At 34.9% G+C, this 72089-nt stretch overlaps 4 protein-coding genes and 1 long non-coding RNA gene across 23 annotated transcripts in view; 3 read left to right on the top strand and 2 right to left on the bottom strand.

The window, feature by feature from the left end:
* Nucleotides 1-2273: 2273 nt before the first annotated feature.
* LOC18422701 (tRNA (guanine-N-7) methyltransferase) lies at nucleotides 2274-8136 on the bottom strand. 15 transcript variants are annotated; one of them, XR_016051118.1, is made up of 8 exons: nucleotides 7855-8136; nucleotides 7631-7684; nucleotides 7419-7494; nucleotides 7230-7309; nucleotides 7006-7089; nucleotides 6800-6884; nucleotides 6571-6669; nucleotides 2274-2808 (listed from the first exon to the last, which is right to left on the bottom strand). XR_016051118.1 is itself a non-coding variant. In XM_088860608.1 (8 exons), exons 3-8 carry the CDS (start codon nucleotides 7435-7437, stop codon nucleotides 2584-2586), a joined length of 558 nt encoding a protein of 185 aa, XP_088716734.1. In that variant the 5' UTR covers nucleotides 7438-7494; nucleotides 7631-7684; nucleotides 7844-8136; the 3' UTR covers nucleotides 2274-2583. The 15 variants fall into 15 exon arrangements, 9 of the variants coding, with proteins under 9 accessions (XP_088716734.1, XP_011623918.1, XP_088716735.1 ...); XR_016051119.1 differs by having other exon boundaries at nucleotides 6816-6884; XR_016051117.1 differs by having other exon boundaries at nucleotides 6800-6858.
* A 17787-nt stretch (nucleotides 8137-25923) lies between these two features.
* On the top strand, nucleotides 25924-38762 carry LOC18422677 (SWIB/MDM2 domain superfamily protein). 2 transcript variants are annotated; one of them, XM_006878559.4, is made up of 2 exons: nucleotides 25924-26272; nucleotides 38392-38762. In XM_006878559.4, exons 1-2 carry the CDS (start codon nucleotides 26021-26023, stop codon nucleotides 38515-38517), a joined length of 378 nt encoding a protein of 125 aa, XP_006878621.1. In that variant the 5' UTR covers nucleotides 25924-26020; the 3' UTR covers nucleotides 38518-38762. The 2 variants fall into 2 exon arrangements, with proteins under 2 accessions (XP_006878621.1, XP_088716730.1); XM_088860604.1 differs by having other exon boundaries at nucleotides 38359-38762.
* Nucleotides 38763-50974: 12212 nt separating this feature from the next.
* LOC148782887 (uncharacterized) lies at nucleotides 50975-54131 on the top strand. Of its 2 annotated transcripts, XR_016051115.1 has the most exons (3): nucleotides 50975-50989; nucleotides 51994-52501; nucleotides 53651-54131. It is a non-coding gene; the product is annotated as an uncharacterized LOC148782887 (long non-coding RNA). The 2 variants fall into 2 exon arrangements; XR_016051114.1 differs by lacking the exon at nucleotides 50975-50989 and having other exon boundaries at nucleotides 51327-52501.
* On the bottom strand, nucleotides 53544-58047 carry LOC18422676 (alpha/beta-Hydrolases superfamily protein). Of its 2 annotated transcripts, none has more exons than XR_016051113.1 (7): nucleotides 57725-58047; nucleotides 56729-56901; nucleotides 56359-56411; nucleotides 55608-55722; nucleotides 55182-55287; nucleotides 54355-54514; nucleotides 53544-53851 (listed from the first exon to the last, which is right to left on the bottom strand). XR_016051113.1 is itself a non-coding variant. In XM_006878558.4 (7 exons), the coding sequence occupies exons 1-7, from the start codon at nucleotides 57815-57817 to the stop codon at nucleotides 53669-53671; spliced, it is 900 nt and encodes a 299-aa protein (XP_006878620.1). In that variant the 5' UTR covers nucleotides 57818-58047; the 3' UTR covers nucleotides 53544-53668. The 2 variants fall into 2 exon arrangements, 1 of the variants encoding a protein (XP_006878620.1); XM_006878558.4 differs by having other exon boundaries at nucleotides 55165-55287.
* A 2563-nt stretch (nucleotides 58048-60610) lies between these two features.
* The window catches only part of LOC18422675 (F-box family protein), a 19588-nt gene continuing 8109 nt past the window's right edge, over nucleotides 60611-72089 (top strand). For both annotated transcript variants that reach the window (XR_016051112.1, XM_006878557.4), the window contains exons 1-3: nucleotides 60611-60937; nucleotides 69684-69965; nucleotides 70076-70149. Coding sequence is in view for 1 of the 2 variants with exons in the window: in XM_006878557.4 (XP_006878619.1) it covers nucleotides 60860-60937; nucleotides 69684-69965; nucleotides 70076-70149 (434 nt within the window). In the remaining variant the exon portion in view is untranslated. The remainder of the gene's footprint in view (nucleotides 60938-69683; nucleotides 69966-70075; nucleotides 70150-72089) is intronic.

Genomic DNA, 72089 nt, shown 5'->3' with positions numbered 1-72089 from the left:
CAACATAAAAGGTTTGGATTTTGGAAAACCTTCAAAATATATTTTCAACCCATCCTAAGAATTTTTTATATCAAAATTATATTTATGATAAAATTTAAAGGAGCACCTTAATTGAATTGTTTAAGGTTGCAACATTATGCAAACCACACCCAATAAAAATATTAAAAAATTAATTCACAAAAAATAATTGAACCAAAATACCCCTAAAACGTTTTATGGGTATTTTGATCCATTTATTTTTTGCTAGTTATTTTTTAAATATTCTTATTAGATTCTCCTATTCTTTTAAAATAGACACTCCAAATGTGGTAAAAAATAGAGTTTGAAAAATCGGTTAATGACTGGGAGTATTTTCAAAGTTTTCCAAAAAAAAATAGGAAAATGTAAAACAAGTATTCATGGCCAAAATACTTTCCAATCTTTGGCAAAATGATAGAAAATATATAAAAACATATTACAACTAGATTTTCTATTTTTTGAGATTTTTAATAAATTGTTTTGGATTTTTTAAAATATCCCCAAGTTGGACCCCCAACTCGAGACAACTCGGGCTCAACCAGTGCCGGAGCCCGAGTAACTCAGCCAAGTCCAAGCTAACTCAATCGATTTTTTATAAATCTAAAATAGATTAGAAATAATAAAATACAAATTTAGACAAAGAAAATTGAAAATAAAAACCTAAAAGATCGGATAAAAGATAAAGGAAAATGTATGAAAAATAAAATAAGAAATAAACAAAATTAGTTACATAACATAAATTTTATCATACTAATTAAACAATAAAAACTTAACAACTTATAATAGGTTCGGGTTTTCTACTGCCGTACAGCTTGAGAAGTTGAGTTGCTCCGTACTAGAAAAACTGAATAGTGTTTTGGTAGTATTGGATAGACCCTTACTATTGAAAAGGTCAAAAAAATTGTGAGATTTCCTATATGTTCAGTGTTGGAAACGCAGAACAAAAGGGCAATTCTAGAGAGAAAAAAAATAAAAAATAAAAAAAAAGAAGCCCATGAAGGGGTCTCCATATAATATTTGCAAAATATAACCCAAACCATAATAAACGTGTCGACACCTTGTCCCTCCAAAATTTGATCGGTGACTTCAAAAATCTAATAGACAACAATGTTCCAAAGCTGAAAAAAAAATAGGACAATGTTTCAAAGTTTTCCAAAAAAAAATCGAAAAATGTAAAACAAGTATTCATGGCCAAAATACTTTCCAATCTTTGGCAAAATGATAGAAAATATATAAAAACATATTACAACTAGATTTTCTATTTTTTGAGATTTTTAATAAATTGTTTTGTATTTTGTTAAATATCCCCAAGTTGGACCCCCAACTCGAGACAACTCGGGCTCAACCAGTGCCCGAGCCCGAGTAACTCAGCCAAGTCCAAACTAACTGAATCGATTTTTTATAAATCTAAAATAGATTAGAAATAATAAAATACAAATTTAGACAAAAAAAATTGGAAATAAAAAACCCAAAAGATCGGATTAAAGATAAAGGAAAATGTATGAAAAATAAAATAAGAAATAAACAAAATTAGTTACATAACATAAATTTTATCATACTAATTAAACAATAAAAACTTTAACTACTTCTAATAGGTTCCGGTTTTTTACTGCCGAACAGCTTGAGAAGTTGGGTTGCTCCGTACTAGAAAAACTGATTAGCTTTTGTGTTTTGTTTTGGTAGTATTCGATAGACCCTTGCACTATTGAAAGGTCAAAAAATTTGTGAGAATTCCTATATGTTCAGTGTTGGAAACGCAGGACAAAAGGGCAATTCTCGAGAAAAAAAAATGGCCCATGAAGGGTTCTCCATGAAATATTTGCAAAAATATAACCCAAACCATAATAAACGTGTCAACACCTTGTCCCTACATAATTTGATCGGTGACCTCAAAAATCTAATAGACAACAATGTTCCAAAGCTGAAAAACCTTCAAATTAATCATTTCGAACTCAAAATGTATAAATACAAAGAAAAAAAAAAAGAGTTCCATGTGCTCAAAATAATCCATATTGTCACAAGTTATAGGGACCCGTTTCATTTTCAAGATTTTAAGTCTTAGAGATATACTTAATCTGCAACATTTTTAAAATTTTGAATTTTAAAAATAAAATTAAAACATGGATTTTCAAACCATTATAAAAAGTTTACTGTATCTTTTAGCAAAATGTAGAAGCACGCCCAACATGTATGGTATAAGGTTTATTTGCATAGTATAATATGGGCACCTTATACAACCCCACTGATACAAAAAATAAAAATAAAAACTTCTATTGATGTGAGCAAAAAAAAAAAAGGACATTATCAATTTATCAGAGATGTTTATATCGCATGATCAGCGACAACAATTTTCAGAGATGACCATAAAAGGCGGAAGTCCATGGCGGTTATTAGGAACAGAGCTACCAAACAGACCCTTAGCTTCAACCTTGATATCTCAGTACATAAGATTTGGCTGCTCTGCTCGCCTTTCCAAGCACAAGAACACCACAATTCTTATGTCTCCGTCAGAAACCCATCTTAACCATCCAAAATAAGTAATTATAACAAATACATAAATAATTATCAGGCACGTTTCTGATACATCCTTCTGTATACTTTTCCTTTCTCAAATAGAGCATGGATCTCTCTCTCTGTTCTTATACCCATGGGGTTGTCCAGTAGCCATCCTTGCTCATCACAATTTGAATCCGAAGCGATGGCATCCATATGATCAAAGGTATCAGAGAGGGCATCGAATTGTTGCCTCATGTCGAGGGCCACTTCAAGCACATCAGACTGCAAAAACACCTGTTTATCATTAAAGAAGAAAATATTACCATTAGGCAAATGAAGATAAAACCCCAGGCTACAATCATCTCTCATGTCTGTTCAACCACCACCAAATCAATAAAAGGGGCACTTTTCGGGGGAGCACTGATGTCCTAATTAGCTACAACTGGATTCTCATTGTCACTGTGCAATCTACTAAGCAACAAAAACTAAAGATATCAAAACAGCACATAAGAAAAAAGAAAAGGGTTTCAACTTGAGACTAACAACTTATCATGCTCCTCTATTAATTAAGCTCCACAAGTTGTGTAGGTTCCCTAGCACGCAGACTCACAATGTTTATCGATGTTCACAGTAATACTGACTTCAGTCACAAGAAATTCTTCAGATCTAATAAAGAAATGGAGATTTTCCTTCCAATGTCATTTTTAAAATTTTCTCTTATGAGAAAGTTGATTTTTTGCATTAATAGTAAAGAAATTTACATGGCTGCATATAGTAGTATCTGTTCCAAATGGACGGGGCAAAATAGAATGATTTTGTACAAACAATAAAGCAAAACTATCCTGCTTGGACTAGGGCTCTTAACTAAGAAATAATTATTGGCAGCCTTGTCACTCGCTACAGCATCGGCAACCGCATTTGCTTCGCGCCATAAGTGCTTGAAGTAGACTTGCATAGTGCTACAATCTCAAAAGTTTGGTCAAAAGGGTGTTCTAGATACTAAGGACGGGTTTCCTCCCTTGAGGCCCATCTAGTAACATCCATTGAATCCCCTTCCACCTCAAGGGAGGGGGCCTATCTGCAGTCAAACAATTTCAGGCCATCCAATTCCAACAATGCCTCGGCTTTTGTGGAATTCATTGTGCCAATGGAGCCTCAATAGACGAGTAATAAATCAAGCTGAATTGGTTCAAAAAATATGCCCCCAATGCCTGCTGGGCCTGGATTAATAAAGGAGCATCATGAAAGTTGACTTTGATGACTCCAGGTAGCAGTGTGGCCCCAAGTTGGACCTAGAAATAATCATCATCCTCATCCTTAGATCAATGCCTCAGATTTTTACAAAATATGCAGAGGCCAAAATAAGAACCCCTCTCGGGTTCAGACCCAAAAAGTAACAGTGGATTTGATCTTTTCTTTTAATGCACGCATGTGAATTTCCTTACTCTCAAAGATCTGCATGTTGCACTCTAGACATATTGACCAAATAGAAGCCAAAACAGAGGCTCGTCAAAGGAAAAGATCTCCAGCGGGAAATTGTGGAGAGAAGTAGGCCGAGAATAGCTGTTGTACATTTTCAGGAAAAACCCACCCAAGTTCAAAAAGGCAAAGAATAAAGGCCTACATCAGCGCCACAACTGTCGGTGGATAAACAAGCAATCGGGTAATGGAATCCCTCTCCTTTGAATCTGGTCTATGGTCAAAGCTTTCTTAGAGATAACCAACCAATTGAATGCCTGTAACTTAGGTGGGACAGGTAAACCAGGCTTTGTTTGCTGTGACAAGCATAATGTTGGTGGGTTCACAGTATTTTACACATATAGAACTAAGAGAATGCCTGGGGAAGTTGGGGCCCAAATCAATTTATAACTACCCATGCACAAGATTATTTGAATCTTACAAAAGAGAAGATCCAGCAGAATGGCAACGGCGGAATTTCCGAATTGCAATGGTTTATCCTCAAACTTGATGTCGATACCGGTTGGCTCCTCCCACATAAGACTGGCCAATCAATGCATTTTAGCCTGTAGCTACAGTGAATAAGGTAGGGAAAAGGCTTTCTAAAGTGGCGTACCAAACCGTTCAATAGATTCAATATCGCCACATCCTACTGCACTCCCCATTTTACACCATGAATTGAAGTTCTATTGATAAAGTCACGGTGGATGGTGCTATTCCCTTCCAAGCACCGGAGGCACGAGAATTTGCAAAGCTCTTAGGAAGTGAGTCCAACGCATCTAGCTGATACTTTTCTTGGATTACATGCTGCCACATGTGACATCTTTTTGCTAAGCACCACCATTTACTAAGAACAGCAGTATTGCAGTAAATGAGTGCCCTAACTCCTACCAGCCAGTCTGCTAGGTTTACACACCAATTCCCAAACTTGACAAATAAAATTTATGTGAACCCCCCCCCCACCCCAAAAATATCTCACTTCCTCCCACCCAACCCCCAACCTGACCATAGGAAAATCTCCCATCAGGTGCTCTAACCTATCCGCAGTGGCCACTGGCATTCTGAAGACAGACATTTTACACACCACAATAATGATTAGGGTAGCTTTTATAAGCATAATTCTGCATCTTCGCAACATGAATCTAGCTTTCCATGTCGCCAATGTCCTCCTGAAATTTTTGACTACCCCATCCCATTATGCCTTTCAAGGTTTTCCTCGGCACAGGGGAAGGACAAGATACTTGTTGAGTAGAAGACACAGCCCAACATTCCAAGCTCTCGGTCAATAGTTGTTCGATATTCTGGTTAATACAAACCCATCGCCTACTAGAGGAAAGAAATCCTTGGAGAAGGTTTTGACTGTAGAGGTCTAAAACAGACTTGCCCAAAAATTCTCCTGCCATAGTAAACAGAAAACGGAAGAGTGGAACAGAGACCCCTCGACAGAGGGAGGAAGCCATGGGGACAGCCATTTATTAGTATCAAGAAGGGCAGGGATATGATGCAACCGAAAATCCAAGTTTTCCATTTTTGCCAAAACCCATACTCTCTAAGACCCAGTCCAGTATATCCCACTCTACATGGTTATACACTTCTACCAATCCAACTTAAGACCACCGCAAGAGATTTAAATTAGTTCCTGGCAAAGATGCATTTGTGTGGCAAGGTACCACCCAAAATTTGGTGATCCATCACAAAAGCACCTTGAATAGGGGACACAGCATAACTCAACACTTGTTGCATTGAAGGCTTACACTTTGGACAGAATCTCGTACGAGCTGTTTAGGAGGCTCAATCCCTAGAGTTCGTCAGCCCCTTCAATTTTAGGAACCAGGACAGTGAATGTGGAGCTGATCCTCGGAGGATGAACCTCCTATTGTAGAACACTAAAAAGAGCCAGAACATGTGGAGCTCGAGTATCCTAGAACTGGTGGAACAAGGCCACTGTGAATCCATCCTGTTGAGGTGCCTTGTCATGGCCTAGGTCAGAGACCGCCTTACAGATCTCCATTCACTAACCTGACCTCCCATTTTCAATCATCGAAAAATAGCCACCCACAAACACAAGCATAATACCATGTACAAAAAATTGACTTCAACTCGGGAATCTCTCTGAGTAACTTGAATCATACGATGAACGAGTTTTCTAAATGAAAAACACAGGTGTGCCTGAGTTTTCAGTTATATATAATTTTCAGTATAATGTAATAGTATCTATAAATGGCATTTCTAATCTGCTAGCAATTGATGATAGAGTCAGCTACCGACTTGGAGCTTTTGAACACTGCATAATACATAGAGATATAGATATATACGAGCATATGTGTACAATCCATGCAAATTTTTATGCGCGCACACGCATGCAAATATATGTATGCTGGTGTATATCTGTATGGGTACATGTTATACCATACATACTCTTGTTGACAAATGTTGATCTTTGTATTTCTGGGGGGATGATAAACATGGATTAATCTCATTAAACCAGCAATATGACCATTATCCCCAACATTGTTTACTAAAGCTATAATATCACCACCCTGTGAAAGAGAACCAAAATAATTTCAAAAAATAAAAGGAGAAGAAAGATAGACATACATGTCCACCAGGGCTCAAATGCTTCGAAATGGAATCAACCAACTCCTTCTGTACTATTCTTCTTTTGTGATGCCTTTTCTTGAAGTGAGGATCTGGACACTGCTAACAGAAATATGTATCAGATCCTTTAATTGTCCAAAAGTCATACACAACAACATACTCCATGACGTTTATTTCAGAGTCTGTAATCAAGTAAATTAATACAGCAATGAGGAAATAATGCCCTTACTAATATAGACACACACATCAGAGGTCCTGGATAAGCTGCCACAAGCTGATCAAAAGAAACTGCGGCATTTGCAAACATGAAATATCTGAGTCCAAAGTTCAACAAAGAAGATTTTTAGAATTGATTTTAGTGAGGAGTTTGTTCAATGAATAAAGAGATAAATCTTGGACATCGTTAAAGAACAAAGCTGAAAATTGAATCCTTACATGTTTTTCAGTGCCAACTCTTTCACCCAGAACTGCGCTCGCTGAACCAACTGATTCAAAGCATCCAACAATAACAATTACTGTCTGAAGTCAAGCAAACCAAAAAGAAGAAAATGAACAAAAATATCATTTCTAAATAATGCTTAAGGGTGTTGTTATTCATCAAGGAAAATTAAAATTAATAAGATTGAATGTTCAAAAATAAACTGAAAAAGTTATCCTACCTTATTTCTAATTTCCAACCCCAGATGATTTTTAGCATTTGGGAATCTTTTCGCGAGCCAAATTAGAAACCTGCCACTACCTGAAAATTTGGTGCAGAGGTTAACTGTCAAACTAAAAAGGATGCCCTCTTCAATACGAATTGCCTCTTATCAATAAATAAAAGAGGGTGCCTTGACGAAGACACCTACCACTACCAATGTCCACCATGAGGGGTAATGTTGGGTCTTCGAAAAACTCATTCCAACTGGGTATTTTCACAGATTTCTGTTAGACACGACTATTATTAATAAAGTTAAAATTAAGAATCTAAATATGAAAGATAAATGCACAAAAGTTGCAATCAGATTGACACAAAATCATTTAAAGCTTTTTAAGACTCAAAAAGAGCTCAATTACATACCCTGAAAAATGAGCTAAGGGGGTTCACATGCTGCCTAATACGAACATGACCAACCTGCAAATAACAATAAAAATAACAATAATTAAGACAGAAATGGGGGATCAAATAAAAGTTAAAAGAACCCACCCATTCAATTAATTTATGGGAGAGTGGGAAATAAAATTAAATTTAAAGAATGTTAAAAATCACTAGGATAAATCTATGACGAACAACCGAGAATGGACCTCTCCAACCATGCTCTTGAGGTTGAGGTCCCCATACTCCAATTCTACAAGGTCGGGGCTTCTAAGAACACCAGAATGAGATAAATTTCTGATACTAAATATGAAAAAAGAAGGTTTTTTATGCAAGTATCTCAAAATAGTAGGATTAATGAGAGTGGCAGAAGGCAAGGAAAAACCCCTAGGAGCGAAGTGACAGAGGGCAGTGCCGCTCTTCATTTTCAGCCAACGGCTTCTTTCTTACCCATTTACGAACACACTTTGGAGGTATAAAATGTGAATAATAACAACCCAGACGCCTCAGCTTCTATTGAAATGACGAACTAACAGAACCGAAATTTCAAATAACCCCTTGTTCGATAGAAAGCGTGCACACACCCTACTAGACAAAAGAAAAATATTTCAAACCCTTTACTTACCGTTTTCATTATCCAAATCACCATATTTATATTTATTTTTTGGGTAAGGTTTGTATAGAGCCTAGGCTCTAAACAAGAAAATTAGAGAAGTATCAAGAAATATAGTTTTAATACTGAAAATCTTTGTGATAGCCTTAAAATATATTTTTATATTTATTTATAAAGTTTAAAGCTTCAAAAATCATGTAGATCGGCATATCTATGAAACCTTGAAAATTGACCGTCCAAAAATGTGTTACAAAATACACTCTTTCCAAAACTTGAAATCCATTTTTTTCTCGTGTCAACGCATCTTGATGTCGAGATGATCAATTTGAAGATATTTGGGTAACAAAACAACCCCTTCTAGTGAAATTTTTAGGTAGGCTCAAATATGATTGTTTAGATCCTCGGCTCTATAAAAACTTTTCCCTTTATTTTTTGGGTGCAGTTTGTATAGAATCTAAACAATGAAATTGGAGCCCACCTTCAAATAGTATCTAGAAATATGGTTTTAATACTGGAAATATTTGTAATAACCTTAAAATATATTTTAACTTTTAATTATAAAATTTAAACTTCAAAAATAGTGTAGATCGAGCAGATCTATGAAATCTTGAATAACTAAAATATTGATGGTCCAAGTATGCATCACAATATGTACTATTTCCAAAACTTGAAATCCATTTTTTTTAGAAGTCCATGCATCTTGATGTTGAGATGATCAATTTGAGGATATTTGGGCATCAAAACAACCTCTTCTAGTGAAATTTTTCAGGTAGGCTCTAATTTGATTGTTTAGAGCCTAGGCTCTATATAAACACCATATAAATAGAATTGGAATGCCTATTTTTCTTTTTCTATTTTTACAAGTGCACGTAACTTTATTATTCAATAAACAACACCACGGTTATAAAGATAAAGTAGAAATGAAAATACAATAAGCCTGAGCCCTTCTTGTGCAAGAAAATCACCTCTCTCATTAGCCTCCCTCTAAACGTGGTTGCAAGCAACCACCTGATTCTGACATAAATCCATCACTTGGCCCTCTTTTAACCTTCTTGTATGGTCGTCGAGATGAGAGGGAGAGAGAGATATGGGGATTCAATGGAGGTTGAGATTGGAAGAAAAAGTGAAGAGAGATATGATGGGCGAGGAAGAGAAAAAAAGAGGGAGAGTTTATGTAGAGTTTAGTTGATGGACTCATTAAAAAAATAAAAGGATAAATATTGTAATTGGAACAATAAAAAACTTGCAGAGGGAGATTCAATGTACTTTCCTTTCAACTTGGTTGGGGTCCATAGACCTAGCATGAACCTATAATTACAAAGATGATGGTATATATATTTTTCCTTTTATCTTTTATTATGTATTGTGTACATGCAGTGTATCAGCCCTCAACTTGGTGCTTGCATTTTGGTTGAGGGCTAGCTCTATAACCTCCCTTCACTCAGTTAGTAACCAAGGAAAAAGCTATTCTAGTCCATCCAAACTTGTGCTACTTGGCAGTATGGACCTACACCCCTTGGCGCTCCAGTTTTTTGTACCAATAAACCATTATGACGGGCTACTCAAGCCTTGGATCAACAAAAGAATCACACTAGACAAGGCTGGTTTGTAACATATGGTGAGGATGGGTTTAAACCTCACGGCAATGTGGGCTAGATATTGGCTTGTTGCACCTGAGCTGGGTAGGCTCCAAGTTTGAATTCAAAACGAGGCAGCTTGATGGACAGTGGGTCTATGACACGAGCTTAATTGCCATGAGGTGTGAGCAAGAATGTGCAGATGGTAATGATAACTTACTCAAGCGGAGCTGCATATAATTGGGGTCGATACAAACCCTTAGCCTAGACCGTTTGTGGGCATTTATGGCAGTATACATATAATTTTATAGCTTGAATAAAATGGGGTCTCGACCTTGATACACGCATCCCTTATTGTGGGTGTGTTTAAGGTGTGCAATAAGTCGGTTCAAGGCTACACAGTTAACTAAGTAAAAATTACCCCCATGATAGTTAGTATCAAAGCCTTGATTCATCAAATTTCTAGGGCATGGCTCCATGATGATTCACTAATTGGAAGGATCGGCTCTAGTAACTAGACCAATTTATTGCATGAGATACTACTCAGAGGAGCATTCTGGGTTAACCAATTGACATTATAATGGCTACAAGACATTAGGAGTGTGTTAGTACTTGGGAAACCCAGCTAGGAGCTTTAGAAACTAACATTTGCATTTTCCAACATGTTTAAGAAAAATCTCATAGACTCAAAATAATGAACTTAGCGTAGTAAAGAGAACGTTCAATAACTCTATTAATGTGCTTGAGCAACAATAAGTTACACTACCTAACTAATGCCATTCAGGGGGACTAAGAGCACTAAGGAGCTAGAAAACTTCCTTTAAGATATGGAATAGTACTTTAGAGCTACTCATACTAAGGAAGAGTCAAATACAATAACCAGTGAAGAGAGAAGTATTTCTCTTGTATTCATTTGAGGAAAAACCCATATATTTATACAAGTGTTTGAGCATGTATGTACGCATTGTGGCTATCAAAATAAGAATTGGTTACAGCTATGTGTTACAACTTTTTTTATCCTATACAACAAACTAATCTCATTTAAACTATAAAGAGTTTTATCTTATCCTACTCTATAAAGAGATATACATTATCAATACATATTTTCTAACATTCCCCCTTAAACTAATTGGAGCGTAACAACATCAGTTTGTTCAACAAATAATCATGGCGCCTTTTAGTCAATGTGTTAGTGAAAAAATCAACAATCTGATCTTTGAAAGGAATATGGGGTAGTGATATATCTCCTCGTTCAAACTTTTCTCGTACAAAATGGCAATCTACCTTAATATACTTTGTTCATGTATGAAAAACTGGGTTGCTGACAATCTTCACTGTACTTTCATTGTCACAAAATAAAGGAGTGGGGGAAACTTTAGTGACTCCAAGATCGGCCAGAAGTTGCCTCAACCAGAAATTTTGCCACATGTAGAAGACATATCCCGATATTCTGACTCTATAGAAGACGTTGACACTGTAGGTTGTTTCTTGGATTTCCAAGAGATTAGAGAAGTATCAAGAAAGACACAATAGCCCACAGTGGTACGATGCGTGTCGAGGGCAACCAGCATAATCATCATTTGTATTCGCCTTCAAGACTAAGGACAAAGATCTATCATATGAAAGAGATATGTCGGTTGTGGTGGATTGAAGATAACAGATAATGTGATGAACAACAGCAAGATGAAGTCTCCTCGGATCATAAACAAACTAACTAACAAACTAAACAACATGAGTTATATCTATTCATGTCACATTAAGATAGACTAAGCTACCAACTATTCTCCGATATATAGTCAGATGAGCTATGATGTCGCCTTCAGTCTTTCCATATTTGACATTTATTTCTAATTGTATATTTACTCACTTATCATATGTGAGTCCGACCTTTGCTATCATGTCCTTGGTATATTTTCTTTCACTAATCAAATAGCCTTTGGGTGATCGAGCAATTTCAAGTCCTAGGAAATAGGTAATATAACCCAAGTCCTTTATTTGAAAATAATGTTGGAGAACAATTTACAAAACTTGTATACCTTGGTGATCATCTCTTGTAATTAAGATATCATCAACATAAATCAAGACAAAAACACTCCCCTTAGATGTGGATGAAATGAACAAAGAGTAGTCATTGCTACTTTGATGATAGCCCGCACCCTGAAGCGTACTCTTTAGCTTTGCAAACCAAGCACGAGGTGCCTGTTTTAGACCATAAATGTCCTTTTGTAATTTTTCCATCATATGAGGAGTCGAAGTGGGATACCCAAGCGGCGGTCTCATATAAACAGTTTTAGATAGGTCCCCATGTAGGAAGGCAATCTTGACATCTATCTAGAAGATGTCCTAATTTCATACCACAACAACTGCAATCAAGGTTCGAACGGTAGAGATTGAATATTTTTGTATTTATTTGTTATATATGGAAAGTGTATATTTCATAGGAAGTTACTCATTGTAGTTTATCTTGCTATCAGCAAGATAAATTGCGGTACAAGCTATCTCTGGTTATATTATAGATACATGTTAATAATGGTCAATAAATGAGAGCTTTCCTCTGCCTCTTTGAGTGTTTGACATGGTATCAGAGCAGTCACAAATCAGCTCCGTCCATTTCTTGGGTATGTTTTACCTAAGATTGATTATTCTTTGATTAGTTCCTAGGTCAAAGTTCTTGTTCTTGTGGAGGATTTGAGTTATTTTATTTTATTGTGTTCTTGATCTAGCAAACCAGAGTTCGTTCTTCGCTCAACGCAGTTTCTTTTCTTCTTCTTTTTTTCTGTGAATTAGATATTCCTCCGGACAATCAAGTTCTTTTTCTCATAAATTAGTCTTTATTTTTTAATTACAATAATCTCTCTCTACCATTGTTTCTCGCCCTTCTTTTATTTTTTTATCTCAATTGTCGTTTCTCACTTGCAACTTGTCTAACACAGAGTTCCGTAAATGTCATCATCCTTATGCAAACGTCCTCTGCAATAATATTTGTAAAATGTCAATAAATACTATTCATTACTTTCACATCTTTATACTCATGCAAACATCTTTATCCTAGTGAAAATCCACATCCCACACATCCCCAACTCTTTACATTACATACACATCAAAGCGTTTAACCCATACATGGCTGATTTTGTTCTTTGAAGAAATCAAAATTCTTCTCATGAGTAGATCGACCACTAAAAACCTTAGAATTTCAAAGACCACCAATAACCTTAAAAATCCAAAGACCAAACGAAAAAGCCTTAGCAATTCCCAAACACACCCAGAACCCTTGATTGAGAGACTACACCAACAAAAACCTAGACCCGAAATTTCAATTGGTTTGCAACATTCTCCCCTTTGCAAACTTTACGCCTAACTGTTGCAAATAAAATTTTGTTTCATTCCAAACTTTGCAAATCAAATTCCATCCTCTTGGTCCTTTAATCATGTCCCTTTGTAAATTTATGTTTCTTGGTTTCTTTTTCTTTCATTGAAAGATCTAGTATTCTATTGCTTCTTTCTTCTTTTTTTTGGTTCCTGTGGTTCTTTGATTTGATTCCTGGTTTTTTTTTTTTCTTTGTTGCTTCCTTTGGTTAATTGATTCTCTGTTTAACTTCCTTTGCTCTCTCTTGACTTTGTCTTTACTTCTAAAAAACAAAATCACATCTGAGTTTTAATATCAGATTCAAGTTCTTGATCACGTCTGAGAGTGCTCATACAATTTGGATATGGCTTCTAAAAAAGGAGATGTTTTGGCCATAAAACTTGATGGGAAAAACTATCTTGATTGACAATTTCATTTTCATTTTTTTGTTGAAGGAAAATGTTTGTGGGGATTTATTGAGGGAACTGAACCCCAACCTGATCCATTCAATACTAAAGAAACCCAGCAATAGAAAATCCACAATGCATAGATTGTTTCATGAAACCTCAGCTCAGAATCCACAATGTATAAATTGTTTAATGGAACCTCAGCTCAGTGGACATGGACATTGGAAGGCCAATAAGAGGCTTCCACACTGCGAAAGAAATGTGAGAATATCTGGAAAATGTTTATCAACAATCAAATCTTGCATGGCGATTCCGAACCGAGTATGATGTGTTTACTTATAGACATGAGGAGAAAAACAGCCAAGAATATTATGTCGGTTTTATGAACTTGTTGACAGAATATGAATCTGTAAGTATGACGACGATCACCAGTGCTTGTTGCATTACAAGTTTAAAGGTGATAAATGATGACAGGAAAGTAATACAATTCCTAATGAAGTTACACCCAGAATATGAGATCTTTCGAGCCAATCTTTTGAATCGTGAAACATTGCTCAATATGGATGACATTCTAGGTGAGTTACTTCATGAGGAAACAAGAATTGCAACACAAGCCACCATTGAGGGAACAAAGAATATAGAGTATATCTTTGTAGCTCAACATGCCAGAGGAAAGCCACTACAAAATAACACATATGTGCTGCAATGTTATAGCTGTAAAGAATATGGTCATATAGCTTCCCACAGTTTTTCTGTAATTATTACGAACGTCTTAGGCATATTTTGGCAAAGTGCCGAAATACTCCTCAGCAAGGTAACAGGGCATCGGATATAAGGAAACCTCTTTATAGGGCATATCAAGCTGCTAATGAAGCATCAGAGGGACTAATGATATATATGAGGTCAAAGACCACTCCAACAAATGCTATTAGGGTCCCAAACAACAGCTATACTAAATGATATTTGACAATTGGTAAAAAACTATGTATCTGTGACTATCTTTTCGGCTTTCTTTACTATGGGTTTATCTGGTATGAACTCTCACATATCCTCTAGTATGAACCATAGTTAGCAAAGCAGTGATTAATCTTCGATTTTTTCAAAATATTGGAGATTTTTTTAAAAATATTAAAAATGGCGTTTTTTTTAAAAGTTCATCAAAAAGACGCTTTGTTTCATTGGAACGTTAAAAATGCGTTTGTTTGGAGAACAAATTAAATGGGCCCAAAAAAACACATTTTTACCTGTATTTTGTTTTTTAAAAGAGAAACAAATTTTTTTCCTGATATGTGTAATTTATAAAAAAAAAAAGTATTGTTTCCATAAAAAAAATCCTAAAATAGAAATTTTTATCCCCAATGGATTTATGATTGTTAGGACTTAGGGTTTATTGTCTTAGGGTTTATGCTAAAATCACGTTCTTCTTCTTCAGAACCGCATTTATAGATTGAATGTATGATTTTTTCCTTTTATTTTTAACTTAGACATATCGATGCTCAGTAGTTATTTTGCAAAGGAAATATTGTTTGCTTGTAAATCATTGTGCAAAGGAAATTATTGTGTATAAAAAATAATATAGATGCAGAGTAAAGAAAACTATATAGATCCAAAAATTAGATTCTTGTGATGAATAATCTATCAGACTGTTTAGAACATATGAACGTTTTTTTTAGGCATGCCAATGGATACATTAATTTTAGGGCATCCCTTAATGCATACATTAAACCTTCAAGAGTTAAAATCAACAATATACATTAAAAGAAGAAAAAAGCTTTTGCTCCTGCAAATTACAGAAATATACATTGAAAGAAATATAAAATCAAAAGTTTTTTATTCAGACATATACATTAAACCTTCAATATTTAGGGACTCCCTAAATGCATACAAAAACTTAAAAGAAAAAAAAGCTTAAAATCAGCAAACCTAATCTTTATGCTCCTGCAAATTTCAGAATCTTCATGCTCCTAAAAACCCCCATCCCCCATTTCATTTTCTCTCTCTGACAGAGAAAACCCCCATCCCCAATTTTGAGCTTTTTCCCAACTGAAAACGCTGGTCTTCCAAACTCACAAAGCATCTACTCCATCCCCAATTTGAGCTTTTTCCCAACTGAAAACTCAGGTCTTTCAAAGCATCTGCTCCATCCCCAATTTTGAGCTTTTTTCCAACTGAAAACGCAGGTCTTCTAAGCTCACAAATCATTTTAAAGAAGCATACACTGTTTTTAATGAAAACAACTATATAAAGTATAAAGTGACCTTTATTATTAACCATAATTATAAGTGACTAAACCATGGTTAAAGCATTTAATGATAAAAAAAAAAGTGTGCCTCTTTTTTTGGCATATTGATATTTGCTAAAGCATGTAAGTAGATTTGGGTATTTAAGTGGATTTTGGGTAGGGAAAATTGCTGAAAACCCCCTAAAACGTACTTTCTAGACACTCTACCCCCACCCCAAACTTTCCTCACTTCTTTTTATAAGAAACCATCTTTTATAACTAAACCACCCCTTAACTCAAAACTTGTAATTTTTTTGATGAAAATACCCCTTCCCGTACCTTCATCATACGAACGACGGACCCCAATAATACTTTCACTGGATTGCAGTACTTATTTTTCGGACTCATGGCATATGCTGGATTGAATTACTGAAATACTGGATTGCTTATTTAGACATTGATACGCCTGACCATAGATTACTAACGCCGAAGAAGCCTACTCCTATATCTAAAACACTGGACCAAGACAATGAATTGCAGGACGTATGTCTCTAATTAAAAAACCACCAGAATGCAGCTCTACAATGCCGGAGTTCTTCTTTAACAGTACCAAAAAAGCCGGACCGCGCCCACAAAATGCCGAAATGATCGAGAAAACCGCCGGATTGATGCTAACAAACGTCGAACCGCGCCCACAAAGCGCCGAAATGATCGAGAAAGCCGCCGGATTGATGCTAACGAAAGCCGAACCGATGATCTCAGTAAATAATCACCGGATTACAATACAGAAATGCCGAACTATTCGACGATATCGCCAGACTGCTCAAAACTAAAGCCGGACTGACATTTGCTAGAGTGAACACCGCCGGACCGCCTCGGTGACTTTGCAAGGAAGCCATGAATCCGAGAAGAATATTGCTGGACAGCTGCGGTGACTGTGCCGGAGTGTTGATGACTCCAAGAACACAATCGCCGGACTGCCCCATGATTTTTTCGGGGTGCCATGAATCCAGGAAGATAATCATCGGACTCCAGCAGTGCCTGTGCCAAAATGCCCAAGAGTTGCCGAACTTCAGCGTAACTTTGCCGGACGACCATGTGTCTATCCACCAAATCACCAGACTGCCACGGTTACAGTGTCAAATCGCAAGACACAAGGTAATGGTAGGATAAGGGTAAAAAAAGAAGAAAAAAGGTAAATTAAAAAGGAGGGGTAATTTTGTCCTAATTTCTATTATTTTAGGTTGGGGAGCTTTAGTTATAAAAGATGATTTTTTATAAAAAGAAGTGAGGAAAGTTTGGAGTGGGGGTAGAGTGTTTGGAGAGTACGTTTTTGGGGGTTTTCAGCAATTTCCCCTTTTGGGTATGTTGATATTTAAGTATATTTGATATTTGTTGATATTTAATTGTGCCTTTTTTTTTTGGTATGTTGATATTTAAGTAGATTTGATATTTGTTGAAGTATTTAATGTGAAAAAATATATGGTGTACTTTTTTTGGTTTTTTTTTTAAGTAGTTGCGATTTTTGTTAAATTATTTAATGTGAAAATTTATATCGTGTATTTTTTTTGTTTTGGGATGAAGTAGGTGTGACGTTTGTTAAAACATTTAATGAAGATATTCGTTTGGTGTATTTATCATGAACTTATTATTTTATTTTTTTATAAAGAGCATGAACACCTAATGTGTGTATATTTATATATCCTTTTTTAAAAAAATTAAAAAACAGGAAAAAAGATACAATGGTTAGGTCAAAAGATCCATTTTGGGATTATTGTGAAGAAAGAGGACATAAATTGTATTGCAATTTTTGCGATGAAGGATTTTCTGCTGGGATAACAAGATTCGAATGTCACTTGTCAAGAGAACAAGAGAATGATATAAAAGCTTGTCCTCAAGTACCAGATGATGTACAAGCTACGGCTGTTTCTGCGACACACGAGGTATCTTCTAAGCCTCCAAAGAAGAAGAACAAAATTGTATCATATGTTCAAAATGTTGATCAATGTTCGATAAACTTAGGTACCTCTACTGCCAGTTCCTGTTTGCAACAAAGTTCTTTACCGTCATTGTTGAATAAGAAAAATAAAGATTTTGTTGACAAAGAAGTTGCTCGTGCATTTATTATGAATAATATTGCATTTAATATTATCAATACACAATCATTTGTCAATATGATACATGCATGTATCAATTTTGGTCATAGTTACACATTGCAAAGTTACTCATCTGTTTGCACTAAATTGGTACAAGAACTTAAGACAGATGTCGATGCATATATAGCTTCAATAAAAGAGTCAAGGGTTCGATCAGAATGTACTTTGATGTCAAATCTATGATCGGATATGAAAAACCGGTCATTCCTCAATGTTGTTGCATCTTGTCCAAAGGGATCAGTTTTTATAAATACACTTGAGGTATCTGAGCATAGCATAACTGGATTATTTCTTGAAAAGATTCTTGTTCAAGTCATTAAGGAGTTAGGACCACAAAACATTGTTCATTTTGTGATTGACAATGGATTAAATAATGTACTTAATGGTGATCTAATAGAATCGAGATTATCTCATATACATAAAATACGGTGTGCTACCCATGGGTTGAATTTGCATCTAGAAGACATTGATAAAAAGCTTATTTGGGTACAAAATATCATTAAAGATGTCAAGCTAATAGTGGATTTTATGTATTGGCATACCATTGTTTTAGATTTAATGAGAAAGCACACTAATGGAAGGGAATTGAAAAAGTATGGTAAAACTAAATTTGCCACTAACTTTTTGATGGTTCAATCTGTATTGCAAGTAGAAGAGGGTTTGAGAGTGATGGTTGCATCCTCTGAGTGAAGAGCTATGAATTATAACAAGAGTAAAAATGGTATAAAAATCACAGAACTAATTCAAAGCTCCAAAATTTGGAATGATGCGATAGATGCAATTACTACATTAATGCCTCTTTATCAAGGTGGTTCATTTGGGTGATAGTGAGGGGTCAACCATGGGATATTTACATGTAACAATGGAAAAGGCAATAGAAGCACTAAAGATAAATTGTAATGGCAATGAATCTTGGTATCTTGAATTGGTGAACATATTTGAAAAGAGGAAAAATGAAAATATAATTCACCTCATTCATGTCGCTGCCTCATTTCTTAATCCAACTTTAATGTATAATGAGTTTGTTAAACTTGATAATCCTGAAGTGAATGCTGGTTTTACCTTGATTTCAAATCCAATGATCGAGGCAGATCAGAAAACTGTATTCTTTTCAGAGTTGTAGAAGTACCATATGTGGGATTCAAATATATTTGATGGTGTTGCATTGGGATTATTGTCAATAGCTCATCCTCGTAAGTATCTTCTTGATTATCAATTTTTGTATCTTCTTGTATTATTTACTTTTCTGTATTTTAAGAAAATAAATTTTATCTTACATTTAATTGTATCTTGAGTATGTGGCTAAAAATTTCCTATTATGCAGGAGTTTGGTGGGAAGTATGCGAAGAAAGCATTCCACTGGTTGCTATTCGGATTTTGAGCCAACCATGTAGCTCATCACCGTGTGAAATAAATTGAAGTGCTTTTGAGGCGACTCAAATAAAAAAAAGGAATAGATTGACACCAACTATGTTAACCGATTTGGTTTACATACGAGTGAACTCGAAGATGATGACTGCATCGCGTGAAAATGAAATTCGAGGTTGTAATGCAATTAATCTAGAACAACTTGATTCATTGTCAGAAGAGATTTCTGAAGAGGTGGAACATGAGGACACCTCTCCAGATGATGATGATGATGATGATGATGCATGGGGATTACACCTTCCCAAACTCCTAACTTTTCTTTTGACTTTACCCTGCCTTATGCTTAATTTTGAATATTTCTAGTTAATTTTGTGTTGAATATTGGATGACTGGATGAGAGTCATGAGTCATCTAAATTAATTGACGTAATTATATTAGTCTAGTAAAGCTTTTATGAATGGATTAGTTATTGATGGCTTTGACATGATTTTTATTTTTCAGAATTTCTAACATTTTAACTTATCCAATTGTTTTTACTCCGATTTTTTGAGCCTAGTCCTATATATTGCCAATATCTTTACATAAAGTATTTTTGCCAATCCATATTTTTTATCCAATTTTTTCATCCGACTTTTTAACATAAAAATGATTTTTTCCTTATTTTATGGTAAGCCGATTTATTAAAAGTCCCCGACTTGCTAACTATGGTGTGAACCCCTTTTGGTTTATTGACTCGAGTGCCTCTAATCATATGACTAGAGTGCATGCAAGTCCATCATCCACTAAATTATACCAAGGTAAAACTCTGATTCTCACAACTAATGGGGAGAAATTGAATAGTATTGATACTGATAATATCTCACTTTGTGTCTCCCATGATGCACCTTTTTGTTTATCTAATGTTCTTTTCGTTCCTAAATTAACTGTTAATTTAATATCTGTGGGTTAACTTATCGATAATGGTTGCAAAGTTCAATTTGCTCGCAATGGTTGTGTAATACAGGACCTACGCACTGGAACAATGAAAGGATAGGGGCATAGAATTGGTCGTATGTTTGCCTTGGAGTTTGAAAAACTAAACCGTGATGCCCCTTTCGTTTCTCCATCGGATTCTGATTTTTCTATTTCTAATAAATAATAACATATATGGCATTAGAGACTTGGTCTTTCGAATACAAATAAATTAGATGCTTTGTTTCATTATGGTTCATTACATAATGAAATACTTGCTTTAAATTCTGTCAATAAATCTTGCAGTAGTTGTTTTTTGAATAAAAGCACCAGTTTCCTTTTTTCTACTCGAGTAGATAAAGTAATTACACATTTTCTCCTTATTTATTGTGATGTATGGGGTTTGGCTCTAATTTTATCTAGAATATGATATAAGTATTTTGTTTTGTTCATTGATGATTGTACACGCTATACCTGAATATACTTTATGCATCATAAATCTAAAGTGTTCTCGCATTTTAAAACTTTGTTATCCATGGTTATAACCTAGTTTGGTATAAAAGTAAAAATCTTACGGTTAGACGCTGGGGGGAACACTTATCATATGATTTCAAGAATATCTGAAAACTTAAGGTATTCCATCACAGAAAACTTGTCCCTATACTCTACAATAGAATGACATAGCTTAAAAAAAAATCAACATATCCTGGAAGTTGTTAGGACCATTATGCATGACTCTTGTATTCCTCATAGTTTTTGTTGAAGCTACATCAAGCTATTTACCTCATAAAACGCCTCCCCTCATCAGTTTTGCATAAACAATCTCCATATTATTAATTATTTCATGTTCATCCTGATTATTTTGTCTTACATGTTTTTGGATGTGTCTGTTTTGTTCATCTTCCTGTACATGAAAGAACAAAGTTTTATGTTCAAGCAGCCACTTGTGTTTTGTGGTTTACTATCCTGACCAAAAGAGATTTCTACGTTATGATCTAATAGCTCGTCGTCTATGTGTTTCTTGCAATGTCATCTTTTATGGAAAACCTATTTTATTACCCTTCAATTATTAAATCAACTAGATCCTTTATCATTTCTTATCAGATTTCTCAGATGCCAACACCACAAATAAATCATCACAACTTTTGGTGTATCAACATCAGGGCAAACAAAACCAATATATGCCTCCTCTATCTCACTAACTAGAGCAAGGTCAAACTTCCGCCTTACTTGTAAGTAATTATCTTCCCTTCTCATTTTCTCCTAACACTGTTTATTTTGATAACTCCATCCAGTTACGACATTCTTCACATGTAACTCACCTACCTGACCGATATGGTTTTTCTTTTGATGATTTTGACGTTTCACTACAACCTAGAGTTTTGTTTACTTCTCTTGATATTGTTGAAATTCCTTCAAAACACCTAGATCTTTGTTTACTTCCTAGATCATTGTTTACCCTTTCAATTTAAGTTGATATTCCTTCCACCTACTAACAATCATTGACTATGCTTTGTTGGAAAGAGGCTATGGATGTAGAAATAAGTACCTTGTTAGAAAATAACACTTGACATATTGTATCGTGTCCTCCTCACACATCTATTATTGGAAGTAAATGGATTTTTTTTGTGAACCTTAAGTCTGATGGAGGGATTGAGCGATATAAAGTACGACTAGTTGCTAAAGGTTACATGACATGGACTATTATGAAACATTTACTCCTGTTGTTAACATGATATCACTATACATACAATAATTGCCCTTTCAGCTATTCATCAGTGGACTATCTCTCAAATGGATGTGAAGAATGCATTTCTTCATGGACATTTGAAAGACAATATATATAAGACCTCCTCCAGGGTATTGTCTATAGTATGTCATTTGAAAAAATCTTTGTATGGTTTAAAATAAGCTCCAAGAGCTTGATTTGAATAGTTTCGACATGTCATTCTGAATGCTAGGTTGAAACGAAATGCTCATGATTATTCACTATTTACCCACCATATTCGAAATTTTATCGTATGGGTGTGGGACTTGGGTGAAAAGGTTTATTGATAACTTTTCTAGATATCTGTGTCAAAATTTAATGGTGATCCTTTAGAGTCCTACTCACATGTGTATGGGAGGGTCTCATAGTATCATTATTCATTATTAAAATAGATTAATATGAGTATTAATATTATTTAGTTAAAATTCTAATAGTATAACATAATTATTGTATCTATGACTAATCAAACTATATTTAATTTCATTATACTAAATAAATTATTGTATTTTTTAATTATCAAAGTATACTTAGTATTATTCATATGCACATAAATGATCTCATTTATAATACCGACCAAAAGTATCTTTAAAAATAAAAAATTAATATGGAATATATTTTTATAATAATAAGATTTTTATTAATGTATAGTTATATTTATAATAAGAGAAATTATCTTATAAGACCCTTTCCCACCCATGTGTGTAGGACCCCAAAGGATTACCATTAAACTTGGCATGGTTCTATAGAAAAGTCAAGTCTCACACCCATATGATAACTTTTTTAGAGATCCGTGCCAACTTTAATGACGATTCTTTGAGGTCCTACACACATGGATGGGAGAGGGTCCTATAAGATCATTACTCTTATAATAATACAAGCTATAATTATAATTGTTTTTGTAATAAGTATGGTATTTAATAAAATATTACAATCATACTATTGTTGTTTCTAAATAATAATTATAGTTATTTTTTGTTATAAATATTATAATAGTTTTGAATTATAATTAATATAATCAAATTGATTAATCATCACCATGTTAATTATTGTTGAAAAACATTATTAATTGATATAAAATATATATCATAATCTCCACTAACGAAATTATAGTAAATAATTATATAATAATAAATTATTAAATAAATAAAAAATATTATAAAGTTTCAATAACTTTAAATTTATACATATCAATATCTATAATCATGTTAATTATTATGAATATAAGTTTTCATTTTAATATATTATGTTCATTAATTCCTTATTTTAATTGTAAGGCATATATTTTTAATATATATAATTCGTTATTATTAATAAACGATGCTAATACATTAAAGTGTCATTATATTATTATAATTAATTATTATTATCAAATTAATATTATGCTAATCAATTAATTAAAATATATAATTGTCATTAGAGTATACAATACTATTAGTTATAAAAATAAACACAACAATAAGGAAACACTATTAGCATTATTCGTTATATTAATTGTAAAGCATATATTTTTAATATATATAATTCGTTATTATTAATAAACGATGCTAATACATTATTTATGTAAGTGTCATTATATTATTATAATTAATTATGATTATCAAATTAATATTATGCTAATCAATTAATTAAAATATATAATCGTCATGAAAATAAAGACAACAATTAGGAAATACTATTATTGTTATTCAAATTAGTCAACCACAATTACTCAAGCCAAATGCTATCTTGTTAATCAATTAATTAAAATATATAATTGTTATAAAGGGATACAACAATATAGTTATGAAAATAAACACAAAAATTAGAAAATACTATTATCATAATTCAAATTATTTAACCACAATTAATCAAGACAAATATTATTCTTTTGTATTTATGATCCACACAATAAATTAGATTTATAAATTTAATAAATAAAATATAATTAGGTTAAATGGTAAACATCACAAATAAATGTGGTACTAAACTACAATAAATAAAAGAAACTCATTTTATTACTTAACATTTTAAATTGGTATTTTAAATTTGACGGTGTCCAGAGATCTATGATTAAGTGATATAAAATCACAACAATTACACAACAATTAGAAAATACGATTGTCATTATTCAAATTGCTCAACCACAATTACTCAAGCCAAATGATGATCTTCTTTAATTCTGATTCACACAATAAATTAAATTTATATATTTAAAAAATAAAATATAATGAGGTTAAATAGAAAATGACACAAATAGAATTGTTGTTGCTAGTTAGTTCTTGTGTTTATAACAAAGATTTGAGAGAGAGAGAGAGAGCGCCTCGAGAGGGAGGGAAAGGAAGAGAGAGAGATTTAAGGAGAAGTAAAGAAAGACATATTTCAGGATAGAGTGATAGAGATTTAAGGATATGGGTGATTGATGGGAGAAAGAAATGAGAGAGGAAATATATTACCTTTGATGTTTAATTTAAGGAGGGAGATTATTGAAGAGATTTAAGGAGGTAAGAACTTTTGGCTCTGAAATTTTTGAGAAGATAGACAATGAGTCGAACCCTTTTGGAGAGTTTTAAGGAGGTGGGAATCTTTGGCAACAATTGAATTCTTTTTTAGAAAGAAAAAAAATAGGGACAGGGACACATGTCATAAAAATGGTGCGGGTGTCCTTCTTGCTTAATATATAGTAGACATTTAATAATTTTTTGTTGACGCTTTCAATAAATCTAGCAATAATGTTTACTTTGTTATCACAACAAAAAACATGTCGTAGATTTATTGGGAGCATAGAATAAAACAACAACAACAATACTAAACACAAGAACTAACTAGCAAATTACAAGAACTGTGAACCAAGGTATAGGATTATTTTTCAAAGGAAAAAAAAAAACACTATCAATATAAGATTGTGGTTAATTAAAAAGAAAATATAAAGACTCAAATAAGTAAATTAGTGGTCCATCCAAAATGCTATGAATACACCAATGGAATAAAAAATAGAAAATAAAATATGAAACTAATCAAACTTCTTTATGCATAAAAAAAACAACAAAATACTTGAGCAAATTAAAATCTTGCACTCAATTCCTAGCTACCTAAAGCTTTGCATCATTGAATCTTTCTCATGCTATTTATAAGGACGCTATGGGTTTAAAGGATTTTTTTTTTCCATTGGGTTATTCTTATTCTTATTCTACCTATTATATTGAAATATACAATTGTTTTGATTACTTCTTTGAGGAGGATATTGCTTGTATTTTTTCATACACTTTTTTTTACAGGAACTCATTGGTGAAATTCTTGATGAAATTTTTTGTTAGATCAATAAATTTTATTTTATTTGATAAAGGCAATATTCATTAAGATAATGAAGGTTATATGGGAAAGAAAAAAAAAGAAAACATGAAAACAAAGAAAAGGAGGAAAGCCCCAAATTAGGCTCGATCAATATTTTTAATTTACTTCCGCTGTTGATGTACTTATCTTTAAATCTAATTCAATTACATATGGATTTAAATCAAAATTACTTTAAATCAAAATTCAATTACATATGGATTTAAATAAAAAATTACTCCCACTGTTATAGCGAATAAGTTTTTTTTTAAAAAAGATAAAATAAGGATTTCTATCTTTTCTTTTAAAAAATACGAATTTTTGAAAATATTTTGAAAAACTTGGAATTCTTGTCGTATTTCAAAAAGTCGGAGAATTTTTTTTGTTGTAAAAATCATCTTTTAAACGACTACGGCACCTTTCCATAACTGCTAATGGGTCCAGGGTATTTCTCTTTCTCCTTTAAAATTTGAATCGCTGTGCCACTTTGGCATTTAACAAAAGAATCAGGGTGTTCTCGTCGTTCTCTCTCTACTTATTTCTTGGGACGAGGGAATCTCTCGTCGCTTTATTAAAATGCACGGACGAACACTCCCTCTCTGCGTTTAGGACAAAGGGCCGAAAAAACCTCTTTGAGTTGCAGAGGAAGAAGGTATAACACCATGTCTAGGGTTTTCGAAGCGAGCAGAGTCCTTATGGCGGTTGCCAAAACTAAAGCAAAATCCACCGCTAACCCTTCCCTTTTGAAACCTTCTCAGCCAAAACCTACCGCTAAGCCAGCTCGTAGTACCAGTGGCATCTTTAAAAGCATTCCTGTCTCTCCAGCCATGCGCAAGTTTCTCGGTGTTCCGGATATTTCTCGCACTGATGCCATGAAAAAGGTTTGGGAGTACATTAAGGCAAACAATCTTCAGGTACTCTCTCTATCTTCCTCTCCGTCTCTTTCTCTTTCTCTATCTAGTTGATTACAGTGATTGTCTTTTACTTCCATTTTGGGGGTTTTTGTTTATACATTAGTGATGTCCATCATTTGGATTCGTATTGAGTGCTTATAAGTAACTGTTATTTTAGGGTTTCTGTTCATGGATAAGTTATTTCATTTATGTGGGTTGTTATGGATCTCAAATGTTTTGTCAGAGTAGAAGGTTCTCGTTTGAAACTTTGAACAGTGCCTATTTTTTATTTCTAATTTGTGCTTCTAGTTCCATTCCCCTTGGGCTTATTTGTGTTTGTTTCTCCGTTCATTGTCAATGCAGGTTCCATTTCTACTTTAAAATAAAAATAAAAATGTAGGTTCCATTTCCTGCATTTAGTATTTATGTGTTTGTGTTTGTTTCGCCTTTCATTGTCAATGTGGTTCCATTTCCTGCATTTAGTATTTATGTGTTTGTGTTTGTGTTTGTGTTTGTTGCGCCTTTCATTGTCAATGTAGGTTCCATTTCCTGCATTTAGTATTTATGTGTTTGATTTTCAGTCATTTAGGCTTTCCTGTCCTGAATCTGTCTTTTCCTTGGGTTTATGTACTTATTTATTTATTTAATTTTTAATTTTTCTTGTTATTATGGGTTTTCCTTTTCTATGTATTTGTCTTTTTCCTCTGTGAGCTCTCTTCAGGGAGTCCGTCTTTTCCTATGCTTTATTTAATTTTGTTGCATTGTATTGGTCATTTTGGGTTTTCCTTTTTGGTTATAAATTTTGCTAATCTTGATTTTTTTTATTTTTAATTTCACCATAGCTTCAGATATTTCCTTTTGAATTCCGCATTTTCCAGAGGTATTTGATAAGTTAGGATTTTGATAGGACCTTTCACAATTTTTTTTGGGTTTCCTTTGTGAGTTCCACCTTTTCTGAGGGTTCATGAGCTTGGATCATAGGTTGTGGCATCATATTGCCATATCTTCTCTTTTTCCATTAGAAATTTATCTTTATGATGGGTATTCCTCTGAAATTTTTTTTTGTTATATATATATATTTTTTCTAATTATTGGCTTTGGTTTCTGTTAGATTTTTTTTTTTTCTCCATCATTCTAGGTTTTTATTGTGAATTGTGCATAGTTTTAGGGTTTTGATGATGCAAGGCACCAATAGTATGAGTCATGGATATTTATTCTCTTTTGAATCCTAAACATGCATATCCCATCGTTTCATCAGATGAATTATTTGTTGTGAGTTATGGTTTTGGAAGCTAGTGTTACAGTTCTCCTGGGTTTTGATGTATTTAAATCAAAATGATTTACAGTTTTCCTTTACTTTCTGGTTTCATATTTGTGTTTACATTGTATTTGTGAAAGATCCGTATTTATCGTGGTTGTGAAAGTGAAATTTTAGTTTAAAAACAAAAGGAGGGAATACTTGTCTTGCATAAACGCATTTTCTTTTCTAAATCTTAACTATCACTTGGACACTGTTAATCCAAATGTGGTTTCATTTCTTTCTCTTTTGGCTTTAATTTTTTAACTTGTGTACATGCGAAGTAAGCTAACTTCACAGTGCATATTTTCTGGGGTTTCTTGTTGCTTTAGCCGACATGAATTTTTTATCATGATTTCTTTTTATTATGTGGCTATTTTACTAGTTGTGTGGCTATTTTTAAGTTTTGAGGTCTTGTAGAATTGAATGCGCTGTTCTTCCCTCTAGGAGTTCTCATCCTCATACCCTCAACCTCAAGCTAATGTTTCCCTTGCTTTTCCAATTCAAAAAAATATTTGCATTGCTTTTTCTAGTACTTCTTGTGAAGGTGATATGATTTATCCCAAGTAAAACCCCCTTAACCTGGTGATTCACACATACTGCTCACCAAACTTAGTGGCCTAAATAATGCAATTTCTTCTTGTCCTTCATCATTGAGGATCACTATGATGGAAGTAGCATGCATCTCCTGGATGATCTGAGGACCCTTCCACGGAACTTGACGTGAGCCTATTTTTTGTCATTAGTCACGACGGAACCTATTTTTTGTTATCTCACTTGTTCCCAAAATGCTGCCACAATGCTTGTAAGACCACAATAAGAGAACTTGTTTTTCCTTTATTCCCAAAACATGGATCTTCTTTCATATGACTATGATGACGCTAAGACTAGATTTCTCAGGATTGCTCATAAAGCCCAGCAGGGATATTTCTTTGATATGACTATTAGCATCTCCAAATGGGGCCTAATTTTAAAGAGGTTCTGTTCTTCTCGAAAGAGAAAGAATAAAATAAAAAATACAGCTGTAGAATCCATTAATGGGATCCCATTGTAAGTTATATAGCAGTTTATTTGTTATTTGGTTTTCCGGACTAGATTTTTATTGTTCCCGTGAATGCCTCTTGTTTAGTACAATCTAACAATAAAAAGATAACATTATTAGTACAATGTAATAATTTAGGACTACATTGAAGACTATTATAATGATCTACACATACAATGACTTAGACTTTTTGCCCATGACTTAAGCATTCACCTTCCCAATTATAAAATTGATTAAGAAAAATTATAATTCCACAATGCCATTATTGAGGGTTGTAGATGCTAGGTGGGGCTAGGTCCAAGATGAAAATTATACTCATATATAAAATCATATTTTAGGGAATGATTTCATGCAACAATTGTATAGTAATATAATGAAACAATCTTCAAAAACCATATTAGTGCCACTTGCTTGACCCAGTGTTTTAAAATGCGGCCTTGATGCGGTGGGGGTCGATGCGGCGATGCGACCCAGATGCGGGTGCATCGCGATGATGTGGTCAATAAATGTAAAAAAATTCTAAAAAATCTAAAAAAATAAGTTGATGAATAGAAAAAAATATGAAGGTGATATATGTGATAGGAGGTATTTTAGTTTAATGATTAACTTCAAAACTAGTAGCTGTCGGAGATTCTGTATCCAATTATCCACTATCCCCTATCCCCTGATAGAAACTAGAAACTTGAAACCAGCTTCATAAAGCATTCAACAATCAACAACTATAAGCACAAATTTGCACCATGAGCACAACTATAAGCACAACCATCAACAACCATAAGTACAACCATAAGCACAAAATAGTGATATTACAAAATACAATCCAAAAGTCAAGCTCAAGAAGAGTTAATAGTTAATAACTTAATACAATCATCCATTTTGAGAGTCAATTTTGAAATTTGAACTTCATTTTTTCAAATATCAATCAAACAAGTCATCTTGAGATGCGCATCATCAATATCATCCTTGACGGCCTCTATGTATTTGTCTTCATCAGTCTCCTCTGAGCCAGCTTCCTCCTCCTCAACCTCTGAAGCTAATGTACGAGTGCGACTAGACCCAGTAGCTCATCTACTCTTTTATGCTCTAGTGTTAGGTCGATCTTCTTCATTAGCCCTTGTTGCTAGCTCAACATTAAGCCATGTCAAATCCTCACCCTCAAACATACGCTCTTGTCTTGGATCCATGGTCCACTCACTTATGGAATCACCATCAGCTTCATATAATTGAATATTGAGCTTCGTGCGATTTTCATACCTCTCCTCCCTAAGTTGCTCGTTATACCGCACATAAACCAAATCATTCAACTTTTTTTGCTCCAACCAATTTCTTTTTTTTGTATGGAGCTGTGGTAGAAATTTGAAATCAGATAAATTAGATTTTAGATTAGAAAATTGAAATTCAAGAAATAAGGATTAGGAATAAAGAGTAAAGGACTTACATGTTCAAGTGCACTCCAATTGCGCTCAGAACCATACGAGCTACAAGTGAGATTCAACACTCGAATAGCGAGACGTTGTAGATTTGGTGTCTCGCTTCCATATAATGCCCACCATGCAGCTGTATAATATTTTATAATTTAGAATATAGTTGAACATTAAGGGTATAAAATAAACAATGGAACTATACATAAAGTAAGAGACAAGTAAGATTGTTTTTGGGCTTTTGGTCATTACCTGGATATGTAGTGTCCCTATTTCGAGTGGCAATATCTCTCCCAAAGTTTCCCAAGGTTAACTTGAACTTAATCAATTCATGGCTCTGGATCTCATCCTAGATATCTTTGTCTGGCACCAACTCTCCAGCACATTTAAGAACCCACCTTTTATTACACGATCTGATTTAATGTATCGGTGCTTGTAGTGAAGAGATGGGTTTAGAAAATAACCGGCTGAATGTAGGTGCCTATGAAGCTGGGTATCCAATCTCCTATCAATAATTTCAAGTATAGCCTTGCTTATATTTTCATCATCCTTTAAAACATCTTTTATTTCAATTCTCATGTATGTAGCCCATGGCAGGCTTCGCATCACCATCAACCAGTGGAAACACTCTCACTAAAGGGCGAGCCACCTCCAATGCAAGAATTATTTGACTCCAAAAAGATGTATTCAGAATAATGTTTTCACCCTTTCTCCCATCCTTATGCTTTGACCATTTGCTTTAACTCCATTTCTCTGAAGCAAACATGGTCCTCAAGGCACTTTTTTGCTTGGCTAGGCTTCGAAGAGTGAGAAATGACGTTGCAAATCCAGTGATCCCCGGTCTCACTAATTCTCTCTTCTTTGTAAAAGACCTCATCATGCTTAGGACTATGGTGTGATTGTAAATAAATCCAACAACAAACATAGCTCTTGAAATCACCCCACTAAATAAAGATGTTGTATCCATTTCCTTAAGCATAAGATTAACACAGTGAGCTGTGCAAGGAGTCCAAAACATATGCTTCCTTTTCAAAGTCAAGAAATGCCCAGTTGCAACATAGTTGGCACCATTGTCAGTGATAATTTGTACCACATTTTGCTCCCCAACAAAATCGACAATCTTATCCATCAAGCCACATAAGTATGTACCATCATGTGACTTGTCTGATGCATCAGTAGACTTAACAAAAAAAGTACCTGTTAGGCAGTTAACCAAAAAATTAATGAATGCCCTTGATTTCCCATAGGACCAACCATCACACATAATAGTGGCCCCATATTTTCTCCCACCCTTCTCTCTGAGAAATCAAAATTTTATTCACATCAAATACAACATTCTTCAACAAGGGCTCCTGAACCTTATGTAGTGAAGGAGGAATAAGTCTTGGGCCATATTGCCCAATTGCTTGGACTATACATGCAAAACTATCTAGAGTTATAGTATTAAAAGGAATGATGGCCATGTAAATCCACTTTGCAATCCACTTACATACCGACTTCTTTTGTTTTTTCTTATATTTATTTTCAATTGTTGTTTGTTTTGTTATTTTTTCTCTCCTGAACCACAATTTCGGGCTAAGGGTGAAAAAAGAATCCATTGGCCCCTTAGAGAGAGGTGTTCTCTCTGCACTACTACCAATATTTATAATCCTCTCTCTTGAGGTTGGAGTATGAGTACTCCTTTGCCTCATAGTAACTTCAGACATATCATCATCATCAACATCATCAAATAATTGCATATCATCAAGTAATTCCTTTATTTTCTTTTTTTTTTCTCTGTCTTTTTTCAATCTATCCAAATATTCTCTAATCTCCTTTTTTATATCATCTGTAGCTTGTGGGCATGTTCTTACATACCTAGAAATTCCGGCTAAATGCTCTTTCTGTCAAAAAATACCACCCATATAAGTATTTCTACAGAGCAAGCATATTACACAATTTCTATCTTTCGGATTTTTTAGTTTAGCATATTTCCAAGCCGGATCTTTGTTACTAGAAGATTGGGAAGAAGACATTGCCCCAAAAATAAGTATAACAATATTATTATATAAGAAGGAATAAAAAGTTAATGACTCTGTGAAGTAGTGCTCGATTTCTTCTCACGGCCTTTGAAACCCCCAATTTCTTATCACAAATTCACCTGAGCATCTCCAAATCAACAATCAAAGGCATCAAATGAACATCCAAGTATCACACAACCGCCACCAAACCGAAGATTTGGATGAAAATTTTTTTTCGCCAAATTTTATTTTTCCCTCGATTTGATGCAAAAAATGCCACAAAAGTGGCTGGAAATCTTTGTTTAGGGGGTATAATAACCCCCTGAATAGTTTCCCTAAACTTTGGAAGTTCAAAAAGACCATTTTGCCCCTACTTGAGGGGCAAAATCGAATTTTTTCCGTAGAAAACAGATGCGGGCGATGCGGCCATGATGCGGGATGCGGCCATGATGTGGCTTGATGCGGCGCATATGCGGCCGCATCTGTCAAAAGCACATATGAGGTTATTTTGATACTCAAATATATTCAAATTGATCATCTCGACATCAAGATGCATGGACATAAGATAAAAATGGATTTCAGGTTTTAGAAATAGTGTATTTTGTAATGCTTTTTGGACTGTCAATTTTCAAGATTTTCAAGTTTTCATAGATCTGTCAATCTACATTATTTTTGAAGCTTTTAAACTTTATAAATTAAAATTAAAATATATTTTAAGGCTTTCACAAAGATTTTCAGTATTGAAACCACATTTTTGGATACTATTTGAAGGTAGGCTCTAATTTGATTGTTTAGAGCCTAGGCTCTATACAAACCGCACCATATATATATATATATATATATATATATATATATATATATATATATACACACACACACTACAAAACGCCTATAGGCGAAAATGAACAGTGATTTCGCCTATCTTCATCACCATCCAAACTTCATTGCACGGTCATAGTTGTCCGGTAGTGTTTAACTTTTCAATTTTTTTTACTAATTGGAATGATTTGAAATGTGGAATATGTGTACATCTTAGTGAAGCGCACTTAATAAAAATATGAAAAAAATAATTCGTAAAATATAAATTGACGAAAATAACCTCGAAAATTTATGGGCATATTTTGGTCAATTTATATTTTACGAATTATTTTTTTTCATATTTATATTAGGTGCGCCTCACTAAGATGTATACACACTCCAAATTTCAAGTAATTTGGATTTGTTGAAAAAAAATAAAAATTGAAACACTATCGGACAACTGTGACCGTGCGATGAAGTTTGGATGGTGATGAGGGTAGGCGAAATCATTGTTCATTTTCGCCTAGATATATATAGATATATGGTAAAAGATGAAGTACGCCTAACTTGCGTACCTCGACTCGTATGCCCAATCTGCCTAGATTGAATCTAGTTCTTTGGATGGCCATGATGAAATTTGATTTGATTTTTATTTATTTATTATAAATCCTTTAAACATGAAGTTTAGGGTTTCCATGCATCTAATTAGAGTGCTACACAAAAAACTTCAAATGAAAAATTTGACCAAAATACCCCCAAAACATTATGGGATATTTTTGTTAATTTTTTATTTAAATTATTATTATTATTTGGTGGGTTCACCCTAGTTGATGCATGAACACGCAAATTTTCATGTGCATAAGAATTTTAAAAATAAATAACGAATCAATTTTTGATTCTCTCTCTCTTTCTCTCTCTCTCTCTGTATGTATAGATATATATGTGTGTGCATGCGTGTGGATAAAGCTATCAATAGGTTGTAACTAAGATGAATAATATTTTAGGTTATGCTCCCAACCATTTAATCTTGATCGGATGGTTGTAAATGTGTAACTATTTGAAATTTAATATTTTTTCTACAGGCTGGTTTAAGTTGAAGTTTAGACATATGTATTTGACACCATCACACAGGTATATAAAAATATAACTAAGATGAATAATAGTTTAGGTTAAACTCGCAGCCATTTTTAGAAAAAAATATTAAATTTCACATAGTAAAATGCATTTTCAACCATACGATCAAGATTGGATAGCCAGGAGCATAACCTAAACTACTTTTTAGATAACAATCAATTGTTAGCTTTTTCCACACACATATATATGCGTAATGATCATGTGAGACCCTTGCACATCAAATAGGACCCCAACTCTTAACCGTTAAATTACACTTGCATTGAGATTTGGATAAGTGTAAGAAGGTACAACCGGTTAGCCGGTAAAATCACCCAAACAACATTTCTACTTTTTTGTAAGCCTATTTGCGTTTCTCCTGACCGACAACTCTCTCCCTAGGGGACTGGAACCCCCTTAATCATCAACTCTCCATGTCTTCCAAAATAAAGCAGTTCAAATTCTGTAGATAAACTAAGCTAAATTTTCACAGGCGCATGGTGTATTTGTTTTCTGAGCTAGCAGAAGTTGCCACAAAAGTTGTCTTCCTTTGCAAAGAAAGAGTAAGAATCAAGCACTTGGAGAGAGAAAATGGGCGAGAGTATGGGTGAAGAAGAGGCTTGAAAAGAGAAAATGGGCAAGAGTGTCGGTGAAAAAGAGGCTTCAAGAGGGGTGACATGTAAAGAAAGGAGCTAGACAGAGAGACTAAATGACGAGAGAGAGAGAGAGAGAGAGAGAGAGAGAGAGAGAGAGAGAGAGAGAGAGAGATTCAATGGGCTGAGGATTAAGGGGTTTCAAAACCCCAATCCTCATGTTGGTGTAGAGACAGACAGAAATGGGCTGAAGATTAAGAGGTTTCTAACTACCATAATTCTTGGGTTGGTAGAGAGAGAGAGAGAGAGAGAGAGAGAGAGAGAGAGAGAGAGAGAGAGAGAGAGAGAGAGAGAGAGAGAGAGTGTGAATAGGCTGAGGAATTAGGGATTTCCAAACCTCTTAATCCTCATGTTGGTGTAGAGAGAGAGAGAGAGAGAGAGAGAGAGAGAGAGACGATGTGCTGCAGATTAAGGGGTTTCCAACAACTGTAATCTTTGTGTTGGTAGAGAGAGAGAGCAATTGATTCAATGGGTTGAGGAAGGGGGGGTTGTTTCCAATCCTCTAAACCTTTTCTTGGTGAGTAGAGTGAGAGGTCAAATATGAAACCAGGGGAATTCCTTGGGCCAATCCCTAAAGAGGAGAGCTTTCCTTGGGTCATAGCATGAGGGGTGTCTTACCTTATCATACATAACACTTGATAAATAAAAAAAATACGAGCTAAAAATGAGAGAAGTGATCTTGGCTAAGCAGTTTGGAGAGAGAAAGAGAGCCGAAGGGAGATATGGGGAAGGGCAGTTAGAAAGAGAAGAGGTGGGGGCAGGTAGAGAGAGGAGAAAGAAGGCAATAGAGAGAAAGGCAAGAGTAGGAAATTAGATGGAGAAAGAAGAGGTTGAAATAAGAGGCGGTAGAGAGAGAGAGAGTTGTTGGGCGGGAGGAGTGCAAAGAGGCTTACAAGGGCTCTTACCAGCTGGCCGGTTGTACCTTTTTATATTTATCCAAATTTCAATACAAGTATAATCCAATGGTCAATAGTTGGGGTCCTATGGACCTGGCATGTGTAAGGATCTCACTTGATCATTATTCTCTCTGTAGGGCAGTGATTTCATGCAACGGTTGTATCATAGTATATTGCAACCACACTTCTTGAAAACCATGTTTGTGGTATTTGTATGACGCAAGATTTTGCACACACACTCTCTTCATCTCAATAATCAATCTAAAAAAAAAAAAACTAATTTGCAACCTATATATGGTCAAAATGAATCCCCTCCAACAATAAATCTAGACTGTCAATTTGATGAATTTCAATATCTAGACCTTTATGAATTCAAAATCAGTCGTTTCTTCTTTAATATTGTTAATCTAATGATAATAAAATTATCTAAAAAATTTGGAAAGGAAAAAGATCATTCTAAGGCCTAGATCTAAACATCTCACAAAAATGGACGGCCTATATTAATTGGGCTAAAAAAATACTTTCTAGGCTGCATTTTCAAATTTTTCGTTTTTGTGATTGTTCATTAGAATGAAAACAGTGTATATTTTAAAATCTGGATCAAACAAATTGCCTTAACATGGTTTTTGAAGGTTGTTGCATTATATTATTATGCAACCATTGCAATATATATATATATATATATATATATATATATATATATATATACACACACTCACACACACACCATGTCAGGTTTAGTCTGGTCTAGGTTAAGTGGTTTCGGTCCTTAGGCTGGGTCCAGATTGGACTTGGGTCTGCTGGTCAATATAAGCCATTTGACACACCTATGTGAAATTTTCATGTTGGGTTCAAATTTAAGAACTCTTATTGCCATTTTGACATTCTTTTAGTATGATAAGCATAAAAATGTTACTTCCAAGGATTTAAGGCAAGTTCAATCTTAGGTATTTTTTTGTCGAGGAATCAATCTTAAGAGCACCTCCAAAGGTCCTTGACTCTTGAATGTGACTATATTGTAAGTGTTGGAACATAGAAGTTAAATAACATGACAAAAATTATGTCTTACATGAATGAGAGAGCTTTGTGCTTGATCCATTCATGATTCACCCTAGGTCATTGAGCTAAGCGTGGTTTTTGTTCTCTCTCTATGATTAGAATTCATACATTTGTTTTTCCTCGTTTCATTTGTTGAGTTCTTGAATAAATTTTGATTGAAAGCATGACAAATTGTTTAGGCTTTGTTTGTCTTAATCTTCTAGGATTTTGTAAAGGGTGGATGAAGTGGAAACTTCTAACTTTTTATATATTATTACTGGGATATCTATTACTTCTTGGATCTGGCTTGCGACTAAATACGTAACTCATGTATAAAAATCTTCCTAGAAGGGGAAACATACTCTAATATTAAGGATTCTGGCAAAACCATAGTCCTTGTGCCATCACCTTCTTCTGAAATGGATAGTGGGACCCAGCATTGGGATCTGGGATCATATCTTATTTTGGCAATAGAACTAAGGGCTACTGTTTTGATAGCCCTAAGGCTTGTATTATACTCCCCCTGTTCAGGTCTGTGGGTATAAATTTCTTAGTTTCTCTGTACAAGGAGTGCTAGAAAATTTTTTTTATCCCAGTCTCTTGATATACTAAATGTCTCTTTAATAACACAACTCAACTCGGTCTCCTTCGCTGATTTTATTAAGATTTGCTTTCTTGCTAAGTACAATGTTTATGCGTAGAAAATTACTGAAATGCCTATGTGCACCTATAGTTTGAACATAACATTCCAGTACTTCGTCTTAACACTGGAAGCTCCCTAATGTGCTGTTTAAGACTTGCTTCCTTGCTAAGTACAATATTTATGCCTAGGAAATTACTGAAATGCCTATGTGCACCTACAGTTTGAACATCACATTCCAGTACTTCGTTCTGTCATCATCATGTCATTTTGGGTCCTCTAAAAATCTTGATCCTAATAATATTTGGCAATAATGTCAAGGTTGCATCTCATTGGACTTAGTGCAAACCTCATGGATACAAGAATCTTGAAACATCTTTAAATGACTGCTTTGCTTTTATCACTTCTTCAACTGTTTCATGGGCCTTCCACCATAGTTGTGCAACATGATTGCCGGTACAAGGTTATGGAAGAACTTTGTTGCATTTGGACACAATGGGAATTGATGTACCTCAATTCACTGAGTGTAAAATCCTGGATCTGCTGCAAATGGGTTTTTGAAGGTGAAGACCATAGGCAATTGGTTCCTCATCCATGATTTGCGGTGGAAGGATAAAAGAATATTGTATAGTTATGATGAATGCCTCCTGCTCTCTGGTTATGATATGTTTGCTCCTATCCCCAAATGGTCTGCATAGTTTTTTTGCTGATGGATATATAGATCATACATATTTTTGTCACACAATATATATTTCCTTTCTTTCTTTAGCTATTATTATTCTAACAATCGTTGATCAAAAGAGAACGATACCATGCATACTCAAGGGTATGGCACAGCCTTAGTTTCTTGTATTGTCTTACCACTTTATGAGAGTGTTATTGAATTGACCAAAAAATTCAGTTTGAATGATTCTCCATGAGAAAGCATAAAATAAGACTTGCTTTTAGGACACGAAGGTCACAATCACCTCTAGCCATGAGACTTGAAATCAGATATCTTGAGGTGTGCCATCGACAGTGATCAAAGTTGAATAATGTTTGTCTTGAAATTTGCGACATACTTTTAGTTGTCAGATTTCATATTCGACTGCTAGAAATGATTGTGACTTTCTAACAAATATAACAGTCTTGTGGTATAAAATCCGGTTATTTTTCTAAAATGAATTTCACTGGAATTTTTGTTTACACCCATATAAAGAAACTGAATGATAGTTACCGGATGTGGGGGATAAATGGCTACGACAGAACCCTGCAGATCGCAAGGTGGTGATGTGTGATGAGAAGCTGAAGACCATCTTTGAAGGGAAGGACAAAGTTGGAATTCTGGAGATTGCAAAGCTGATGAGCGTCCATTTCGTGAAGCCCAACTGAGGTGGCCTCAGGTTTACGAACTGTTGTTTCCTGCTTTTGCCCTCAACATTACCTGATTTGACTCCACTAGTACCTGATGTCCTCTGCACTGAAGCTGTTATGATTTGCTATGTCCTTGTACAATTAGGCACTGATACTGAACGCAAATTTAGTTTCTCTACACTGCATTTGCCCTTTTGGACAGTGACTGTGGGCTTTTGCATCATCTGCAAACAATTCTCTGATCATAGTTACAGGTTTTTGTACGATGGGTGTTATTCAATTGTGGTTAGTTTGAAGGGCTTTTTCAAATCTATTCCATTTTTGCGCTAATTTAGGTTCGGAATGGAATGGATACACACGTTGATTGTTGCCCCCTTTGGTATGTTTATTTATTTATTTAAAGAAGGTTACTAACTTCTTTATTACAGAATATTTTGAAAGAACTACAGAAGTTACAAGAATAATAAGGGGTGATAATGGGCTGTTTAGCCTGGCCTTTAGAAATTTAGGGCCTAGGCCACAAAATGTGGCCCGAGGGATAGGCCAAGACAGGCCCGGTTTGGTCTGTCCCAGCTCCTCCCCTATTTATTTATTTATTTTTGTTGTTTTTTGCTTTGTTTCCTTTAATCGGGTTAAGGCCAGGAATGGGCAGGCCCTCAGGGGAACAGGGCTGACCCGGCCCTGGGCCAACCGTAAGAATAATCTTCTGCAAAATTATACACAAATAATCTCTCACATTAGTACAACTTCTACCTTTTACAAACACCTTATTCTATCAACAAATGAATCTCTTATGGCTAAATCATCAGCAATTGAACATCTTAGGACACGACATGGACACTGCATCATGGACATTGCATCTCTGAACATTCATACCTAAACTTTTCCTAAGCATTCTCAATTACCATTGTACTTTTAACATTTTTTTTTTTCTAATCCACTTTATCACATTCAAAGAATCCCCATCCACGATAACCTTCATTTTAAAGTCTTTAGCTAACTTAACCCCCTGTAGAATTGATTTGGTATAGCAATCCCCACCTGATCATAAATATCTCATTTGCTATAGTAGACCCCAATAGATCATAATGTCTTTCAAGCAATGGTTTAAAAAGCGGATCGGTGATCAGGATCGGGCATCTCAAAAATCCATCCAGATTGGCGAATCAGTGATCCGGATCAGGAATTGGCTGAATCGGTCGGATTAAATTTTAAAAAAATTTCGAAAAAAGTATTAAAATTTATTATAAATGTTATTTTTTAGGAATTCAATAAGAAATGAGGGTGTTCCATTAAGAATTTTCATTTCTTTGCATGAATATGTGAATATTGATATGTTCTTTTTCTGTATGAATTACTATTTACTATTTAATTTACATCACACAAAAGGATAAACATAGAATTATCATGGATTAAGTATATCATCATACATGAATTACAATAAAACATTCAATTCGTAACATACGATCTAAAAATAAAATGACAGACAACGTCGTTCTTCTTCTTGGTCACACTGGTGCCATTGATTGAATTTGCGTGACAATTCATTGACTCGATTTAAAAATGAATCATCCAAATTAATGGGCACTTGACTATATCTAAATCCCTGAGTGTTAGTGTTTTGTTGTGGTCTTAATCTAAAATCCCCGAAGCTTGTTTATCCTTCATGCTCACCTAGACTATCGTGCTCATCCATACCCTCTTGTTGTTGGTACTTGATATGTGAATAATTTAGCTGGGATTGGGTGGCCTCAGAATCATTATCTCTCTCATATTCCCTTAGATCCCTTTCCTACTCTCCCTCATTTGATACAATATCATCGACATCTCCGACGAATTGTGGATATGTTGGCGGGCTGCCTCCTCTTTCATGCTGCTCATCACTTGCTTCAAGATCTTTCTCACCGATAGCCTCAAGGAACGCTCTCTTGTGCAACATTAACTATTCTTCTTCTACTACCAATTGTTCTGCTGTGTCCGTCACAAATATTGTGTCCAAGTCTATCGGCCCATAATCTTCAAGCTTCTTTCTTATTTGTCGCTCTTGGAGGTTTAAGTTGTAATGAACGTAGATTAGTCTATGAAGCTTCTCCGAAGCAAGTCGATTCCTTCTAGTAGTGTGCAACCATTGAAACGCACTCCAGTTTCGCTCACAGCCAGCAGCAGAACATGTCTGGGAGAGCACTTTGATTGCTATCCTCTTTAGGTGAGGTGCATCACTACCATATATATCTCACCATTCAGTTGGACTAAAATGTAAAAAGCATTGTAAGGACAAGAACAATTCATAAGATTAAATATATGAATGAACAAAATATTAGTTAGGGGATAACCTGGATCCATTTTAGTTCGAGAATTCTTGACAAGTCTAGTTTCGAAGGATCCTATAGCATCCTTATATATAGCAAGCTAAAACAAAATATTTCGTTTTAGTGCATTATTCGTCAAATATAATAACTCAATCAAGTTCTTACCAAAATATTAAATAATACCTCTTGTATTGTTGCTACCTCGTTTTGATGGCTTCTCTCCAACCTGGCAATAATGTATCTGACCCCTTCTATAATCTTGTGGGGATGTTCAGGTGTCAAATAGAAAAATTTTGGGTGTAGTAGTAACCTGAAAAATATATAGATAGAGAAATGTCATTTAAAATTTCATAAAAAAATAATTTACAATGAAACATTTTACTTATATAAATATATATTTACCTGCATAATGAATTGGACGTCCAAATTTGGTGTTCCACCTTCTCTTTATAATCTCAATCACTTTACTAGTAAAACTACACTTTTCCCCAATAGCTGATTTGACCCTCTTGATACCTTCATAAAGGATGCCCATGGTAGCTTTCTTATCAGCATCCACCATTCTTAATAACATAACCAAAGGGACAGTAGCCTCTACAATATTGGAACGTCGAGACCAGAACCTCCTATTTGAGACTATGCCGTCCACTTTTAGCCTCGTACTGGACTTCGAGAGCGGTCATTTAACCACTCTTCACTGGTAAACAATCTTTTTATTGCACCTTCAGATTCCCGAATGGAATCCACAGCCACTCTAATCTGTCGCAAAGCGGGTTATGACAGGCATGATTATTTCTTTTTTCTTAGATTGTTCTCTGAACAAAAATAAAATTTTAGAATTATTATACATAAATCTTGACACCAACTTCACTTCCTGTAGAGTCTCCTTCACAATTTTGATATCACCGATCTCCTCTAACATCAGATCGATGCTGTGTGCAACACACGGGGTCAATACTAGATGCTTCATCTTATCCATCAACTTGCTGCCCGTAGAAACACATGCACGCGCATTGTTCGTAATAAACTGGATTACATGCTTATCTCCCTCTTCCTCCACTATCTGATCATATAGCCGTACATAGAAGTTTGCATCTTTCTTCGTCCTTGATACGTCTTTGCTAGAGAAAAAAATGATACCTTTTGGGGAATAAGCCAAGAAGTTACAAACTCTTTTTTGCTAACTTTATTTAACCAACCATCACTCATGAGAGTAATGCCTGTTCTTAGCCAACTCTGTTTATATTCTTCAATCTACTTTCTAACTTCCTCCACCTCTTCGCCCAAATATTGGCCCACTGAGCTCATATGCCGTCGGGGGTTTTACCCCGGGCCCGGTTCTCTAGATTGCGTTGACCATAGGTAGAAAATATGGGCTATTGGCTGCATCAAAAGGGATCCCTTTATCGTAGAACTATTTTCCTATATATCTGCTCAATATGTTTCTCGTATCTTTCACCATGCCTTTGAGGGTCATCTGTTCTGACTTAGGCTTTGAGAGAAATGGGTATATACGACCATAACCTACAATACTAGCCCTCCTAGGTGAGCTAGAAACAATTTCTTCAACGTCTGATTCATCTTGATATATATTGCCACCAACCTCTCCATACAGATTTGAGGTGGACCCGCCATACATGCTCGAGCTGAGCCCGCCATGCATGTCTGAGTTAGGCCCACCATGCATGCCCATGTCATAACCACTAGGCATTCTAAACCCGCGTTCCCTCTGGTATGTTTTATGTAAACTCATTCTTGTGGCCATCTCCAAGTCATTATTATATTGCTCTTCTGAATCATTTCCGCTTGATGACGTATATAAACTAGCTATCTCCTCATACATCATCTGCTTTGTAATTTTTTTACCTTTGGTAGCCTTGATAAATGCCGCCATCTGCTTTCTTACATTCTTAGGGACACTATTACACGCAGAAACATCTTCCTTAACCCCTGCTAAGTGTTGCTTGAACCTATGAACCCCACTACTTATCACTCTTTGATAGTAATTACAAATAATTTTGTCTTTTTTGTTGGGATCAAGTCTGACCCCATGTTGCCATGTAGGGTCTTCCGCAGATCTTGCCATGGTTCAACTTTAAATTGTAAAAGGTTAAAAATTAACCTGACAGTTGAACATGAAAAATAATCACCATGTATAGTGATAATATGTAGGGGTAGTTCATGAAGTTATATTTGTTGTTAATGCAAAATACTTGTATTGACAGAAATATTTTAATTCCTACTGGGAAAAATAATTTATTTATGCAACATTATAGATAAAAATAGCCTATATCAGCCACTACATATAGAACAATAAATTTACATTGATATAATATCAATAAAAAATATATTTACAAGGGTATAGTAATTCCTAATGCCATTACATATGGACTTGTCACAATCTCCATTTTGACAAACATGAATTAGTTCCTACTGAGAAAAAAAGAATATTTATACAACATTATAGATAAAAAAAAGTTTGTATAAGTCACACTTAGAATCAAGAAAAAAATTACATTAATATAATCATTCATATTGCGACTACACGTATATTTGACACAAAAAACATTTACAATGATATAGTCATTCACAATGCCACAAATAAAATTTACAATGATAAAGTCGGCACAATTCCAACTCGATTGAAATGATCACAAATATTCATACATCTCAATTACAAATATGCAAGATAATATAATAAAAAACAAGCTCCAAACATGGCTACAACTCAATTATCAAGAACATACATTTTTTGCATTAAAAATTTAATAATAAAATTGAAAATTGCAAGATAATATAATTATCATACATGCCACGATTTTTTTACAATGATATTCACTTTAATTCCTCATGATAATACAGTTTAACAACATGTATTTTTTGCATTAAAATTTTAAAAAATTAAAAATAAATTTTTAATGCAAAACTGCATTAAAAATATACTACAGTTTAACAACATGTATATATTAATGTATTTTTTTGTATTAACAACAAATTAAAAAATACAGTTTTGCTTTAAAAATATAATAATGGACCACGATTTTTTTACAATGATATTTACTTTAATTCCTCATGATAATAGAGTTTAACAATATGTATTTTTTGCATTAAAAATTTTAAAAATTAAAAATAAATTTTTAATACAAAACTGCATTAAAAATATAATACAGTTTAACAACATGCATTTGTTAATATATTTTTTTGCATTAGCAAAAAATTGAAAAATATAGTTTTGCATTAAAAATATAATAAATTGTATTCTTTTGCATAAATAATCTATCAACATGCAATTTTTTGAACTAGAAATTTAACAATAAAATTTAAAGATATTGTTTAATTCCTAATGATAATCAAAAACAATTTTTCGGAAAGTCACGATTTCTCAAAAAAATTGATTATGAATAAAAAAAAAAAAAACCCTAGTTCTTCACAGACCAACCTAACATCAGTCATTCTAACTCAAAAATCCGCCTCAAATCGAATAAATTACATCAAATTGAATACATGTTTTGATAAACAACACTATAATGAGTCAAAGCTCTATAATATTAACACATTATTATCAAAATATTAAATAAAATCGATTGAATTGAGGAAAAAAAAAATGCAGTTCTTCACAGACATCAGTCATTCAATCTAAAAAATGAAGCTCAAATTGAATAAAGCAGATAAAATTGAATACATGTGATGATAAACAACACTATAACGAATCAAAACCCTATAAATTCAACACATTCTTTGCAAAATATTTACTGAAATTGAGAAAATGGTGGAAAAAAAAAAAACACAGTCCATTTTTTTTTAACAGACATCAGTCTTTTTTTCTATAAAATCCAACTCAAATTGAATGAATACAATCAAATTTAATACATGTGATGATAAACAACACTACAACGAATCAAAACCCTATAAAATTAATACATGATTTGCAAAATATTGACTGAATTTGATCGCATGGCAAGAAAAAAAAAAAAAAACACAGTTCTTACCTGTTCTTCGTGCACCCGTGCCTTCAAACTCAAAATTGATATGCATTCCTCCAAGATAATCACAAATTATGAACACAAAATTCTGATCAACACTCATACGATCACTCAGCCTGAAATTTTGCAAAAAATGATGCGTTCTTTCAACTGAAATCAGTGAAATGGAAGAAACCCTAAAACTCTCACTCTTCAATCCAAATTTGTTGATAGAAAATGGTGCTTTTTAATTCGTTTTATTGACTGAAATTGATGCGAAATTTAAATTAAAGCCTGTAAGATTCGTTCATAAGGCTGAAAAAGTTGAAAATCGATAATAAAATGATCAAAAAAATCGAAATCCCGTGAAGAACACTGTGCAGCCCATGTTCTTCCGGGTGACTCGGTCTGACTCGTGAGTCACTGTTGAGAATCGCCCGGTTCTCTCTGGACACGGGCAATTCTCGCTTTATTCGTAGAACCGGCTTGTTCTGTGGCGATTCCCGAGTAGAACCGAGCAAGTCCGGCTTAACTTGGCGGTTTTTAAAACCCTGCTCTCAAGTATAACACCATTATGACCTCTAATAACCTCTCAATTTCAGCTTGCCCTAGGTTGCTACGAAAACTACCATCAAAATTTAGGGTAAATATTTTCATACCTCTTATTTTTGCTACCTATTTTTTAGGAGACTCAAGGATCTAAACTATTTCGTAGAGCATAAAATCTATATTTTGCATCTTCTAACCCCTGAAACAATTTAGAGTTTTGACCATATATTATTGACCTCAACAACTTATAAAATGACTCGCTTTCGTCAAAACTTACCCGCCATTTAACCCTACTAACCTAGCCCTCTCTTTCTTTCTCTAAACTCCGTCTTTCTCCCCTCTGTCTCTCTAAACTGTCTCTCTAAACTCTATGTCTCTCTTGTCCCTCTCTCTCTCTCTCTCAAATGCTCAAATCGGAGAGACCTTTCTACATCTCCTTTATGTTTCTCTCTAATACTTAAGTAGCAGAGACCCACTCTCTCTCTCTCCCTTCCAACCCCTAATGCGATTTTTTCAAAAAAAAGCCTCCAACTTCTCTGCACCTTTTAATCGCATATTGCTCTTGTTAAAATCAACTAACAAAACCCTAGCTATCAGATAAGTCCTAACTTCTCTCGGCTCAAGCAATCTTCTTCTTTAACAGTAATTCTGTTTTTTTTTTTTATATTGTTTAACCGGACTTGGTCTAGCAATCCTTGGGGTAGGTTTTTGGAGCTGAAATTTTGAAACAAGTTATGGAAGAGAATGGGGATTTGGTTTGAATTTTGTTATTTTAGTATTTTTTGGCCCATTTGAAAAAAAATGCACTGAAATTTGGTTTGCAATACAAGCATTAAGTATGGAATTTTTTACACGAAAAAGTCTCATGAGTTTAGGCTGCATTTTGAGAATTTCAATCCAATTTGTCTTTGTTCCTTTTCAGAATTCTCTTTTTTGGACATAATTTAGCAGAGATCACAAAAATTTGTAGAATTAAATTGCAGATTTTGATTGACACTTCTTAGAATCTTATCTGTTTTTTTCCATCAATCTCAATTTGGAATATAAGGCCATTGCACAAGTTTCAGTTTTTGCAAGGGATTGAAACTTATTATAGTTGAAATTTGAAATTGAGAAGCAAAAATACAAAAGTTCCAGATAATGAAATCAACACTGTTGGTCTAGTGTGATGGGTTTGATGGCTTTTTTCCGTTAATTCACCATTTTTCTTCCTTATAAATGATTGGATTAAATTTTGTTGTCTCATAATATACTTTCTCTTTATAAAAGTTTTTGGTGGCTGCTCATTGCAATTACCCCATGTTAGTTCTAATCTTGAAGAAACATTGAAGGACTTTGGAGAAATTGTGAAACTCGTCTCACTTCTAATGATCTACTTGAGGAATCAATCACCAGCATCTCAAGAACATTCTACGATCAAGCCCGAACCAATGATCATTCAAGATCGCAAGAACATCCTAGAGAGAGAGACATGGGAGGGTGGATCTCTCCTATTTGGGTATGAGAGAGAGAGAGAGATGGAGGAGATGCAGAAGGATCTCTGCGATTTAGGCATTTGAAAGAGAGATGGGCGAGAGGGACAGACTTTAGAGAGAGAGACAGAGGGAGAGACTGAGTTTAGAGAGAGAGGGCATAGGTTAACGGGTTAAATGGATGTTACGTTTTTTTAAAAAAGAAGTCATTTTATAAATTACTGAGGTCAATAATACATGAGTAAAAGGGTTTAACGGTTGAAAAATAGAAAATATAGAAACTTTATGCTCTTAAAAATAGTTTAAATCCTTGAGTCTTTCAAAAAATAAGCAACAAAAATAAGGGGTATGAAGATATTTACCCCAAAATTTAACTTAATTATCAATAATCTTTCTAGCTTCACATCTTTTCTTAATTAACACTTTAATTATTATACATTAAAATCAGATTAAGGGAAAATATCTCTATGAACCAACTTTACTTATTTTTATTTCAACTCTTTAACCCAAACATATTGAAAAAGACAAATTTTTTAAATTCATATTTCCTCACGTGTTATGTTCTCTCTCCCTATGAATATCTCAAACCTCTCTCTTTTTAGCCCAAATAAATTAAAAAAAAAAACTTTTCTAATCCCCTCTCTCATGTGTATTACGTTCTCTCAATCACCTAAACCCCTCTCTCTCTCTCCCATGCTTCCCTAAATCCTTTTTTCTCTCTCTTCGTTTTTCCCATCATTTTTCTCCCCGTGCTTCCCCGAATTTCTCTCCTTTTTTTTCCATCCTCTCTCTTCTGTGATTCCCTAAATCAATCTTTTTTCCCCGCACTTCCCGAATCTCTCTCTCCTATGCTCACCCAAATCTCTTTCTCTCCAATTTTCCCCATTCTGTCTCTCTAAATCGCAATCTCTCTCTCTCACCCCAAATCACAACAACTGAAGCTTTTATTTGCCTCTCACAAATGGCCGGGGCTTATGGGTAGGTAAGCTACCATTGTTATGTTCATTCATAAGCATGCTTAAGTTTGATTATGTGTGATCAGGTCCATTGATGATTTCCCTTTCCAAATTCTCTCTTGCTTATGGATAAATTGGAATAAACCCATCTCAGGAAACTCAATCCATTTTGACAAGGTGAAAATTCGAATGAGGAAGCACTGTAACTTCTTTCACACCTCATACTTACCTCAGCATCTGCATTGATAATTATCCAAAGTTTCACCATATGATCTCCTTACACCAATCTTCTTTAATAAATTTGCCCTAATTTTGTTCCTTTTACTTGGGACGGTTACAGTCACTTATTTGGGGTGAGAGAGATACTGTGATTTGGGGTGAGAGAGAGACTATGTGTTTTAGAGAGAGAAAGGGAGAGGATTGGGAAAAAATGGAGAGAGAGAGAGGGAGAGGATGGAAAAAATTAAGAGAGAGAGAAGGATTTGGGAAAGAACGGGAAAGAGAGAAGATGGGAGAAAATGGAGAGGGATTGGGGAAGCACGGGAAAGCATGAGGTGAGAGAGAGGATGGGCAAAAATGGAGATAGTGAGATTCGGTAAAGTTTGGGGAGAGAGAAAGGGGAGGAGAGAGAGAGTTGGGGAAGTACGGAGAGAGAGGGCTTGGGAGATTTATGGGGGAGCGAGGGAGTTTAGAAAAAAAAATATATTTTTTAATTTGTTTGGGTAAAAAATATAAGATAAAAATAGAGAAAGTTGGTCTACTCTTCTTCTTTTTCTTCTTCTTTTTTTTTTTTTTTTGACAATATTATATAATTTTATTAACCAAAATAGATTACAATGCAATCAAATAATCAAAACATCCGAAACAACTAAATCTTGCAAGCACCTCCTCTCTTGGTTAAAGTATCCGCGATTCCATTTCCATATACTGATTTTGCATGGGCCCATTGTAAACATAGACGATGAGTGAACTTGCCTCTTTTCTTGAAACATCTATCGTCGAAAGCTTTTTTAAAGGCAATATCCAAATATATCATCTAATCTTAATAGGAACAGGCAATTGAACATCAACTTATATACAGATCCACCTGTAAATACCCTTTTGTACTTGGCTCCCACACCACCGCATCCTCATTCCTAGGCCTTGTTGCGAAGCTTCAAACATTGAATATACTCTTACCACATTCTCATGCACCTTTCTATGTTTAATCAATCTTGTACTCCACGCCTGTCAGTAGCTCATTTATTGTCAAGCTTTTCGAAGTCACTTTCCAAAAGAATTCAGGGAATTGCACCTTTAAAGGTCTATTCCATATCCATTTTACTGGCAAAATCTAACACTCTCCCTTCCCCACCATTATCCTCATGTTTGTTAAAAATAACTAAGTATGCAAATCAATAACTTTTCAGGAAAATGTGTCTCTCCCATTTGGAGGTTGAAAATATGTGTTTATCAATCAGGAATCGACAACTACCCACACCACAACTTGTGGTGTGGATGGCATGTACTGCACGTTGGAAGTTGGGGTGCGGTGGGTGATGTACCTAGGTTGGCGTAGATTTTTTTGGGTTTGGGATTGTGATTGTGGTGATTAGAAATTGCTATATTAGTTTACAATTCATGGCTTGGTAGTACTGACATACTATGCTTCATTTTCACTTGAAAACCTACCATTCTGGTCCAGGGTTTTCTTAAATAGGTTATTGTACAGGATTTTTAAAATTTTTTTGGCCATTTTGGGCCAGACTATTGTCTTGATATATCTATGGGTTAGTGTGTCCCATGATGTACAGGCTAATGTGGCAAAATGCTTGCCTAAGGCTTATTCCCTCTGCTTAAAGATTTAGAACTCCAAAAAAAATATCAATTCCAAAAATAGGGCATTTACAGTTGCCCCTCTTTGACGCAACTCTGCCTATCGAGTGATAGGTGGGCTACAAAGACGTAGACACATATAGTCACGAATGAAATGAATGATTAAGAATGACTTAAAAAATTGAGAACTAATGCTCATAGGGTATTCGACCCTTCAAACATTGACTGCCACCCCATCCAGTTGCCTGCCTAGGAATTTAGGAATCTAGGGCTTACGGGCTGAGTGTTCACAGGACCGCTCTCGGGTAGTGTAGGGTATGTGCTCTCCAGGTCACTAATTTTGAATTTTTTTGAAGCCAATGATTGAAAATGAAATGAATGGAATTGAAATTGAGATTTCCCTTTTAATCCATATCTCTCGGCTTTCCTAAAGAATAGACAGGATATCCTAAGGAAAAATGCAAAGGGAAAAGGTTCCTAAAGGTGATTCAAAGTCTTTGATAAACTTATTTTTCATCAAATAAGTTTTTGAGGCGCGGGACAATTGTCATCATTTTAAGACTTAGTCTCTACTCTATTGTTTTTTAAAACATTTTAAAAGATTTTGAAAATAGGGAGAAGCTTTGGAAACAGAACTGGGTATCGGGTTACAATTTAAACCAAAATAATTAAAGTTTTTAAAAACAACAAGACAAAGTTTTGAAGATATCCATACCAGGACTGCTCCTGTGTTTGGAGTTTGAAAATTGAAATTAAGAATCAAAAATTAAGAAATTGCAATTAATAACTAGAAATTAAGAACCAAAAATTAAGAAATTACAATGAATAACTAGAAATTAAGAAATTTGAAATTAATAAATTAAAAGGAATATTTTGCAAAGATCGAGTTTTTTTTTAAAAGGACTTAGTCAACAATTTTAGCTCATGTAACCATGAAGCCAACTGAACAATTTAACGTCATGATGGGAGATGACGACAATTTAATATCATGCCTGGGACAGTAGCTCTTGATCTTTTGCATCGTACAAGTTCGACAGTTGAATTGATATGAAGGTAGCAGTTTATCCTCATGCATGGAGCTCATTGAATGAAGTTGATTAAAATGGCAATTTAGATTCATACTAAAATACAAAGAATTTGACTGAAGGTGGTAGTTTGGATTCATATCGGAATATAAATGATTCGATTGAAAGTGGTAGTTTGGATTCGTGCCAAGAATACAGAGGATTTGGATAGGAATATGCTCAGTAGTTTAGACTCATGCCACCGAAGAACATTGGGAGAAATGTCAAGGATGAATAAAAGAAGGGTGACATAAAAGTGAGGAATGATTTTGATGTTGCCATTGTGGGATGATGGGAACAAAGGAGATTTGGGAATAGGATGGTCACACAGTTTGGGCTCAAGCGACCACAGAGCCATGATAAGTTATTATTACTATTATTATGGTTGTTGTTATTATAACCGTTGTTGTTGTTGCTGTTATTATTGTTGTTGTTGCTGTTATTATTATGGGGCAGTCACAATCACAATTTAGGCCATGTGATTGAGGAGTAAGGGATTTCAAAACTCGGAGGAGATTTTGAAAGTAGAGCCTGAAGGACGATTTATAAAACAGGGAGAAAGAGTAACAAAAATTTTCTTTTTTCTTGTTTGAAATATGCTGATTATCATGAGAATTTTGGTACCTTTTCAATAGTTAAATAAATAAAAAAAAGAGGGATTTGAGTGACCAGAGGGGGGCCTTTTGGAAGCTTAGGAGAGTAGGGGCTGTTTTGAAAAGGTATTATTTTATTTTACTTTGTTTTTCTTAATTTGATGGGGTTGGAAAATGGAGGCTAGAATAGGGAATGGAAAATGATATCTCTTTTAGGAAAGTTCTATGCCATCTTTAAAAAATCCAATTTCCTATTTCAAAGTTTTGAGATAGGGAAGGCTAAAGAATCACTCCAGGTTAATATTGGGAGATTTGGAAAGTGTTTTGGGATAGATGTAGTCTTTGGAAAGAGGATAGGAACATGTAATTGGGTGCGTTTTGAAAATGGGAAAGTGGGAGATTTGGAAAGTGTTTTTGAGATGGAATTTTTAACTTAATTTTTAATGGCGTCTAATCATGAATACGAAAAAATAAGTAAATTTTAAAAATTAGAAATAATAATTTTTAGTAAAAAAATATTTGGGCCGTTAGTTTATATTGTTTTTATATCCCTTTTTAAGATGAATGCTTTACTCTTTTTTTGAAGGGCATATGTAGTCGTGAGGTCCAGCCAGCATGGAACAATTTTCCGCATGTTTTTCATGCCACACAACATGCGGTGTGGAATGCTCCTTTGAGTCTTATTAAAAAGTCCTTTTAAGGGCGTGATCTTTCTTCATCACTTTGCTTAATTAGCCCTTTGTGTAAGGTTTTCCTTGGTTCTCTCTTTTGTAGGTACCTTCACCATGTCTTCTAGAGAGGAGGCTATTATTAGTGATGATGAGTCCATTTCCCATGGTTCCTCTTCTCATTTTTCATGGGGGTCACTTAGTCGCTCCCTTTCTAATTCGTCGGGATCTGCTTCTTTTCTGAGTCTGAGGAATTCTCAATGATCTTCTATTGAACTTTATCCTTCTTCCCCCTCTTATAATGAGTGGGGCATTTCTTGGATTTTCTCCTCACCAAAAAGCGTTGGGCTTTACCACATTTGCTCTTACATTGGCCCAGAAGGCTGTCATTGAAATGCTTAAGAGGCAGATTTCTAACAAAGTTGAACTTCTTCATGCTTGGGAACACCGCATCGAGACTTCAAAAGGATGAGAGTTAAGTCTCTCATGGGGAGCTCAAGAAGGCTCGTACAAGGGTTGCAATTCTTGTGGATTCCTCGGACTTAGAGTCTGATTAAACACAGTTCTCGTTTCAACCTTGCCATGTTGCCCACTTTCTCGGAATAAGGCTGTAGGTTAGGGTTCTTTCGCTCTCTTCTAAAGTTTTATGATTTGCTTTTATTTTCAGTGTTCGACCTCTCTGAGAGGAGAATAATCTCTGTAATCCCATATTTGAAAATTGACATAAAGTTGAAATTCAGGATGATATTCGAATATTTAGATTTGCTTAAGCATTTTGTTGCTTTCTTTCTATATATAAAAGTTTGATTAATATCATCTTCTCAAACTTGTTTGTGATTTGGTTTAAAACAAAGCATTTTGGATGAACAAACCGCTATTTTATATCTTTTGTTTTTTGTGTTTTAGCTAACCTCAATCCTATACAGAGGGTCTTTTATGGGTTTTTGTCCAATAATAATGGGTTTTTGTCCAATAATAATCCTTACACATTTGAGGGTCTTTTATGGGTTTTTCTCCAATAATAATCCTTATATGGGTTTTGTCCAATAATAATCCTTACACATTGGGTTATAGTTCTCGCTATTTACTAATATAAATCTTGTGTTTGGTATTGTTGTATCATTTTATATTTCCAGTAAGTCTATAATATATTTTGTGTCGTGACAATAGAGTAAGTATTGTTATTATATTTATTGAAAATTTTGACAAAACTTTGTCAAGTATCATCCTAATGATACTAGCTAAGGAGATAAAATTGTTGTTCAATAGCTTTAAAATATCCATACAATAACTACAAATCATAATCTTATCATGTGTCATTTTTACATATCCAATTTTTTCACTCTATCTTTTGTGTCAAAACCAAAATATTCACGATGTTTTAATTTACCTAATTTTTGGTGATCCGCATTTTTGTCCCGATTGTTTTCCTCCAACCTTTTGGAACAAAACCGATTTATTAGCCAATATATTGTAATTCACCGACTTGCTAACTATGCAAGTGGACCATCCAAACTGGCATTTGTTTTGTACAAGCACCCTATGGCAAGACGTGCTACTTTTCTTTCATTGGGTAGATCAATGGAGTTGGACCTTGATATGTTGCAGGGTAATCAAAAGCGCTATGAAAAAAGACAGAGAGAGAGAGAGGCATTATGAAAAAAAACAAAAAAAAAATATATATATATATAGAGAGAGATAGCAACACAAATTTTGAATGAACAGATGGAATGACATAACACAAGCCTTGTCTTTGCGTGAAGGCCTTCTTACAGGATTTCTTAATGGAGGTGATGAACCCACTTCTCGACAATGGAGGCTGACCCATACCATGGCCTGATTTCATCATCTGAGCCCACTGGAGAGTGATAAACGCCTTCCAACGTTATGTTGAGTGCCCCTTCCAAATGTGCTGAAATTTCAGGAACAACTCCATCTCCCCATACATTGGCTCGCCCACAAACCTGGTGCAACATTGGTAGATCCCTGGCGTCAAATTAAAACTACGCTCCAAGAACCAGTGTTGACGTATTGACTAAAAATCTGGGGTTTTAATTATTTAATATGAAACTACTGAAAACTAAATTACTGAGACTCTTTTAAGGAGAAGAAAGTTCTCTCTCTCTCTTCATGAGCATGCATGTCGGTTCATTTGTGCAAACGCGTGTCCCAACTTCCTTTCATGTACATAATACATATAATCCTACTTGGAAAAAGTATCCTCAAGCATCACAGTACTACTCACTTGAACTTGACATTTTCTGCTGTTTCTTTTTAACCCCAGTTATTGGATGATGATTTAAGGTAGTTAGATACACCACTGCAGAAATATATACAAATGAGAGAGAGAGGGAGAGAGAGATTGTAAATGGGGGATCTGTTCAGTCTAATGGGGTGAAGTTTGTTGGGAGAGATTGGGATTCTCAATTACCTCCTTTTGCAAGTATTTATCCATGCATAGATATACCTGCTTGTACCCCTGTCCAATGAAGCGGGCACGAATTGTAGGAGATGTGGAAACTGACATGTCCTCATTTATGACTGCAGTTTTGGCTTCAACTTTCATTGCAAGTAGAGTTTCTTGTGTTCTGCCTGATTTCCCAAATAAGCGAGCCCCCTGTATATGCCTGCAAATTATGTGATGAAAACTCCATTTCTCAGAGCACTGAAGTGACTCACAAATCAATAAAATTGAGCATGACACTTGATTAGAGGCATAAAACTATATCATATGTTGTGACCATTTCCTCATACAATTTGGCTACTTTATATCCATCAGTGCATGATACTTGGATATAGGTCCATATTTCAAATACATTGCACTACTCACTTATATTCAACATATGCTAATGTACAAGCTAATGTATTAGTCCAAGGCGCACGGTTGATCTATACCCTCAGCTTTTGGTACTTTTCAGGTTTTATACTACAGTAACTTCAAGGGATGTCTCTCGATAACTTTAAAGTTAGTCTATACTAAAATAACTTCTTTTAGGGATAAATATATGAAATTGTATTAAAGAAAAAGTTCATACATCCACTTCAAAGATCATCTAGTTTGGCAGTCAAGATAGAGAAGCAGAAAACAAGACGGGAAAGAATCACAGAGTGAGCATATAGTATGATAACCTTAAAACACTAGGATTGTTACCAGCCAAAATCACATGCACAAGAATAAAATAATGCTTATACTAATATTAAAAGTGGTGTCGGGCATCATAGAGTGCCTTCATTTCGGTAAACTAATGCAAAGCAAACATAAGATAATTGACTATACCTCCCAGCTATACATACATATTTTAGGTCTGGTGTGTAAACAGCTTTTGCACAATATCTATCCACATAATCCAATAAACCCCTTGTTTGATCAATGACTCCTGACACTCCTTTTGGAGGGGCACTGAAAATGATCCATAATTCAAGGTCAGATACAATAAAAGGACTTAAAGGAAAAACATAGGACACTATGAGGGAGTAGATGAGCATATTTTCCCAAGGCGCACTTCTCATAGGCTCAATAATTTCATAGAACATAAGAAGCAGAACAGAATTAAAATGCATCTACATTGATCAATATAAGTCAGAATAGAAGTGCTGAATGATCTCCATATTCTATATGAGCAAAGCAAATGGATGGATGTAAAATATTGACTTCTTGACGAGGTGGACTCAAGATTAGTCATCAAATCAAATCAATTATTTGCAGTCTAGAAGATATACGTATGTGGAGTTCCCAGGGTTAATAGCAGTGAAACTTGCGATTGTCCGAATTCTTCCAAATAGACACGTGCAAGCCAACCTCCTGCTGAATGTCCAATCAAGGACAAATATTCCCCTACATATAAAAAAGTTTGGTATCTCAGAGACTTGGAAGCAACGAGTAGTTTGTAATTTATTTGTAAGAAATATGTAGCAAATAAGAAGGATTAGGTACATTGTCGATTAAATATGCAGCTAAACATTGCATCATATTCCAGAACGGGTGAATGGTGTTGAGGAATTTGTTTTTCCTAATGTTAACACTTGACACAGTGTTCAGTTCATGTTACAGAATATGAAGAATAAGGGAAAAACCAAAGTAAGCCACTATTAGCATGCCATAAACTACTAAGAAGCATGTATAGAGATGTGTGATAATAAACAATATGCACAATTTGAGCTACTTTATTGTGATGAATGGGTGGTTCTGGCCAGTGCTACTACATTGGAGTAAGAAACATTATGACATTATGGATCTTTCTTGTTCCGTCTATGGTCCGTCATACTTATTGGGCAAACTCATTAACCTTTAAACATTTGTTATTGGTGAAGTTTATATTGGTATCTGGGACTTGATGTCAAAGTGATCATCAATTTGCTTAATTTTTGCATTCACCACTTCCTTGAGAAGAAAGCAAAAGGGAACAAAATCCCTATTTTCAGCATTCTTGAGTCACTTCGAGAAGAGCATTAGTTGATAGAGCAGCCATACCTTCGGCTAGTTGTTTTGCCTCATGAACAGCTTTGTCAACCCTTTCCAAATACCTAGCAGCACAAGTAAACTGTAGTCAAGCATGTCAGCCAATATTTTTGAGATGGTATACAATATAAACAAATGGACTATGAGAAAGCATAGCCACTAGCCAGTGGTCATCACATTCAGTGAAATGAGTAAAGGTAATGGAGAGGGTAGGACCCTCCATTGGGATACAGTCATGCTTTAATGGATCCCACTTCCGCCTCTATCACCATTGGAGGGTGATGATCCAGCAGACTAGGTTTTTCCAAATAGTGCATTGTATCTCTATACATTCCCCATATATGTTTATCAATCTCTTAATCGTATCAGGAAAATCAATTACCAATCAAGGACCGGTCTAGGACGAAGTGTTCCCCGCCAATAATTTGCATCTAATAAACCAGCTGCATTCCTTAGCCAGTCAACTCGAGAAACTTTAGCAACAACAGTGGCTATACCTTTGTCTTCCAATGTATGAGCCAAAGCTTTATAATCATTAGAATTATTTCCCAAACCCTGAGAAATAAACATCATACAAGTAGGTGTAAATGATCTAACTTACTTAACAAAACCATCCATGTTAAGTACCACCTAGACATAGTACATAGCCAGCACTGGCAAAAAGAATCGAACAATCAGCAGTCGTAGTCAAAAGAATAGGGTCGAATTCCAAGGGACATATTTAACAGCACCGTGAGCATCAGATGAATCTCCCCATTGTCTAGTCTGTATATATATTGGGGCATTATTTCTCAATTTTCACACCATTGTGAATTCAGCTTAAGAAAAACTACCAATCAAAGCAGGTTCCCCATGCTAGCAACAATCCTTAGCATAAAATAAATAAATAAACTATAGAATACAAGCAAAATGAAAGAAAAACCATAATTGCCAGAAGAATTTAACGCCAGTAACATTACCAGGAGACAGGGAGAATATGGAGCAAACCCAAGAACTATTCAAACAGTGACTTTTCGAGAACAAAAGAGGCAACATATTCTAATTAAAAGCAAAATAAATGAAGCACTATAAATTCATTGCAGGAAGAAAATTAGTGAAGTTGAGTAACCTGGAGAAAGAAACTGAAGGGAACAATCAATTCCAAAAGAACTAGATGTCCAAAAAGTAAATCAAATCCAAGGAAAAGAAACCAGAGATAACAATCAATCCAAATTGTAAACTACCAACAGAGAAAAAACAATGAGACAACCCACAAATCTCGCAGGTTTTCAATGGTTTTGGGGCACATTTCGCCAGATATTTTCAGCATGAAATGAGGTGAAAATTTGAAACCAGAGACATGGATTGGCTGAGAGAGAAATGAAATATAGAACTTAACAGGCAGAATAACGGCTGGGCGACAGGTGACCGTTGGTCCGCGGGAGTTTTGAATTGCAGAGGCGAGGGGCATTATCTGTTTCCCGCACGCCATCTTGCTCGGTCCGCCACAACCAAAATATCTCCCCCGCTTTAGAGGGGTGTGCAAAGCCTGTGAAATAGGTTGGTTATGAGGGTCTAATGGGCCTGGTGAACTGGGCACAAAAAGCCCCGGTTCAAGGGCCAGTTTCGAGGCTGAGTATCGGTGCGGTGGTAGGAAAAGAGCCTCGGCTTAATTGGATAGCGCTTGACCAAAGGCGGGCCCCTTGCCCCTTTCCCCTTGACTCACAAAAAAAAAAAAAAATATAGCCTGATGGTTTACTAGGACCGGTTTCTTTTTTAGACACTGTTTTTATGAGTCCATGTAGAAATGACTCACCTCTTATTTTTAGATGATATTTTGACCTATTTTTTAAGGACATTTAATCTCTAACATGGAGCTCATGAATATGGATGAATAAATAAATTTTAAAAATAAAAAAAAATAATTTTATTAAAAAAACATTTGTACCTTTAATATCTATTGTTTTTAGATGGACTACCCACTTGCATCCATCTTTAAGATGGGTACTTTATATCTCTGGGACTGCAAATGTAAAAATAGTGTCCCGACTGCATGAAACAATTTTCTTTATTTATTTTTTATCTTTTTTACATTGGTGTCCAGGCACAACTCAACCCATTAACAAGGGCAGCCCGGCGCGACAAGTAGAAAAGCAAGGGTGGGCGCTCTGCCTATTGAAGTATGTCCCGCTCTAAAATCTATCTCAATATAGAATTTGGATCTAAATTTCTGGTGATCTATAATCCGCATCATGGTGATCAAGCATATGGAAAAAATAAAATAAGTGTTCCTTTTATGATTTTATTGCTCCCATTTGGTTTAGAATTTAGTTGGGTACTCTTTTTTTTTTTTTTGCAATGACCATTTTAAAGATGGACATTTTGATGCTAAGGGACGCATCCCCAAGCTTGTATAATAGTTTACCTCTAACTTATGGTTATATAACTGGATTTTTTGTATTAAATAAAAATGAATGGTATTAAATGTGGGAAAAAGTTTGTATAGAGTTGAGGCTCTAAACAATCAAATTAGAGCCCACCTAAAAAATTTCACTAGAAGAGATTGTTTTGATGCGCAAATATCTTCAAATTGATCATCTCGACATCAAGATGCATGAACATGAGAAAAAAATGGATTTCAAGTATTGAAAATAGTGCATCTTGTAACACATTTTTTGACGGTCAATTTACAAGATTTTCAAATTTTCATAGATATGCTCGATCTACACTCTTTTTGAAGCTTAAAATTTTATAATTGAATATGAAAATATATTTTAAGGCTATCACAAAGATTTTCAATATTAAAGCTACATTTTTCGACACTAATTGAAGGTACACTTTACTTTGATTGTTTAAATCCTCGGCTCAATACAAACCGCACCCTTAAATAAAAGCTTTTGATAATTTTGATAACAACTAATAGAACATCATTAATAGTAGAAAAAACTTGTTTTATCAGTAACAGGTGCTTAATCTATAGGGTTGGTTTCGCATGAGTGTCAATCCCAAACAATCTAAGTCGCATTACCATAACATACTGGAAGATGTAATTTTAATTTAAAAAATTCTCACGATAGCCTAAAACGCCATTTCTGCTCCTAATAAAACTTAAAGTTCCAAAAAGGGTTTAGATCAGCAAAACACTTAAAAAATTTGAAAATTTACTGTCTAGATAATATGTCACGAGAAGCAATTTTTTAGAACTTCGAACTTCTTTTTTTTTGGCATATCCATTGTCTTGATGTCGAGATGTTTGAAAATCTACTGTCTAGATAATATGTCACGAGAAGCAATTTTTTAGAACTTCGAACTTTTTTTTGTTGGGCATATCCATTGTCTTGAGGTCGAGATGATCAAGTGGTGGATTTTTTAGCACCAAAACAACTTTTTATCGTAGATTTTGAAGGTGTACCATGCTTCTATAGTACAATATTGGTGCACTATATAAACTTCTTCCTATCTTGGGTAAAAAGTATTGGTAAAATTTTGTATGGACCCCTGAAAATGGTTGGATTTCATAATAATCCCTCCCTTCTATTGAGCGGTATTGATTTTTTATAGATATGTAGCATCCCACCTCCTACTCACATCTCTTCCTTTCCTTCTCTATTTTCACTTCACAAAATATCCCAAATAATTATATTTACCTCAACTACCCTATTTTTACCTCAACTACCGTTTCCATCTCTTACGAGGGAAGTGACAGAGGATGGGATGATATATACTTCTAAAAATTAATTCCATGAAATAGAAAAAATGGAATAGGGGTTATTAAGAAATTGAATTTTTTGAGGTATCTTTACAAAATTTTTCAAAAAATATACTCGGAAAGATTTTTTGGATTTGAAAACCTTGAAATCCATCTAAAATTATAAGATTATTATTTCAACATAGAAAATTTCTAGCTCTTTAATACTTAGATTTTTCTATCCAAAAACCGGGATCCATCTAAAATTCATTAGATGATCATTTTAAAAATGAAATTTGAGTTATTTAAAACTAAGGTTCCAAAAAATGTATCGTCTATTTTCAATTTTATGGCTTTTTATTGTCAGGTTCATAAGTGTGTGATTGAATTTATTTATTTATTTATTTTTATTTTTTTCTTAGTGTTAGTCATAGGTTGCAAATGATGCAACCGTCATGGGTCTGCTCTCTAGCTTCGTTTTTGCCCGAGGGAGCAAATGAACTTTTGTCCCGCGAGAGCACAAAATCGTTTTACAAAAATACTTCCGTCAAAAGTTCAACCGTAGGTTAACGTTGGTCCCAGGCGTGCCTCTCTGTAGCCTGAAATTCTAGGGTTAGGTTTAGGTTTGGGTTTTCACCACCCATCCTCTGATTTCTGGTGTTTCCTGAATTTATGTTGTGCTTTCTCGTCTCCGTAAATCTTAGTTTAGAGTTTCTTAGGTCCTTGTATTGATTTTTTTTTTCTTCTGAAAATCTCGTTGTTAGGGTTTTGAGAGCTCGTCTCGTGCTCCTCCTCCTCTTAAATACGATAGCTAGGGTTTTATCTCTGAAAACCTAGGTTTCCATTATGACTTCTTTTGACGAAGAAGATGAAACCCTAGCTCAATTCCTTGAATCAGAGGTCCTTTCTCAGGATTCAGACGCGGTGAGTTTTCATTGAATTTGTATGTATCGGTATATATATATGATTCTTTACAATTGGTTATGCTTATGGAAATACATATTATGATGTTCTTCTGGGTCTATAGTTACATTGCCTTCGATTATTGTAATTGTGTACCTTTTTTAATTTAGCTTAATTGTGGTTCAATTGTCTGCAGAAAATCATATATTCACTGTTTCAATTTGAGAAATTAAATATCTGGTAATATCGTTTATTTTGTTGCAAGTATGGAAATTTATTTCTGTACATTAGGCTACCCTTTATGTATTTCAATAAAGCATGTCTTTTTTTGCTATACATAACGGATTTGTGATTGATAAGCACGACTTTCAGTGTATTTAAATTATTCCTTTTTGAAAAAATCATTTACTCTATCGCGATTATGGAAACTTATTGCTGTAAGCTTGGTAAGCTTTCTTGTATCGCAATAAAATTGCTATATATTACGTCATGTTATTGTTGAGTATGACTTTTGGTATGCGTAAAGGATCTCTTTGTGAAAAAATTAACGTTTATTTTTTTGGTTAAGCTGACCAAAATCATCTCATATAATTTAACGCATCTCATATAAATTATCTCATATAATTTAACTTTAGGGAAATTATCACTAATTATCCCTTATAATTCTTGTATTTACAAAAGGGTGCAGTTTGTATAGAGCCGAGGCTCTAAACAATCAAATTAAAGCCCACCTTCAAATAGTATCGAGAAATGTGATTTCAATATTGAAAATCTTTGTGATAGCCTTAAAATATATTTTCAACTTTAATTATAAAATTTAAACCTTCAAAAATAGTGTAGATTGAGAAGATCTATGAACACTTGAAAATTTTAAAAATTGACAATCCAAAAATGCGTTACAAGAAGCCCTATGTCCAATACTTGAAATTCATTTTTTCTCATGTCCATACATCTTGATGTCGAGATGATCAATTTGAAGATATTTGGACATCAAAACAACCTCTTCTATTAAATTTTTTGAGGTGGGCTCTAATTGGATTGTTTAGAGCCTCGGCTTTATATAAACTTTTCCCTTTACAAAAATCCCAATGTTTTTTGTTAATACCCACAACAAGCCTGCCACGGTTCTATTAGAACAATAGTGACTTGCGCTACGATCTATCCATAGCGCATTTGGTACTTTCTTGTCTGGGAGGACGCACCAAAAGGTGCTGCAGTTTTGTTAGATCCATAGCTACACAAAATACATGTTGCTCTATGATCCGTAGTTGTGCAAAAGGCACTACAATTTTGTTAGATCAGATCGGGCCTTTTGTGCTTTTTAGAATTTCAGAACGTGCCAAAGATGATACGGTCTTAACAGAACCATCGCACCTAGTGCCATAGATCTAATAGATTCTTAGCGCATCTAATAAAGCCTTTGGTACTTCACAAAGTGCCAAATGCGCTAAGCACTATAGGTTGATATGGATCTAATTGATCCATAGCAGTAGGTGCTACCATTTTGTTAGTACCAATGTTACCCCAACACTTTATTTGGGTTTAATATTGCGTGTCAACACATGTTGACACTTAAACATGATGGCACTGGTCTTGAGTTTGGTGTCGACACTTTGTCTTCTATTTTTATTGCTAAAATCAAAGTAGCTATGTGGTATTGTAGACATGCAACTTGGAGGGGTCATGGGTTGGAGCTCCACCCGTGCTATAAACAATGTGTCCCCCCCCCACCCCCTCCAGCCCCCAAGCATGAAAAGCCTTTTTTAAGTGCGAGGAACTCTTTTAAAGGCTGCTGGAGAGGTTGATCCCATGACCTTTTAACAAGGTGACATTGCCTCTACTGCCTAGGCATGTACATGCTTTGTGATAGAGAAGGTTACTTATTATCTATATCTATTTATAAATGTAAAAGGACATAAAAAGTAATGTATGTCTGGGGCTTTGAACCATGGATCCCTTGTTCTCACCTCACCTTCTAAAGAGCATGCTACTGCCTAGACTACTTGTCACATTATGTTTTTTTTATAGGAATTTACATATATATATATATATATATATATATATATATATATGGAAAAATCTTGGGTGAGCCCACTAGCTCATGGAATAGTATAAGCCCAACGGTTCAGATTGAATCTGGGCTGATCTGACAAACATGGATGTCTGGTAGTGTTTGAATTTTAATTTTTTTTTTGCGAATCCAAATCACCTGAAATTTTAGGCGTGTGTTCTTCTCATCAAGCCGCACGTGTGTTCTTCTCATCAAGCCGCACTTAATAAAAAAATAAAAAATAATTCGAGGAAAACAATTGACCAAAATACCCCCAAAACTTTTCGGGGGTATTTTGGTCAATTTATTTCATGTAAAATATTTTTTTGATATTTTTCGGCAATTCACCTATTTTTTATGTACACACGCTCCAAATTTCAAGTGATTTGGATTTATAGAAAAAAAATTAAAATTCAAACACTACCAGACATCTGTGATCATCAGATCGGCCCAAATTCAATCTGGGCCGTTGGGCTCATTTTTTGCTGTGAGCTAGTGGGCATATATATATATATATATATATATATATATATATATATATATATAAAATACACACTGTACACTATACAAACGTCTAAAAGTACATACTTCTTTTACCGTTTGTTCTAGATAGACACATACGGTGGTGTCCATGTGACATTGGTTAGAACCGTTGCTTTGCTACAAATCTAACAAAACCCTAGTGCCTTTGGTGCTTTCTCCCTGGCCAGGATGTGCCAAATGCACCACAGATTTAATATATCTAATTCTAATAGGACCATACAGGGGTTACTTTGGTATGACAATGTTTTAGGAAAATGGGTTAGAGCGTAAAAAACAAAATTTTGGGCTTTATTGTAATCTTTTAAAAATTATAAGGGATACTAGTGATAATTTTGCTAGCTTTTATTACTAATTACGCCATATAAATTAACTTTTTTATTTTGCAAAGTTAACTTTGATTACTTGAAATTTATGAAACTACTTTTTTATTGGAATATTAAATTCACACGATGGTAAGAGTTAGAAAGATTAGTGTAGTTGAGATGAGGATGTTGAGATGGATGAGTGGCAAGACAAGGAAGGATATAATTCATAATGAATACATTCGAGGGAACTTGGGGGTACCTTCAATAGGCGATAACATGTGGGAAAATAGATTTAGGTGGTTTGGTCATGTGGAATATCGACCTAGAACAACACTAGTTCGGGGGTTATTTTGTTCTAGTGGAAATCTCTAAAAGGATAAGGAAAGGGCCTGAAAGGGCATGAATGAAAGTAGTGAGAGAAGATATGGTGACTTATGGTCTAACTAAGGATATGGCCCTTGATAGAGTGAATGGCTGAACAAGATTTGTGTAGCTAACCCCAAATAGTTGAGATAAAGCTTGGATGATGACAAAAGTGCTAGAAAGAAATACAAGTTTCATATTATAATTGATGCAAAGTTGTGGAAGTGTGGATGCAGTCTCTTAAATACAAAAATAAAAACGTTGTAACTTGTGATGAATTGATCAAGACCTGGATAATGTCTTTACTGCATAGGCTTTTAATTTACATACTATTGCAGTATTCTTTTATTCAACTTGATTGACTTGGAGGAACCATGCTTATTGTAACACATTTGGATCCATAATAAGTATGTCTTAGAGTGGGAAATTGCAGTTGGGCTACGTTACAAGGGTGGTTTTGTAGTTTATATTCGTATTAAGAGCGAGGGCGTTCAAAGAACAATACTTCTTCATCTTCTCCTTTTATCTCCATTATGTTACATGTAGGATAAGGCAATATGCTTATTTTGTCCAATGTTGCATATGCCTGAAATAGTGTTTCATATTTCATGATGTATTGTTGGTTTAATGGAAGGGATGTTCATTGGCCAAAAAAACAAGATGAGAATTGTTGGGTTTTTGTGGCCATTAAAGGCCTTTTGAGAGCATGTAGTCAATATTTTGATACAGAGGAACAATGAACTTCAGTGGGAGTATGGTCCAGTGGGACCAAAATTGGCAAATGATGTTTGCCGAGACTCAGACTAGGCTTAACGAACTAGGCTAGTCGAGTTACAAAACCCTAAATACCTGAGCATAGATCACAACTCATGAGAGCTAGCAGGGTTATCCCGTGATGAGGTCGGAGCTGCCTAGGGTAGTGAGCCAAGGGACTGTGTGACCTTTGTGTGTGATGGTAGGGGTTATAGGGACGAGGGCCACAACCTCATCTTGAACCATCACATGGTATGTACATATGGTAGCCGTATTGGGAAAGCAAAGCACCATTGAGGGTGATACATGTACATGTACGAGAGATGACCCCTATATGCACCATAGAGTTATGGTTGTACAAATTTTGTGTCACCTTGGACTTGTCTTTAAGGGGGAACCTGTAACCTATAGACTAGGATTGTGCCTCCTCATATATTGGCTGACTTTGGTAGCCCAATCATGAATCCCTGTGATGGTCTGTAGGTCATGGGAACTGCTGGCTCGGTTTGAGAAAGTGAGTGTTATAGTCCTCAGTAGAAGATGGAGTGTTTCGGCAAATTTATAAATGAAGAGAAAATGAATTTTAATTGTTTTAAATATTCAGAGAGAAATATAAAATAATTACATTTTTCTAAAAATCCTTTAAAGTTTTTTATAAAGTATAAAATATATGGGGGCCCACCATTATGATAGATGTGGGAAGTGCGTGGGGCCCACATAAGGGCCTCATGAGTGGCGCGCACCTCCTTTTGTATACTTTCTAATTTTTGATGAGGTTATCAAGGCACTCAATCAACTAAAACAAAAGGGGAAAGTTTGAGAAATTAAAAGATTTGATTATAAAACTTAAAGCATGTGGAAGAAGATTATGGAAAAGTAAGGCAAGTATAGTATATTTTTCATATTATTTTTATTTGATAGGATTAGGTTAAGGAAGCTGAAGGATAATGTTCTAGCACCTTCCTTTTAATCATGATGGTTGATCTAAGGATTGTATAGTTAAGATCTCGCACCCCACAGGTCTCCTATGATCAATGGTCTAGATCTATTACCTATAAGGATGGCTAACCTTAAAAAACCCTAACCCTAGAGAAAGTTATAAATAGGCCTCATGGGGGGCTCAATTCTCTACACCTCTCATCTCTCTCTCTCCCCCCCCTCAAAGGTGGCACACCACCCGCTGTCCATCTCTCTCTTAATCTTTCACATCTTATCTAGCCTCCCTTCGAATTTTAGATAAAAAAAAAAGGAGGGGCACACAACCCTAGCGTCCCAAAGGGGCACCCCCCACTCATAAGGCATTGAGGTCATCTTGCTTCGCCCATAGTTCCACCATTGCTCTCTGATTTGTTAAAGTGTTGTAGCCTAAGGCTTCCCATACTTTGAAGATCTGAGATAGAACATCCAGTTGAGATAATCTTCTGGCATCTTGTTCTATGGTTTGTAGTCTTGTGATTTCTTGTGCCCAAGAGCATTATGTGCTTTTGTTTACTAAATAAAAGAAGTTTTTATTAGTGGCAGCAAGTGAGAGCTTTTTTTGTAATTGATATTTGTTTATTTTAAGTTGATTTTATTGTATTTGGACCTCTGTAAGTGTTCTAGCTGGTAAAAAAAAAGAAAAATTAAAAACAATATATATCGTGCTAGATCACCCTATCCAACTTTCAATAATAACTGCGACATTATTACTTACATGGGTTTGACAAAGGTATTCAAAGCTTGTTTGACTTTCTTCTGGTTCGACATGGATTTATTGGTCTTGCTGTATCCTTTTAATTTAGTTTGTATCAGTAATTTTCAGTTATTTATTTCTTTGAAAGGGTGAGTGTACGTGTTTGTACCATTGTGTTTCTAATCCTCCTGTTATGAAATGACTAATGATAGATCTCAGTGTTTTGGCCGGGTATAATGAAGAGAGCAGAAATTAGGAATGAGGAACAAATTTTAATTGTTGGTAGGAAACCCATTTTCTGAGTGAAAGTGCAAATAATAGAACTTCTAGGAACATTATATGTACTCTGATTCAATCTAAAGAAGAGAAAGGATGTTCTGCCAGGTAGATGTGGAGAAGTTGCATGACTACTTGGATTGGATAGTTTGGTTTTATATTTTGGAGCCACTGGGCTTCAGACTGTATGGGTCTTATGGATCTTTGAATGCTTTGTTGCCTTCACTTCAGGTGTCAAATCTCGATCAACAGATTAGTAAAAGAATATGTTACTTTGGGATTTCTGGGGGGCTTCAATAGTCTTTTATCTCTTGTTTAACCTTTTGAGCAATTATTGGGCATGCTTTTCCTTTCGCTGTTGGCATTACTCTCTAGTTTAAGTTTTTTATTTTCTTCTTCTTTTTCAATAATCCCTTTTTGCAGTACCTTATGAGTCTTGCTTCATATATAAGGTCTCAACAATTTTTTTTTCCAAATATTAATGGAAAAACACAATTTCCTATGGCTATGTATAGTATGACACACATGTCATTTCGATGGTATGGTCTTAGGGTTATCTCTATCCGCTTTATTGTTTGGAATATTGGATGGTAATGATGGGGAAGTTGACCATACAGTTTGCCTTTCTTTTATCAGCTTAAGGTGTTTTAGATTACCTTATATGGTTCCATGACCTGTGTTTCTCTCTCTCTGTCTTTGATTTCTTTCAAGAGAGTTTATGGATCTCTTCTCAGTGGTGTCAAGCAAGCCGAATCACTCTTGCAGCTTCTCTTAGTAGCATAGTGCCGTGGATCTTGTATATGCCTTCTTTATATAACACCTAGCAAGTGATATGGAGAAAAATATCGCCTTCCCTTGTGGCTAGATACACCGCCACTCATATTCTTGAACTAGTATAGGAAAGATAACCTTATTAAGGATATAGCATTATGTAAGGGCAGAGTTATAAATTGACATTTATATTTGGGAAAATTTTGTATAGACCCCTAATTCTCCATCTTATTTCACGGTAGACCCTCATTCTATTTTTCTTTCAAGCGGCATTAAAAAACCTTCAAGTATTTCACCGTACTCCCACATCTTTTCTCTCGTAGGTTTATTCACTTTTGGCCACAAAAACTAGCCCCAACAAATTATTTTATTTAATCTCAATCCAAAAGCTTGTTTAACCCTATTTTGCACTTTTGCAATTCTGTGTTGATTTTGCCAAAAAAAAGAAAGAAGAAGAATTCAATTGTGTTTAAATTGTGTGTGCGCACGTGTGTGCAAGAGAGTGAGAGAGTTTTCAAGAAGTACAAAATAGGGTTAAAAAAGATTTTGGATTGAGATGGAATAAAACAATTTGTTGGGGCTAGTTTTTGTGGCCAAAAGTGAATAAACGTGGGAGAGAAGAGATGAGGGGGTATGTTGAAATACTTGAGGGTTTTTTTATGACCTTTGAAAGAAAATAGAATGAGGGTCTACCTTGAAATAAGATGGGGAATTGGGGTTTGTACGAAATTTTCCCTTTATAGTTGTCTTATTTTATATTTACCTTTCGTAAGCCTGGATGAGAAAGGAGGGTTGTGTTAGGTTGGCAGCCTACGGAAACTTTTGCCACATCCCCATAATGAAAGATGACCCCAAATGGTTGGGATAAGGTTAGGATAATGATGATGGTGATTTTAATTTCATAGACATAGATATGTGCATTTAAATTTATCTCTTTCTTTTCTTGGGCAATTTATGTATTAATACGAGAGAAACATACTAACTACAAGTATGTGTTGTCATCCCCAACATTTTTTTGTTACGTAAAAAAAATTATAGTTCTTTTGCCTTTTTTACTTTTATATTGGCAGTTTCATTTTGTTAAGCAACATGCACAGACATGGGAAACAAGATCTGACCCCACTTCTCAGCTACCCAAAAAAAGACACAAGGAAACAAGAATAAAAGATACAGTAAATAAAAACAGAGAGATGATAAGGAGGAACCTAATAAAGCAATCAATATTCTAATCGCGTCACATGGAAAATGGCTTCCTTAGCCATGGAGGAAGCTGCCTACTCAATCTCATAAAGTGCATGGTAGAAAGTAAACAACATCATCTTGCATAACTCCCATGAGCTAAGCTATAACTATAGCAATGCGAAGAGCTACATTTTCCAAAGGACCCATTAACCACATTAAATCAGTTCTAGCAAGGTAGGTCCTGACAGAAATTTAGGCAAGCCTATGTACTAATATCATCATAAAACCTGCTACCTTGGTTTAGAAGTGTTCCGAAAGCGATCAAAATTGAATTTAACTACCCATGGGAGGGATCCACTTTGGGCATGAATGGGTAAACATTTGCTTGGAGTGGTTTCTGGAATTCTTAGTGGATCATTAGTTTGGATATTTTCTTCCAGTTAGCTTTTCTAATTAATGGAAATGTTTGACAGGCAGATTGGGTGAGTGAGGTCAAAGGTTTAAACCCTTGAAGTTTGTCCTGGAAAACCCAAATAACCTGACCCACTCTTTTCTAGGAATTGGCCTTGGGCCTGATTGGTCAGTTATTGATGGTTGAAATGCTACATCCCAAGGTCAATTCCTATTGCTGAACTACCAAATAAAACAAATAAATAAAACCTGTGCAAATGAGTGAAATCCATAGATATCTTTTAAATATGTTATTATGTCAATTTGATCGCTTCCTGAGTTGAACCAATGGATTTGATTATTTGTTTATTTGCTTATGGTTAACAAAAGAGTTATTATCCATTTCAAATCAGATATGGGCTATTGAACTTGACCCTTTTAGAGTTTGCTACCATTTTCCAGGAAGAGACAACAGAAAGACCAAAGAAGAGGTTACATCTGGACACTGAAGTCGGAAGTTCACCAGAACTCATGCCTGTGAATAGATGCAATTGTGACAATGGCAATAACAAGAATCCTGTGGAAAGTGGTGATGCCATAAAAGTGGGACCCATATTTCGGTCATATGGGGAAAGCTCTCAGTCTAGTTTTTCCTGTCACGGTCAAAGGCATATCGAAAGTGGAAATTTCAGCAAGATACCTCCGGAACTTTTTCATCATATACTGAAATTTCTCTCATCAGAGGTGATAATCTGGTGTGGGAAGGCTGTATTTCCGTTCAATGAAGAGTGCATATGATTTAAAAGAGTTGTTTTAGTTTAAATTATTGATATCCCTGTTTACCTTGTTTCCAGGATCTGATTTCTTGCTCATTAGTTTGTCGATTCCTGAGCTTTGCTGCATCTGATGAATTCCTCTGGCGTCGTTTGTGAGTATATATGTGAATCCAGTTCTTCTAGATGTGTATTTTGGCAATGTATTCGTGAGAAATCCGAAAAAAACAATTATAATAACCCTTGTTATCAGGTTTTCTTCTTATAATGACCACTTTTCTATTATTTAAGCACAATTGCTCACAGAGGTTTCTAAGGAATATAAATTCTTTCCTTTAGTGATTAAGAAGGTATTACTATTAGTTATGTTCTCTGTGGCTCTCCATGCATGCAGTTAAGTATTTGCTTGTTTTATGATGCATGTTGTGTATATGGATGTTTGTGTGTTGGTTGTCACTGAAGACTACACAGTGAAGTTTCCAGTTTGTTGTGGCGTATTATCTTATTCAATAAGTTACTGAGTGACATCCTTCAATTTAGTGTGTCAGCAAATACTACAGGAGGGTAATAGATTAACTGCAATGATTTAAAAAGTGGATCACTTAGCACTTAGGCGGTCCAGTAGCCCTAGGCGGGCGGTCCCTGGGCGGCCGCCCAGGGCTTGCGCCCCACCTTGGGGCAGAAATGCCATTTGTTGAGGGTTTTTTTGAAAAAAAATTGTTTTTAAAGGTGGGTTTTAGGTTCATTTGATACCTAAATCGACTAGAGCCCATTTTAGAGAGAGAGAAACTTAAGAAAAGAAAAAAAAAAAAACTAGATTTTGTGATTTTCATTGGATCAACGTGTTTCTCAAAGTTACGAGAAATGTTTCTCAAAGTTACGAGAAATGGATCTAAACATCACCCATTAAGATTAGATTTAGTTTTGGAGTTTTCTTAGACCTATTAGAAGGTGCTTTTGAAGATTTTAACACTAGAATACATCTCAGAGGTGGAAGTTTGGAGATCGAGCAATCAAAGTGCAAAACTTTATCTTTTAGATCGTTTGTATTATTTTTAGATGTCTTCTTCAATATCTAGTCGAAGTGGACATTTGGGTTGGAAATATCGATATAAACCGAATTCGAATGACAAAAATTGCATAAGATGTAATTATTGTTAAAAAGGATACGAAAGGGGGCATAAACCAGTTTAAGATACATCTTACCGGTATTAAAGGGAATGTTGCCCCTTGTAAAAATGTTTCTGAAGCTATCAGACAGGAGATTAACCAATATATGAGTTCAGTAAAACACAAACATGAACAACATCCTTGTCATTTGCGCCTTGTTTTATGGAAATATCTTCTCCAAGTTCTTCTAGAAGTGGTGATCCCGGTTGGAAGTGTGGTCATAACTCGAATCCAAATGACAAAAATTGTGTTAGGTGTAACTATTGTGGAAAGGATACTAGTGGGGGTATTTACCGGTTCAAGAAACACCTTATCGGTATTAAGGTGGATATTGCCTCATATAAAAATGTTACTGAGGCTACCAGGGAGGGAATTATACAATATTTGAGTTAAGGGAAGCATAAAAATAAAGAAAATGGTGAAGAGGCACCAGGTAGAGCAGCCAAGACTCCTAGGGCCTCATCTGCACAGAGTAAGAGGGAGATAGAAGAAGAGGAGACAGAGGCAAATTCAGAAGAAACAGAGGAGTACGAGCTTTATGTTGAAGAGGGAGATGACTTTGATGATGATGGCCTCGAATCTAATGCATATGATAAGGCTTACCCTACTACTTTTGATGATGTTGATGACTGAAGAATGAAGACGCTTGACTCTTGGTGTTGACTATTGAGTCTTAGACTGTATATTTTATGTCTATTTTTTTTTTCTTATATTTTAGTTTCTAGTTTCTACTATCTAACTCTTGTATGTATGCTTGTATGGTTCTAGCATTGTATGAAAATATGGATTATGGACTATTTAAATTCTGCTCATTCATGTAAATATGAATTATGGATTATGTGGTATATAGTTATAATGTTAGATTTAGACTTACATTTTTCTTTGTACTGGGCCGCCCAGGTTCTGGGCGCCCGCCTAGGCGCTG

This window comes from Amborella trichopoda, chromosome 3 (assembly GCF_054954075.1).
Source record: "Amborella trichopoda isolate Santa Cruz 75 chromosome 3, AtrichopodaSantaCruz75HAP2 v2.0, whole genome shotgun sequence".
In the NCBI taxonomy this organism is placed as follows: Eukaryota; Viridiplantae; Streptophyta; class Magnoliopsida; order Amborellales; family Amborellaceae; genus Amborella; species Amborella trichopoda.
This window is presented reverse-complemented; position numbering and strand designations above follow the sequence as displayed.

Coding starts and splice junctions, on each gene's coding strand:
- LOC18422676 (XM_006878558.4), bottom strand. CDS start 57,817: ATGGCGTGCGGGAAACAGATAATGCCCCTCGCCTCTGCAATTCAAAAC. Junction 54,515..55,164: donor TATGTATGTATAGCTGGGAG/GTATAGTCAATT, acceptor CATAATTTGCAG/GCATATACAGGGGGCTCGCT. Junction 53,852..54,354: donor TTGGACAGGGGTACAAGCAG/GTATATCTATGC, acceptor ATGTTGCACCAG/GTTTGTGGGCGAGCCAATGT.
- LOC18422701 (XM_011625616.3), bottom strand. CDS start 8,070: ATGAAGAGCGGCACTGCCCTCTGTCACTTCGCTCCTAGGGGTTTTTCC. Junction 7,056..7,229: donor GGTTGGAAATTAGAAATAAG/GTAGGATAACTT, acceptor GCTTTGAATCAG/TTGGTTCAGCGAGCGCAGTT. Junction 6,885..7,005: donor GAGTTGGCACTGAAAAACAT/GTAAGGATTCAA, acceptor CTTTGGACTCAG/ATATTTCATGTTTGCAAATG.
- LOC18422677 (XM_088860604.1), top strand. CDS start 26,021: ATGTCTAGGGTTTTCGAAGCGAGCAGAGTCCTTATGGCGGTTGCCAAA. Junction 26,273..38,358: donor TTAAGGCAAACAATCTTCAG/GTACTCTCTCTA, acceptor ACTGAATGATAG/TTACCGGATGTGGGGGATAA.